The sequence below is a fragment of the Panulirus ornatus genome, chromosome 11, assembly GCF_036320965.1.
Source record: "Panulirus ornatus isolate Po-2019 chromosome 11, ASM3632096v1, whole genome shotgun sequence".
NCBI classification, from domain to species: domain Eukaryota; kingdom Metazoa; phylum Arthropoda; class Malacostraca; order Decapoda; family Palinuridae; genus Panulirus; species Panulirus ornatus.
In genome coordinates, this window is record NC_092234.1 from 16,760,498 (window position 1) to 16,832,586 (window position 72,089).

At 40.3% G+C, this 72,089-nt stretch overlaps 3 protein-coding genes and 1 long non-coding RNA gene across 5 annotated transcripts in view; 2 read left to right on the plus strand and 2 right to left on the minus strand.

Annotated features, from left to right (window-relative positions):
* Positions 1–4,162: 4,162 nt before the first annotated feature.
* LOC139751333 (uncharacterized) lies at positions 4,163–13,689 on the minus strand. The gene is made up of 2 exons (XR_011713326.1): positions 13,312–13,689; positions 4,163–8,106 (listed from the first exon to the last, which is right to left on the minus strand). It is a non-coding gene; the product is annotated as an uncharacterized lncRNA (long non-coding RNA).
* Positions 13,690–19,085: 5,396 nt separating this feature from the next.
* LOC139751334 (uncharacterized) lies at positions 19,086–32,976 on the minus strand. Its single transcript, XM_071666689.1, has 5 exons — positions 32,686–32,976; positions 24,354–24,603; positions 22,693–22,876; positions 20,433–20,550; positions 19,086–20,114 (listed from the first exon to the last, which is right to left on the minus strand). Exons 1-5 carry the CDS (start codon positions 32,849–32,851, stop codon positions 19,969–19,971), a joined length of 864 nt encoding a protein of 287 aa, XP_071522790.1. The 5' UTR covers positions 32,852–32,976; the 3' UTR covers positions 19,086–19,968.
* Positions 32,977–33,119: 143 nt separating this feature from the next.
* On the plus strand, positions 33,120–48,543 carry LOC139751335 (mitochondrial import receptor subunit TOM20 homolog). The gene is made up of 4 exons (XM_071666690.1): positions 33,120–33,335; positions 35,995–36,098; positions 42,811–42,978; positions 47,013–48,543. Exons 1-4 carry the CDS (start codon positions 33,203–33,205, stop codon positions 47,064–47,066), a joined length of 459 nt encoding a protein of 152 aa, XP_071522791.1. The 5' UTR covers positions 33,120–33,202; the 3' UTR covers positions 47,067–48,543.
* Positions 48,544–63,363: 14,820 nt separating this feature from the next.
* The window catches only part of LOC139751337 (uncharacterized), a 32,359-nt gene continuing 23,633 nt past the window's right edge, over positions 63,364–72,089 (plus strand). For both annotated transcript variants that reach the window (XR_011713327.1, XM_071666691.1), the window contains exon 1: positions 63,364–63,497. The gene's annotated coding sequence lies outside the window, so the exon portion shown is untranslated. The remainder of the gene's footprint in view (positions 63,498–72,089) is intronic.

Sequence of the window (72,089 nt, forward strand, 5' to 3'; positions counted from 1 at the left end):
TGGACTTAAACCACAAAAATGAAAAGTAAAGTTCACTCTACTGAAGTGACATCTCCCCACTTCATGAAAGTAACAGTGTGAAATCAAAACACTGATATAGAAGCACAAAGTACTTCTAATCAAGTAATGTCACCTGGAATGGTTTTCATCAGGAGGGACAATTAAAATGAACAAATTACTAAATGGTACCATTGAAAACCTGACAGAACATTTGGCAATCCTAAAAGACATGGGTTGAAAACACCAAAGAAGTTCTAAACAGCAAAATCATCCATAGAAGAGGAAGGTCTTGAAATCTTCAAAGCTATGCACATGTGGAAAGCTTTCTGCAGTGACAGGCCTTAGGCCTATCAACTTTTGCAGGCTTGTTCATCAACATGTTAGTTTCATTATTCTTGAATGTTCTTTCAATTCCTCATTTCATGATTATTTTCTCTCATTCTTCTGACAGGAAAAATCACCTTTCACCATTTATTTTTAAAGGTTTTATTTTAGTCATTATACTTTGTCGCTGTCTCCCGCGTTAGCGAGGTAGCGCAAGGAAAGAGACGAAGGAATGGCCCAACCCACCCACTTACACATGTATATATATACGTCCACACACGCACATATACATACCTATACATGTCAACGTATACATATATATACACACACAGACATATACATACATACACATGTACATAATTCATACTGTCTGCCCTTATTCATTCCCGTCGCCACCCCGCCACACATGAAATAACAACCCCCTCCCCCTGCATGTGTGAGAGGTAGCGCTTGGAAAAGACAACAAAGGCCACATTCGTTCACACTCAGTCTCTAGCTGTCATATATAATGTACTGAAACAAATGCTCACTTTTCACATCCAGGCCCCACAAAACTTTCCATGGTTTACCCCACACGCTTCACATGCCCTGATTCAATCCACTGACAGCACGTTGACCACAGTATACCACATCGTTCCAATTCACTCTATTCCTTGCACGCCTTTCACCCTCCTGCATGTTCAGGCCCCGATCACTCAAAATCTTTTTCACTCCATCTTTCCACCTCCAATTTGGTCTCCCACCTCTCCTCGTTCCCTCCACCTCTGACACATATATCCTCTTGGTCAATCTATCCTCGCTCATTCTCTCCATGTGACCAAACCATTTCAAAACACCCTCTCCTTCTCTCTCAACCACACTCTATTTATTACCACACATCTCTCTTACCCTTTTATTACTTACTCGATCAAACCATCTCACACATATTGTCCTCAAACATCTCATTTCCAGCACATCAACCTTTCTCCGCACAACTCTATCTATAGCCCACGCCTCGCAACCATATAACATTGTTGTAACCACTACTCCTTCAAACATATCCATTTTTGCTTTCCAAGATAATGTTCTCGACTTCCACACATTTTTTAACGGTCCCAGAACTTTCGCCCCCTTCCCCACCCTATGATTCACTTCTGCTTCCATGGTTCCATCCGCTGCCAGATCCACTCCCAGATATCTAAAACACTTCACTTCCTCCAGTTTTTTGCCATTCAAACTTACCTCTCAATTGACTTGTCCCTCAACCCTACTGTACCTAATAACCTTGCTCTTATTCACATTTACTCTCAGCTTTCTTCTTTCACACACTTTACCAAACTCAGTCACCAGCTTCTGCAGTTTCTCACTCGAATCGGCCACCAGTGCTGTATCATCAGCGAAAAAAACTGACTCACTTCCCAAGCTCTCTCATCCACAACAGACTGCATACTTGCCCCTCTTTCCAAAACTCTTGCATTTACCTCCCTAACAATCCCATCCATAAACAAATTAAGCAATCATGGAGACATCACACACCCCTGCTGCAAACCAACATTCACTGAAAACCAATTGCTTTCCTCTCTTCCTACACATACACATGCCTTACATCCTTGATAAAAACTTTTCACAGCTTCTAACAATTTGCCTCCCACACCAAATTTTCTTAATACCTTCCACAGAGCATCTCTATCAACTCTATCATATGCCTTCTCCAGATCCATAAATGCTACATACAAATTCATTTGCTTTTCTAAGTATTTTTCACATACATTCTTCAAAGCAAACACCTGATCCACACATCCTCTACCACTTCTGAAACCACACTGCTCTTCCCCAATCTGATGCTCTGTACATGCCTTCACCCTCTCAATCAATACCCTCCCATATAATTTCCCAGGAATACTCAACAAACTTATACCTCTGTAATTTGAGCACTCACTTTTATCCCCTTTGCCTTTGTACAATGGCACTATACAAGCATTCTGCCAATCCTCAAGCACCTCACCATGAGTCATACATACATTAAATAACCTTCCCAACCAGTCAACAATAGTGTCATCCCATTTTTTAATAAATTCCATTGCAATACCATCTAAACTCACCACCTTACCGGCCTTCATCTTCCGCAAAGCTTTCACTACCTCTTCTCTGTTTACCAAATCATTTTCCCTAACCCTCTCACTTTGCACACCACCTCGACCAAAACACCCTATATCTGCCACTCTATCATCAAACACATTCAACAAACCTTCAAAATACTCACTCCACCTCCTTCTCACATCACCACTACTTTTTATCACCTCCCCATTAGCCACCTTCACTGATGTTTCCATTTGTTCCCTTGTCTTACGCACTTTATTTACCTCCTTCCAAAACATCTTTTAATTCTCCCTAAAATTTAATGATACTCTCTCACCCCAACTCTCATTTGCCCTCTTTTTCACCCCTTGCACCTTTCTCTTGACCTCCTGCCTCTTTCTTTTATACATCTCCCACTCATTTGCATTATTTCCCTGAAAAAATCGTCCAAATGCCTCTCTCTTCTCTTTCACTAATTATCTTACTTCTTCATCCCACCACTCACTACCCTTTCTAATCTGCTCACCTCCCATGCTTCTCATGCCACAAGCATCTTTTGCACAAGCCATCACTGCTTCCCTAAATACATCCCATTCCTCCCCTACTCCCCTTACCTCCTTTCTCACCTTTTTCCATTCTGTATTCAGTCTCTCCTGGTACTTCCTCACACAAGTCTCCTTCCCAAGCTCACTTACTCTCACCATTCTCTTCACCCCAACATTCTCTCTTCTTTTTTGAAAACCTCTACAAATCGTCACCTTCGCCTCCAGAAGATAATGATCAGACATCCCTCCAGTTGCACCTCTCAGCACATTAACATCCAAAAGTCTCTCTTTCGCGTGCCTATCAATTAACACGTAATCCAATAACGCTCTCTGGCCAGCTCTCCTACTTACATACATAAACTATGTATATCTCTCCTTTAAAACCAATCACCAGTCCTTTTTCAACACATAAATCTACAAGTTCTTCACCATTTCCATTTACAACAAAGAACACCCCATGTACACCTATTATTCCCTCAACTGCCACATTACTCACCTTTGCATTTAAATCACCCATCACTATAACCTGGTCTCGTGCATCTAAACTACTAACACACTCACTCAGCTGCTCCCAAATCACTTGCCTCTCATAATCTTTCTTCTCAAGCCCAGGTGGATATGCACCAATAATCACCCATCTCTCTCCATCCACTTTCAGTTTTACCCATATTAATCTGGAGTTTACTTTCTTAAAATCTATCACATACTCCCACCACTCCTGTTTCAGGAGTAGTGCTACTCCTTTCCTTGCTCTTGTCCTCTCACTAACCCCTGACTTTACTCCCAAGACATTCCCAAACCATTCTTCCCCTTTACCCTTGAGCTTTGTTTCACTCAAAAGCCAAAACATCCAGGTCCCTTTCCTGAAACATAATACCCATCTCTCCTTTTTTCTCATCTTGGTTACATCCACACACATTTAGACACCCCAATCTGAGCCTTCGAGGAGGATGAGCACTTCCCGCGAGACTCCTTCTTCTGTTTCCCCTTTTAGAAAGCTGAAATACAAGGAGGGGAGGGTTTCTAGCCCCCTGCTCCCGTCCCCTTTAGTCTCCTTCTACAACACGTGAGGAATGCGTGGGAAGTATTCTTTCTTCTCTATCCCCAGGGATAGGTAAACTTTTCATATCTCACCAGCTCTTTTACAATTATGTTATCCCTCTGGATCATGACAAAGGGATGTCATTCTGACCACAACATGACAAGATATTTCCCCATTCACAACCCAGCAAATTTTTGTCTTTTCTTTTATTTCTTTTGATCTTGTATCTACAATTACACAACTCAAGCTTTAAATCCTTTCTATATGCAATGTTCCTTATATTGTGAAGAAGTTATGCCTAAAAGTGATTCTGTGATATATAATTCATACAAAAATTCATTACTGATTTAACAGGCTGTCACTGCTTCCTTTTCTCTCGCTAACCCTATGTTCCCAAAAACAGTGTCTCCATTACAATGCCCCTCCATACACCATAAATAAATCATTAACCTTTCTTTCTCTCCTGAATACCACAGTTTTAAATGTGCATTCAAAAATATTTTCTTCCCTTTCTCCACTATCTATCACAGCATACTCCACAATACATTTGGTCATGTTTATCCTGATGTAATGCAATACCATCCTGTAACACCTTCATGTGCATACTCATAGTACCTTAATATCCATAAAACTAATGCACGTCTATCTTAGAATATCAACTTACACATCCTTGCAGCCATTCACTGTACATATACTTACATTAATATAACCTTACTAATGTTCTTAAATCCATCTAAGTGGTTGAACTTACATGTGGTTTTGTACACAAATATAATTATGCACATGAAATATATTACTATATAAGAAATCTGAAAGGAAGATTAAACTGAAAATGTATAAATACATACTGATGAAATATTTTTGAAGATTAAGGTAATGAGAAAAAAAACAATAAATATAAAATATGATAAACATACACCACAATGAAACAGTTACATAGGCAAAATTAGAAAATATGAAAAATGTTTTCTCCTTTAACAATATTGTCAACATTATTATGAGAATGAAATAATGAACACCTAAGCATCTAAATCCATTCAACATTACACAAAGTACTGTAATTCAAATTTCTTTGCTACACACAACATTTAACACTGTACATTTATTTATATAACACTGATCATGTGGACTGGTGACACTTTATTCAGTATTCCAACAACGTTGTAAACAAAAGTTCTTGGCTAAACACGACATTAAATATTACATAGATTGCATATTAATGTCGAATCCACACTTGTCTTTATTCTACCAAACAAATGAACACCCTATATCATCACACTACCATACATCAACAGAAAAAAAAAACATTTATTAATACACACATGAAGCAGGTGTACTGCCAAAACATATATGTTTTCAGATACATCAAATAAAGACATACTCATGCAACACTATCTTAACACTTTACAAAGTAACAATTTCTTACCATAAATTCATTCATATCAATGAAGTTCTTCATTATCTCGTTTTATATGACCTTCATTATACCAATTGTTATTTGAAGCCATTAAATATCTGACCATGGCACAAAATAACCAGAATTTCTTACTGAAAAGAATATATGCACAAAACAGTATATATTTACTGGCAAGAAAAAGACCTTCATTACATTAATGAAAGACCTAAAGTTTTGTAACATTTTATCAATAATGCAAAAAAATGTATACAGTAAGTCTTAGTTATACATGCATGTTACTGAAAAACACTTACTGCTAAACATTAAGAACTTTATGATTAATAAGGTACATTTCACACTTTAAACTTTTTAATGGCCTCTTGCATATCCTGTACCACATACAAGTTATACTATAATATACTTTTAGAACTTTTAAAGACTTCTTCCATTACATTCCTTACATACATGAGTCACATCAATCCAACTTAAATGTTCTCACAATGCAGCTTGGTAGATACTTAGCCTAACTCTTAAATCATATTGTACTCTGAACTTATACTCTAACTACAATTATCTGCATGGTCTTGTCCATCAACATCAAATTTCATGCAACTGACACATGCACAGATTTACATTCACTGCAATTATTGGATGAAAATTCATCACCTGTTAAGAATCGTAAATGACCCCTTGTGACTAAGAGCTAAACTTATGCACTGTAAACAGATGCACTGGAATCTTTGAATACCTTGGCACATTTATGCATCCTACAGTATCTTCTTCCACTTTTATCGGCAAATAAACTGCTTTATTAGCCATGAGGAAGTAGAGATGAATTACTCTATTCCACACTAATGTAATCAATCCTCTTTCAAAACATCCTAATTTAGTCTCACTATTTTCAGACTTTTCCACACACCCCCACTTCCCATTTAAGGAAGGTATTGCAAAGTACAGATGAAAAGACCTCATTTTGTCATTTCCTAAACAAATCTATATCATATCAAACTAAATTAAATCAATCAAGCTAAGTCAGTATGTCAATATAACTAAAACAAATCTATATCAACTCAAGCTGACTTACCTAAACTCAACTAAACCACAGCAAACCTATGCAGTCTGACTTGTGGAGTTAATTTGAGTTGATCAAATGAAACCTCTCCTTACCCGGCTGACCTTCATTTCATCCAGCTTAACAAACTTGGTTCAGTGCAAAATACAATGACCCAAGTACATTATCTAACCTTATCAAACTACTGTTTGATAAGACTTAGGTAACCCACTAAAAAGAGTGAGTGAAATAAAAAAGGGCCCAAGAAACCTTTCCTAACCAAATTGGTAAAGATACAAACAGTCTCATTCATAATTATTCTTTTTCAAATTGACACTAAATAATATTTGTGAAAACAAAAGCTGATGGAAAATATTCTTTTCTGAAAAGATTTTGAGTACTAAGCCAATTGCCATGAGCAAAATGTACTACAATTTCGTGAAGAAGGCATGATAATATCGCTGTGCCCAACCAATATGTCATTCACCCCCAAAAAATGCAAATGACACTGAAATACAAAGTACAATAACTGTGCAACCACACATCAGATCAGAAATTAATTCAAACAGCAACAGACCACTAGGTCCTAACGAGGCTGTTTGTGATGGCAAAAGAGAACAAAAACTCATGGATCAATACGATAAGAGTAGGACATAGATTTATCAAAGATGGAGACATATACCTATTATACAGCTAAGGGAGTAAAAAAACCAATTATGCAATCTTCTTTACCATTAACATAATTATATATATACATGTGTTTGTGGGTGGGTTAGGCCATTCTTTCGTCTATTTCCTTACGCTACCTCGCTAACGTGGGAGACAGCAACAAAGCAAAATAATAGAAAAAATATATATATATATATCGATGTAAATTATTACATCTGATTTCCAACTTTTCAGTTTGATAGTGAGCTTGAAAATCTCTAGTTACTTCTGCTGCAAACACGCCATAGAATTTTTCTAAAGGTGTACATTCACAAGACAATATAATGAAATATAATGCAACCCTCATCTGCTAAGTCATATGCTGTGCAATCTTCACATTCTATTCAAATAATGTGCAAGCTTCATTTACTGTCTCCAGTATCATCATATACAACCCCAGAACCCCTTGAGGATCCTGCAGCTTTGAAACTGCATATCATGAAGGAGCAGGGAAAGGATGGCTTCCTATGGACTGAGGTTTTTGATGAAGCTGTTTTTCTATCCATGCTCATGGAATAACCACTTGTGCATGGAATATGGTAACACCTGTCAAATATGGTGTACAATATGCCAAACTGAGACAAGCATAGCATAAAAGTCATAGATAGGGTCATATATAGTGCATCCTTACATAGCTGGGTCATCAATGGTGTCTTTAAACAAGGTAGATCAATTAAAGTCATCCTTTCACATGTTTGGTCAAATATAGGGCAACCTTCACCAAACAAGGATTGAAAGGAAGCATCCTTTATCCAGTGACAAAATCTTTACCAAAAAGGGACAAATAAGGTGCACTCTTCACCTGCTGAGGTAAAGACAGTGCATTCCTCACTTTGCTGGGTCAAATGTGGTGCACCCTGACCGTAGGGCCACACCTCATTAGTGGCAGGAGGAGTTGGCACTGCATGTACAAGATCCAGTGACGTAGTCTGGCACAGCCTGTGGTAATGGCAATCTTTCCTCGACCATTGCCACATGTGCTCTGTAATTAAACAAACTTTCAGTAAAAATCATGATCTACAAAAATCTCAAATAAGTGAGATATCGTCTTTATGGCTATCTCAAAACAATGGAGTATAAAGTGTACAAGATTTCCACATGTGATTATAAAAAAGGATGAAAACTAAAGTACTCCACATTAGTAATCTTAATGATGAAATACAGTATGACAACGCCTGATTTCATATATTCAAACTTTAATTTCCCAGTTCATTTTCTCTGTCACTGTAAGGTTTCAACAAAATAACTTACTTTTATGAATATTTTTAAGAAAGGGGATGGTAGTGTTGTTCACTGGTTAGACAGGATTTTCATTTGAGGACAATATGCGGTGTGAGGTGGTTTGATCGAGTAAGCAATGAAAGGGTAAGAGAGATGTGTGGTAATAAAAAGAGTGTGGTTGAGAGAGCAGAAGAGGGTGTTTTGAAATGGTTTGGTCACATGGAGAGAATGAGAGGAAAGATTGACAAAGAGGATATATATGTGTCAGAGGTGGAGGGAATGAGGAGAAGTGGGAGACCAAATTGGAGGTGGAAAGATGGAGTGAAAAAGATTTTGAGTGATCGGGGCCTGAACATACAGTAGGGTGAAAGTGTGCAAGGAATAAAGTGAATTGGAACGATGTGGTATACTGGGGTCAACGTGCTGTCAATGGATTGAACCAGGACATGTGAAGCATCTGGGGTAAACCATGAAAAGTTTTGTGGGGCCTGGATGTGGAAAGGGAGCTGTTGTTTCAGTGCATTATACATGACAGCTAGAGACTGAGTGTGAACGAATGTGGCCTTTGTTGTCTTTTCCTAGCGCTACCTCGCGCACATGCAGGGGGAGGGGGCTGTCATTTCATGTGTGGCGGGGTGGTGGCAGGAGTGAATAAGGGCAGACAGTATGAATCATGTACATGTGTTATATGTACATGTCTGAGTGTGTATATATATGTATACGTTGAGATGTATAGGTATGTATGTGTGTGTGTGGACGTGTATGTATATACATGTGTATGTGGGTGGGTTGGGCCATTCTTTCGTCTGTTTCCTTGCGCTACCTCGCTAATGAGGGAGACAGTGACAAAATATAATAAATAAAATAAAATAATATGGCTCATGGTGAGTTCCCTAAGGATGGGCAGAATACCTATATAGTGTCACTGTACAAAGGCAAAGGGAACAAGAGTGAATGTTTGAATTACAAGGGCATAGGTTTGTTGAGTGTAACTGGTATGGTGGAGAGTGATGGGGAGGAACTATGTGGTTGAAAAAGTGGTAGAGGATGCGTGGATTAAGTGTTTGCTTTGAAAAATCTGTGTAAGAAATACAAAGAGAAACAGATGGATTTCTCAAAGGCATTTATGGATCTTGAGAGAGCATATGGTAGGGTTGATAGTGATGCTATGTGGAAGGTATTATGAATATATGGTGTTGGAGGGAAGGTGCAACAGGCAGAGAAGAGTTCTTATCAAGAGTACGGAAAGAGAAGGGTAATTGCTTCCATAAGAAGGTGGGTCTGATGCAGGGGTGTGACATTGTCTTGGCAGTTTGGTTTGCTTATGGATAGGGTGGTGAGGAAGGTAAATGCAAGGGTCTTGGAGAGAAGAATAGGTCTGCAGTGTATTGGGGGTGGGAGGGCCTGGCAGAAGTCAGTTAATTAATGATGAAACAAAACTGGAGGCAGATATAAATGAGAAACTGCAAAAGTTGGTGTCTCAGTTTGGAAGAGTGAGTGAAAAGAGACACTTGAAAGTAAATGTGAATAAAAGTAAGGTTATTAGGTTTAGCATTGTAGTTGGAGTTTGAATGGTTAGAACTTGAAGGAAGTGGAGTGTTTTAGATATCTGTAAGTGGACATGAGCAAGCACACTATCTTTAAGGGCTTAGTTGCCCTCTTTTTCAACCCTTGCAAACCTTCTTCTAAACATCTTCCAGTAATTTGTACTCCTTCTTTGTAAGTATAATCCAAACACCTCCCTTTTCTCTTACACTAATAACTTTACTTCTTCATCCCACCACTCACTACCTTTTCTAATCTGCCCATCTCCCACCTTTCTCATGCAACATGCATCTTTTGCACATGCCATCACTGCTTCCCTAAATACATCCCATTCCTCACCCACCCACTTGTTAAATCAGGTATTACCAGTCATGAGTCATTTTTCAACACAGTAACACATACTGTTCACGATTTTCATTCGCAGAGAGTACCCCATATCCCCTAACCATACCCTTAACAGCTACATCACCAATTCCAGCATTCAAATTACCCATCACTATTCCTTGACCTCCTGCATCAAAACTGCTGATGCACTCCCTCAATTTCCAAAACACTTGCCCCTCACACTCTTCTCGCTACCAGGTGTATAAGCTTATTGTAATCCATTTTCACTTCCAACCATATTGGTGTGGGCCCACTTCCTTACACTTTTTCATGTATGCCCACAACTCTTTAAACTACAGTGCAACCTCCTCCTTTGTTGTTGCCCTAATAATATCCCCAGACTATACCCCAGTAAATTCTCAAACCATTCTTCTCCATTCCCTTTTAACTTTGTTTCACTCAGAACCAGAATATCAAGGTAGCTATCTCTAAATCTACCTTTTTCACCTTTTACTTCTCATCCTGGTTACTTCTGTGCACATTCACATGGCCTAAGTGTTGGCTCCTTCTTCTGTTCCATCTTCTAGAACTGAAATACAAGAAGTAGAGGGTTTTCAGTCCCCCATCTCTCCCACCCCAGTTAGTTATCTTCTGCAACATGCAGAGAATATGAAGGTAGTTTTCTTTCTTCACTATCTGTAGGGATGTATATACTCTATGTGCTTAATTATTTACTTCCTATCCTAGGCATCTCTTCTAACTTTTATGGGTTTCTCAAAGCCACCATCACGCTGAAATACATATCATACATTGTAGTGATGTGCATGTGTTCAAGCTGGGAGAGTGCAGAGCAAGTGAGCATTTTTTTTTTTTATGATGAAGGCTCTAGTCAAGGACAAAAGACCATATCAAGGCTGGGCCTTAAATGAAATGTGGAGAGAATTATGAAACAGAAAAAGAAAAGATAAGGAAAAGTATTTACAAATTTTGGAAGAAGTGAAAGACCTACCTTTTGAAATATGCCAAGTCATAGTTATTGGGAAAAGCATGAGAAGGTGGTGAGTTCCAAAGCTCTGATGTGTAGGAAAGAAGCAGTTATCGAAATGGCTCACCCTTGAGCTGCTGATGGCCACACAATGATCATCTGATGCAGCAGCTTGCTGAGTATTGTGTGGTCTAGCTAGTAGTGGGGGCTAACAAGCAGCCAGTTCTCAGGAGCAAAAACCAAAGTAATACCTATAAAAGTAGGAGAGTGAACCAACACAGTGGCAGAGGGCAAGGGGATCAAGTCTGGAAGTTAGCCTGGGAAAGTTTATACGGCAGATTGCTTTCAACTGAACTGTCAAGTAAGCATACAGAGATAGATCCACCCCAAAAGTGAGAGCAGTACTCCATACAAGGACGAATCAATCCCTTGTATAAATGGAGCACCTGTTCAGAAGAGAAGAGTTCGACATCTAAAGAGGACTACCAGTTTCTTAAAGGCAAACTTAGCTATTCCTGTAATGTGGGGTTTCCAAGGAAGAGTGAATGTCTAGTACATTCACTGAGTCAAGATGTGGAATTACAGAACCATCAGAGACGAGAGTTGTAAGGAGTTTTCAATAGATAGATGGGGAGAAATTGAGTCTTGGAGGCATTATACTTAACAAGAGTTTGTCTACCCGACTGATATATCCTGTCCATGTGTGAATTTAGCAAGGAAGCTGTGTCAGGACAAGATGCAGATCGAGTGAAAGAACAGGGAGCAGAAATGAAGAATGTAGAAGAATGCAGCGTTGAGTCGAGTATGAGTGCTTTGGATTATTTGTGGAGAGGAAATCATTGAGAAAAAAGGAGAAAAAGTATAGGGGACAGAACAAAACCTTGAGGGACACCACTGCTGATGGAGACAGCCACAGAGATAGATTGGCAAGAGAGGAAGCTAGATATGAAGGAGTAAAGTGAAGGAGGGAAGCCATAAGAGGTGAGCTTAGAGATGAGACCCTGATGCCCCACCCTGTCAAAAGCCTTAGGTATGTCAAGGGCAAATACACATGCCTCCCAATAACTTTCATTTGTGGTTACTGCATCTGGGTATGAAGGGTCTTGTGATATACTGAAATGGTGGTCTTGTAATACTGGAGTTACGGGAAGTCCCTGGAATGTAGATGGGAAAAGGTAAAGTTTACATGCAAGCACCAGCGAACGATCAAACTGGAGCAGAGTTATCAAATGAATGCTTGATACATCCATGCAATATCAACTCAATAACCTGAGAACCTGGGATACTTTGATTCATTTGGATGTATTATCAGGTAGGGTGATATTGAAGATTGGGTTGGGAGGGGAGTTGTCTAATACATGTTTGGTCATTCTGATGCTGCCAAACGTTGGTGGCGAGTACAAAATTTCCGGGGTAGGTAGAAAAAACGAGGGTATAAACATAGGGTTGTCTGTTATATACTAATATGAGGCATCTTAATGATGTGGTTAGTGCTGTGGTGGTGATGCTACAGGCAACAATTTAGGTGGCCATGGTCAGAGCGATGGTTGACAGGCCAGTAATGTTTGTACGTGATGATGGTAGGCTTTATACCAGTGCCAGTGGTGTGTGGTGGGTGTGGTTGTAGCAACGGCTATGGTAAGTGATAGTGACAACGTTGTTGCCCTAAGAGGAACTGTGCTAAATGGTGGAGACGAAGGTGGTGATGATGGAGGATAAGGAACGTTGGGGAGCAGCAGTAGTAACAGCATTATATCTTTAAGCACGACGGTATGACCCTTGGGTATCATCGCCAGGCCTCTGACATGACCCGTGAGGCTAGGTTACCTTACCCAAGGATCTTACCGTCGGGCTCAAAATGTTAACTGAAAAGAGAGATGAAAATGGAGGAGTAGGGTGATTAGATAGGGTACGAGGTGTAGAGAGAGAGAGAGAGAGAGAGAGAGAGAGAGAGAGAGAGAGAGAGAGAGAGAGAGAGAGAGAGAGAGTCCTTTACAATATGGAAATGAAAAATATTAGTATATATCAGAATTTTGCTGGGAATGACAGAAACATCGAAATGAGGACATCAAGTACATGCACTTGCCTTGATGAAACATGGCAATTACGTACCAGCATTGTAGGTGAACTGTAATCCATGTGATGAAAAAGCCGTTGGATTCTATGTCAGCAACATACAATGTCAGCAGTACTGACCAGCTATCACATAAGGTATACACATAACTTGCAATCCTGGGTAGCAGCTTCCATTGTCCCGATTATCGATATCTGGTGGTCAATGCTCTTCTCTTCTGCATGCCAATACGCTCAAGAACTTTTCTTCTAACATAATTTATGAAATGTATTAAGAGTATTATCATCATCTTGCAACAACAGACTCGATAAAGAATGAAAAATAGTCGAGAAATACGAGGTCAAGAGGCACAGCCAGGGTCGGGTCAGGTCACCTTCCTGCTGTCGTCTGCAACGTTTGTTGTCATGACGTTGAGCGCAAGAAGGACCTATGATCATTGCGCAGACTCTCCCTTGCTTTATCTTGCTTCCTGATCTCGCTCTTCATATTATATGGCTTTTAAGATTTTCGTGTAATACTGATGGTGTTTTTTTGTATCATTTATTACAAAATTTGACGCATCGTCTCCAACGTTTGTGTTTGTTTCAAGAAATTATGCTTTTCCCACAGCGTTCCAGTTGATCCAAGACTTTTCATTTCCTTTCGTTCCTGTTCAAATAGAATATGATGGAGTATCAGTATATTTCGCTACCTCGCTGAGGCGGGAAATGGCGAATAGTATAAAAAAAAAAAATCAGTATATTTAATGTATATCCAGTGCTGCTGATATTTACAGAAGTATGCTATAACATTTGATCTTTTTTCATATATTAAACGTGACACGCTAAAGTGTCCCGAAGGTGATTCAAATATAAAACAATTTTAAACAGCAATAATGCAGTTATCATAGACAGTTTTTAAGGTTGTGCAAATTGTTATAGCATAAAGCTTATGAAACCAAACTTGTTCCTTCTTCATAAATCATTTTACTTTGATCATTAACCCATTCCGTAGACATAACTCTATTTCACATCAAATGTCCTCTGGTATTACTGTACAATATATGTTCATTGTATTTTACGATTCATTATTGTGTTCATAAAATGTTAGTTGATAATTCGAATAAGGTGGTATATAACATTTTTTGGATATGAATTTGTAGGCCAAATATTCATATCAATATCTCTTGGCTAGGCTATTGTCTTCTTATGGATAGTTCAACAGCTAATTTTTCGTTCGTGAAAATTATTTTGAAGGTAGAAAAGTTCTTTAACGAATGTTCTAATGGATTGTAAATGTTATGGTTCATAGGAAAAGGAAACACGACGACCAACAACAGGATTACTGTATGAAGTGATGGAGGCGGAGCAGAGTGACACACGAGGAAGATTGTGGTGGGAAGTGTGTGGCCTCAGGAGTCTTCAGAAGGACTGCTTAGCAACTGATTGCCAACGCCTGGGATTGCCTGGGCCCGTGTCATGGCGGGAGGGAGACTTCAGGTGAGCAAACTTGTGTGTTTAAAGGTCAAGTCGACAGCACGACTAACTTCCCTCGGTGATGTCCGGGTATGTAAGGTCGGGGAGGTCACGAAGGTGGTGTGGGAAGAGGAGCTGTTACCATAGCTAGTAATGGCAGACGTCGCTGATGAGTGCAATCTAGAGATGGCTTGTTATGGTCGGAAGTCGCAGGTTCTGACCTTTCTCTCCCTATGCTGCTTGACTGAGTTCAGGTAATCAGTAGTGGGTGGGCCGCCAACCTTGTCCCGCTGGGAGTCAGTGTCAGGTAAGGTCACATACTGTGACCTGCTACCACATTAAAGTCGCTGTCATGTAGGTAATTATTTGTGGGACTCTACTGGAGAAACCCAGTATCTCCACGATTTCGATCACTCGTGGTGGATGTAGTGATTAGTGCCAGTGACCATAGTTCCCTTGGACTAGCCCGGGGTCGGGCCCACATAGGTTCGAGTTCTGGGCGTGGCATTCGACCAACACCCAACCCAGGTGTTCATCCTCCCCTTGGTGCTGGTTGATAAATAGGTACCTAGCTAAGGCTGGGGTGTGTGTTTGTGTACATTCATGGGAGTAAAGACTACACATATGTAAGGATAAGCGACGGGGCAACATGAGTGTAAAACTCTCCCGTAACTGACGTACAGTGATCACATACGCGTAACCAGAACTTTAAAGGGAGAGTCATGGAGAATTGATGCTATTACTGTGTGACGGGGAAGAGTTTTACTGTCATGTTACCCCGTCTCTCAACCCGAGTGTGGTGGGTGGTAGATAGATTTCACTGTGGACTTTTATACACGCAGTTGCAATGTTTGGAGAGACTCGGCATCAATGTTGTAAAACTTTCTCCTCGTAACACACAAATAGTAATCACACGAGTGAGCCTTGGTCGCCCAGCATCGGCCCAGTATAGGTTCGAATCCAAGGCATGGCAATAGGCCCACTTTTAACCCAAGAGATGATTTTTCCTTTGGGACTTGGGTAAATGGGTAAGTTGGAGTAAATACGTTAATTCTTGTATTTAAGGTCAAAAGACGTAGCAACATGAGTGGAAAATTCTCATATATATATATATATATATATATATATATATATATATATATATATATATATATATATATATATATATATATAATTTTCCAAAAGAAGGAACAGAGAATTGGGCCAGGTGAGGGTATTCCCTCAAAGGCCCAGACCTCTGTTCTTAACGCTACCTCGCTAATGCGGGAAATGGCGAATAGTTTGAAAGAAAAGATATATATATATCCCTGGGGATAGGGGAGAAAGAATACTTCCCACGTATTCCCTGCGTGTCGTAGAAGGCGACTAAAAGGGGAGGGAGCGGGGTGCTGGAAATCCTCCCCTCTCGTTTTTTTTTTTTTTTTAATTTTCCAAAAGAAGGAACAGAGAAGGGGGCCAGGTGACGATATTCCCTCAAAGGCCCAGTCCTCTGTTAACGCTACCTCGCTAATGCGGGAAATGGCGAATAGTTTGAAAAAAATAGAATATATATATATATATATATATATATATATATATATATATATATATATATATATATATATATATATATATTGTATTATACATTTATTATACTTTGTCGCTGTCTCCCGCGTTAGCGAGGTAGCACAAGGAAACAGACGAAAGAATGGTCGAATCCACCCACATACACATGTATATAAATAAACGCTCACACATGCACATATACATACCTATACATTTCAACGTATACATAGACATATACATATATAGACATGTATATATTCATGCATGCTGCCTTCATCCATTCTCGTCTCCACCCCACCACACAGGAAATGACCCCCCCCCACCCCGCGCGAGATAGCGCTAGAAAAAGACAACAAAGGCCACATTCGTTCACAATGTCTCTAGCTGTCATGTGCAATGCACCGAAACCACAGCTCCCTTTCCACATCCAGGCTTCACAAAACTTTCCATGGTTTACCTCACACGCTTCACATGCCCTGGTTCAATCCATTGACAGCACGTCGACCCCGGTATACCACATCGTTCCAATTCACTCTATTCCTTGCACGCCTTTCACCCTCCTGTATGTTCAGGCTCCGATCGCTCAAAATCTTTTTCACTCCATCCTTCCATCTCCTAGCCGTTTGGTCTCCCACTTCTCCTCGTTCCCTCCACCTCCGACACATATATCCTCTTGGTCAATCTTTTCTCACTCATTCTCTCCATGTGACCAAACCATTTTAATACACCCTCTTCTGCTTTCTCAACCACACTCTTTTTATTACCACACATCTCTCTTACCCTTACGTTACTTACTCGATCAAACCACCTCACACCACATATTGTCCTCAAACATCTCATTTCCAACACATCCACCCTCCATTGCACAACCCTATCTATAGCCCACGCCTCGCGACCATATAACATTGTTGGAACCAATATTCCTTCAAACCCATTTTTACTCTGCGAGATAACGTTCTCGCCTTCCACATTCTTCAACGCTCCCAAAACCTTCGCCCCCTCCCCCACCCTGTGACTCACTTCCGCTTCCATGGTTCCATCCGCTGCTAAATCCACTCCCAGATATCTAAAACACTTCACTTCCTCCAGTTTTTCTCCATTCAAACTTGCCTCCCAATTAACGTGTCCCTCAACCCTACTGAACCTAATAACCTTGCTCTTATTCACATTTACTCTCGGCTTTCTTTCACACACTTTACCAAACTCAGTCACCAACTTCTGCAGTTTCTCACCCAAATCAGCCACCAGCGCTGTATCGTCAGCGAATAACTAACTCACTTCCCATGCCCTTTCATCCACAACAGACTGCATACTTGCCCCTCTCTCCAAAACTCTTGCATTCACCTCCCTAATAACCCTATCCTTAAGCAAATTAAACAACCATGGAGGGATCACGCATCCATACCGCAAACCGACATACACTGGGAACCAATCACTTTCCTCTCTTCCTACACGTACACATGCCTTACATCCTTGGTAAAAACTTTTCACTGCTTCTAGCAACTTACCTCCCATGCCATATACTCTTAATATCTTCCACAGAGCATCTCTATCAGTTCTTCCAAATGCCTTTTCCAGATCCATAAATGCTACACACAAATCTATCTGTTTATCTAAGTATTTCTCACATACATTCTTCAAAGCAAACATCTGATCCACACATCCTCTACCACTTCTGAAACCACACTGCTCTTCCCCAATCTGATGCTCTGTACATGCCTTCACCCTCTCAATCAATACCCTCCCATATAATTTCCCAGGAATACTTAAAAAACTTATACCTCTGTAATTTGAACACTCACCCTTATCCCCTTTGCCTTTGGACAATGGCACTATGCATGCATTCCGCCAATCCTCAGGCACTTCACCATGAACCATACATACATTGAATATCCTTACCAATCAATCAACAACACAGTCACCCACTTTTTTAATAAATTCCACTGCAGTACCGTCCAGACCCGCTGCTTTGCCGGCTTTCATCTTCCGCAGAGCTTTCACAACCTCTTCTCTGTTTACCATTCTCCCTGACCCTCTCATTTCGCACACCACCTCGACCAAAACACCTTATATTTGCCACTCTGTCATCAAGTACATTCAAAATACTCACTCCATTTCCTCACTACTTGTTATATATATCACTGGGAATAAGGGAGAAAGAATACTTCCCACGTATTCCCTGCATGTCGTAGAGGGCGACTAAAAGGGGAGGGAGCGGGGAGCTGGAAATCCTCCCGTCCCATTTTTAACTCCTTTCCCGCCCTCCCCCCCCCAAAAAAAAAGAAAAAAAAGAAAAGGGGCCAAGTGAGGTTATTCCCTCTAAGGCTCAGTCCTCCGTTCTTAATGCCACCTCTCTAACATGGGAAATGGCGAATATGTATGAAAGAAAAAGTATTCATAGTGTTTCTTGTCTTTCAACAAATTACTTTGTGGTCTTGAGTTGTGAATGTTATTTAACAATTGATTCATTCTTAGATACTGTGCCTATTCCGTCGTGTTCAGTTATGATTACATCTCTAAATACCTTCACTTTAACTGCATTTCTAACTCATCATAACAATACATGGTTTGATGAAAATATACTTTGATAAAAGTACTCTCGAATGTGACGGCAGATAATAAATATTTTTGAGCGTCCTTTGACCTGAGTGTATTTCTTTCAAGTATGACTGACGACAACTTGAATGCTTTAGAATACATATAGCATGACCCACACTTACCCTCCTTAAAAAAAATCACTACTTATTTATCTCTGTTTTACAGAGACTGTTCAAACTATGCAAAAAGAGTTGAAGGATAAATGAAAAGCAAAGTGTAATTCCTAAGTTTTAAATGACAAGTAGCAATAAGAAACTTTATGACAGCTTCAACTTCTATATTCGGGACACAAAGAAATTAGGCTACTGAAAAGAAAAAGTTTTAACAAAATAAAGATCATTCTAGATGGAAATCACATAAATGTGCATCTTTCAAAAAAAATTAGAAAATTATTCTGAAAAAAACTAAATTATCATGAATTAATGATTTTGTTTCTCAGTATAAATAAATTTTCCATGGTGTAAAATAATCTACCGTTCAGTATTAATCTCCAATATATAGTACCCGAAATAAGGATTCTGCATTTACTTCATTCTGTAAATACAGTTTATCGTATAATTCAAAGAACTGAGAGCGACATACCTAAATGTGAACGAAATACAGTAACTGTAGTCCCACATTCCAGAAATAAATCATACTTATGATGTGGGTCAGGTGATAATATAGTTAAGTCACTGATGTTATGTTGGCGTTGATAAAGGTCGAGTTTTTATGTACGCACAGACCTGAGTATTGGGGTTGTGGTTCTGGCTTGGTTGTGGGGCTGGTGGCCGCGGTTGGGTTGTGGTTCTGGCTAGGTTGTGGGACTGGTGGCCGCGGTTGGGTTGTGGGTTGTGGTTCTGGCTTGGTTGTGGGGCTGGTGGCCGCGGTTGGGTTGTGGTTCTGGCTAGGTTGTGGGACTGGTGGCCGCGGTTGGGTTGTGGTTCTGGCTTGGTTGTGGGGCTGGTGGCCGCGGTTGGGTTGTGGTTCTGGCTAGGTTGTGGGGCTGGTGGCCGCGGTTGGGATGTGGTTCTGGCTTGGTTGTGGGGCTGAGTGGCCGCGGTTGGATTGTGGTTCTGGCTAGGTTGTGGGGCTGGTGGCCGCGGGTCTGTGCTCGTGTTACACGGTCACAGTGTCCTTGTTCAGGAAGTTGACAATGAAGGCAGCAGTCTTGTCGTTGATGGAAGTCCTCGCGTGAATCTCCTGGGCGGAGGCCTTGGCCACGTTGGCCAGCGAGCCGAAGGCTTTCAGCAACGCCGATATTTCTGGTGGCCAACACACTATCATGAAACGCACAGTTTGAACACAATATTTTCGTGTCAGATGTCATGGTGAAATGGAATTCGCGTAATGATAGTAACGAAAACATTACAAGCAAAATTAAATTACGATATTTATATTTCTTTTAGACATGCGCGCCTGTTCCACCTCAGCGTGGTAAGCATAAGGAACTATAACTTAGGGAAAATTATCTTGATTTTGGTTTTATGATAATAATGATAATAGTAATAATGATAATGATAATAATAATAATAATGATAATGATAATATGTGAGGAAGGAGTAACGCTTGATAGTACGAACCGCTATGATTGAGACCCATGACCCGGCCAAGGGCAAGGTTGTGGTCCCGGTTGACGACCTTCTGCAGTATGTTCTCCTTCCTGGCCTCCACCACACGCCGGTGCTCCGGCACCGTCGCCTGCACCACCAACACCACAGGCCCAGTAATACGGAGTGGGAAAAAAGATAAAAAACTGTAATAAGTAAAGGCATGATGAAGTCTACTTGCTGAAACTACTAATAATGAGAAGTATAACAATAATATGGCATCAGAGATTGGAAATCTATCATTTAAAGTGAAAGCAGAGCAGAATGAGGTACCTGTAAGTAGAATAGTAAATCATCATCTCACCAAACGATCACCAACATTAAACTTAAGAACCATAACAAAGCAGTGCCCATCGTCCGTCGCATCCTCTATAAAATATGGCTCATAATTATCAACCAATGTATTCTCGGTTATCATTAGAAGGAAGAAGTACTATCACTGATCATGTTACTCCCACATACTGCTTTATATTTCCCGCAATCCCACTGGTTGCCATCTCAGATTACGGGAAAAGTGGAGTAAGAAGAAAAAGATGGAGACATTTATTTCATCTCTTCCCGTGTGTGGTTGTAGACCTGATTCTTAAAGGCTGAAAGTTTATACAGAGGAAGACAAGAAAGGGAAGTAAATTCTTATAGTTATCATATGGTTTGATTTTTTATCTCTAGAGCCAAGAAGACTCTTAATAACTTGTATGTAAAATGAGAAGTTTGATATGCTACACATCTTTTTGGAACCGATAAACTTGCTCAAATTTTGTAACCAAGAAGAATATGTTAAAATATGCCAGGGAAGAAAACTTACCATTTTCCACAGGGTGGTATGAGGTAACAGTGTCCAACAAATATGATGTGGTCCTGTCATTCCCCGACGAGATTATATAGGGATCACCATTTTAGACATCAGCAATAATTGGACTTCGGTACTCTTATAATAGCCCATTCTACTACAGAATTGCCCGTTAACGTATTTACGAACAACTGAAAAATGTCCGACGGGAGTTCTATTTTTGATATTAGGGAAGGGTGTCCATCATCCGTTATCCTCTCCCTGAAGCATATATACATAGTTTTTTTTTATACTGAAGGCTCCAGTCACGGACATAAGTCCACATCAAGGCCGGGTATTAATTGAAATATAGAGATAATAATGAAGGGGAAAAGAAAGGACAAGGGAAGGTATTTCAGTATGTGCCACGTCATAGCTACTGGAAAAGACATGAGAAGGTAAAGAGTTCCCAAAGCTTCGACATGCAGGGAAAACAGTTATCAAAACGGCCCACTCTTGAGTTGCCGATGACCACAGAATAATAATGTGACAGCCAGCAGCTTGCCAAGTATTGTGTGGTCTAGCTAGTGGTGGGGGCACACAAGCAGCCAGCTCTTGGGCACAGAAAACAAAGTAATACTTGTAGGAGAAGGAAAGTGAACCAACATAACAGCTGAGGGCTAGAGCGTCAAGTTTGGAAGTTAGCCTGGGGCAGTTTATAAGTCGGATCGCTTTGGACTCTATCAAGTAAGGATGCAGAGCTAGAACCATCCTAGATGTGAGAGCGGTACTCCATACAAGGAGAAATCACTCCTTTGTATAAACGGAATAACTGTTCAGAAGTAAAGTTTCGACATCTAAACAAGACACTCAGTATTTTAGAAGCAGACTTAGCTATTACCATAATTTGGGGTTTCCACGAGAGTGGATGTTACAGTAATACCAATTATGTTCATTGAGTCAAGAGGTGGAATTACAGAACCGTCAAAGGAGACGAGAGTTGTGAGGAGTTTTTGATAGAAATGAGTAGAAACTGGGTCTTGGAGGCGTTGAACTTAACTAGATGTCTACCCCACTGAGATATCCTGTCCAAGTTTATTGAGGAAGTTGTGCCAAGACGAGATGCAAATCGAGTGAGAGGAGGGAACAGAATTGAAGAATGTGGATGAATGCAATGTTGAGTCGTCAGCGTATGAGTGCAGTTGATTGTACGTGGAGAGGAATATTTACTAGCAAAGTCGGTCTGTAAGCTCAGCATGTCAAATGAACACAAACATATAACAAAAATCAGCAGTTGAATATATACACAGCACAAAGCTACTTTACTTTTCACTTGTCACGAGCTAAAAATCATGTTGCAATTAGCCAATCGAATAACCTCCTCATAATTCTCCAGTTAACAAAGCTAATCCGGATCCGGTGTTTACGTCATAATCATCAGATAGCTACGGAGTACCTGTTTACCTTGGCCAGGATTTGAAGGTGAGCGGCGGCCTGGGCGTCACCATGGGCAGGGAGGATCATGGGTGGGCGGGGAAGGAGACTCTTCTGGAGTTTCCAGATGATACCACCGACCTCTTCCTCCCCAAACACTGTCCCCACCAACACCAGCACACTCGTGCGGTGACCTCGTTGGAAGGCTGCAACCCTGAAGGATTAAGGTCGTACACGTCAACACTACATAAGGACACCACAATCAGGTAGTCCAGTGATTCCGTTACAATCAACTTACCTACCAGAATAAACTGGACACACACACACACACACACACACACACACACACACACATATATATATATATATATATATATATATATATATATATATATATATATATATATATATATATATATGAGAAAGGCATATGATAGGGTTGATAGAGACGCTTTGTGGAAGGTTTTAAGAGTATATGGTGTGGGAGGTAAGTTGCTACGCATCACATTTACCCTAACAAGAGCAATTAGGTATATGAAAATGGCAAGCCACACAAAACAGAGCAATAGGAACAATGACAGGCTGCCTAGCACAATCACAAACGCTCAACACCGACGCTGTGGAACAAAAATCCTCTTTAAAACAATCCCACCTCACTATGCATGACACCCAGTTCTTTGCAACAGCATTAGACCCATCCCATTAAAACCACTTCATAACTACCCACCAACTCCAAGTAGTTATAAGTTAATTCCTACCTTACACTTCAACAACATATACCCATACATCCTTCCAACCCTAGCAAATAAAACATAAAACACACACACATCAGAGTTACCCGACAGCCACTAATCAACCACCCTTTCAACCCAATTTTAAACTACTCCACCAGACATGCACTCATCTGAAACCACTCTCTCATCTATTCTCTGGACACCACCCATCCTTACATTAATAAAAATACAAATTCAACATATCTCCATACCTCTCATGCCCAAGATGCAACTTCCATACTGAGGACGGTAAATAGTCACCCCTATTTGTCATGCACTGGCATCACACAACACCCGAGTCTTCGCCGTATGGTCGTTCCTGCCCGTGGTTCCTAGGCGCTACAGGAGCTCCGTAGATGATAACCCCGGGGTAGGAAGATGAAGTAGCCACAACGTTTCAGTTTCATGCTTACACCATAATCAGCTGATTCATACTCGTTGAAATCAATTAATGTGGGGCAATTCAGCGAGCTGGTGTATTTCTAAGGGAAAGGTTATCCAACAATTTTGTCAAAATAATCAAATGATATTGTTTTCAAGCTAAAATGATTTTTTTTTCACATTGTGTTTTGCCGAGCAACTTGCGAGTTCCGTGAAACCAAATTTAGGATAAATGTACAAGTACCACAATGTTTTCAAATTAAGAAACTGAACTATTGCAGTGAACTTGCTGAACAAATAATTTGAATAAAATTGCAGTCGATATATTCAATGAAATTCGCAATCGCCTGTAGCCTTTCCATCACTGCTTATCTATTATGATGTAACGATTACCTATTATCAGTTGATCCATAAACGAACATTTCCATCAATTTATTCTTTTCCAGCTTTCCGGTAAGCTATTCCAATTTACCTTCCAATCTGATAACCAATTTTGACCGAACATTACTGGGACCAATCTACTGATTCAGTATTCACCTTTCAATCAGCTGTTCTAACGTCTCCTGGCCTGGTTCTCCAACCGCTGAACCACCATGGTGATTTCCTGCTGGAGTTTGTGATGGGTTATTCTTGGACTCCCGGGAGGTCGTGTGTGTATGGTTCGTGGTGGTAGAAGTGCTGGTGTTTTGGTTCGTGGCAGTGATGGGGAGCCGGGGCATCTGTACGATGAGCACAGCCATGCCACAGCTAGGCAGTATCGCACTGTCACGTGGAGTAGCATCGCTTACTGAAAACAAACAGCACAGGATATAATCAACATATTGTGTTTGTGATTTATAGGCTGGTTTGCACAGTAGTGCCCACCTTGTAAAATATAAGACGATGTAAAAACATTGCTCACTGGGGCAGCGTTCGTCTGACCCACCCACCCTTTCCATGGTCAACTGTATCCTATATCTGTCCTACACTTGATAGCAAGCACGCAATCCTTTGAAGCGAGTGCTGGGACGAGACTAAACTCTATGTCGTCAGCTGGGTTATGATACAGCACCGCCAAAAGTGACTCTTCTCTTGCGGTGTATATTCAAGCAGGTGGAGTCTGGGATCACCCAGGCCGAGTTATGCTAAGTATATTCATCAAGAGGTGGAATTATATAACGGTTGAAAGAGCGAGGAAAGTTGCGTGAATTTTCGACAGAGGGAACGCAGAAATTGGAAGGCATTATGCTCAACCAGATTTCGTCTATACCACACTGAGATATTCTTTCCGAGTTTATAAAGGAAGTTGTGTCGAGATGCAGATCTACTGTGTAAGGGAGCAGAAGTAAAATATAAGGCGGAATGCAGTGTGGGGTCGTCAGCGTATGAGTGCATTTGATTGGTAGAATGAAGGAAACTTGATGAGGAGAAAAGTGTAAGAGAGGATAGAACCTTGAGGAACACCATTGTTCATGGAGATAGGGAGAGGCTGATCTATCAACCACAGATAGATCGACCGGAGAGGAAGCTAGATATGATGGAGCAAAGTGAGGGAGGGAGGCCAAAAGAGGCCAGCTTAGATATGAAGCTACTTTGCCACACCCTGTCAAAAGCCTTAGATATGTCAAAGGCAACTACATATATTTCTCCAAAATCTGTAAGGGGTGATGACCAGACATGAGTAAGATAGGAAAGAATATCACCAGTGGATCTTGCGTTACGGAAGCCATACTGTGGAGTTCAAGATGTCTGAAGATACGGGAGTTGAAAGACTCGGACGAAATAGTAGATGTCACAGTAACAGGACCATAGTTAAAGGGGTTAGAACGGTCATCCATCTTAGGGATGGGATGTACCAACGCATGCTTCCAAGAAGGAAGATTTTGTTCTAGATTTAGACAAGCCGGAGCTAATGAGTAAGCACAGGTGCAAGTTCAGAAGCACACACTGCTTGAGGATGGGTACGATCAAGACCATAAACATTGCTCGTGTTCAGAGAAATGCGCATGTCGTACAGTTCAGAAGGAGGTTATGGGGAGGGGAATAGGATTAGTAAGAGGAGCTTCAGGAGGTGTAGGAATGTTAAGTCATTCAAGGTAGAGTTAGAGGAGAAACTGGAACCAGAGTCGCTTTATCAACGGGAAAAACGGCTATAGTACCGTCAGAGCAGAGAAGTGAGGGGAAGGCGGAGAGTCAGAAGTTGTTAGAGATGCTCTTAGCTAAAGACCAGAAAGACCTATCAGTGGATGACGAGGAAAGGTTATCGCAATTTGAAGTAATGAACGCATTACCTCACGGGTAACATGCTTGTAACAATTACAAACAGTGATATAAGTTGATTGGAAGTCAGAGGAAGAAGAGTTTTTTTTCCAAGCCCGATGTGTCTGATCCCTTGAACTAAGGATTGGAAGAGAGGTTGTCTAGGAGGAAGAGGGAATAAATGCTTCCAATCCCATAACAATAAACTCTGCTATACATTTGGCGGAGACAGAAGCATCACCACATGAGACAGTAATTTACATAAGGAAAGTTAGAAAAGACTGATTTACCAAAGTAAATTCAAAAAAAGAACTTTTTCAAGGTATTCAAGTCAGCTGTATTAAGCTGCCAATATTTACGTTTAGAAGTGGCTGTAGGAGGGGAAGGTGCCGTTAAAATAGATATATTTATGAGAGTGTGGTCAGCTGAACCAGTGGAGGGGGAAATTGTGTAGCTACAGCGTGATGGATTAGTGAAGAAAAATCGACCCCGAATATTAAGAGCGTGGTCAGGTGTATGGATGGGGTGATGATAATTTGCTCTGAATCATTGAGAATGGAGAAGGTGAGGGCTTCAGTATGATTCAGATAATTTCAGCACACCCTCTTCAGCCCTCTCATCCATACTCATACCACTCCTCACTCTGACCCTATCATTACTTACAGGATCAACCCTACTGGTGTTGCTGGGCTCCGCCCCCAGGAGCTTACACAGCGAATGAAAAGACACCTTTGTCGAGGCTGTATCACTGGGAATACGGTCTCATCAGAGGACGCATCACTAAAAGAATCTATATATCCTTGCTATTGAAAGCAGCGTAACCTGGAGTTGCAGGAGAGTTTAGTGTTCTTGGGTGACAAACTGGTTCGTTACATGATTACTGTATGGGCGTTGGTAGCTCAAAGGTGGGCCGTTTTCATACCTGTGTCTTTCCCTGCATGTTGAAGCTTCGGGACTCTGCCTTCTCGTCTTTTCCAATAACTATGATCTGTGGCACATTTTAAAAGGCAGATTTTCCACTTCCTCCCAAATTCGTAAATACCTTTCCTCGTCTCTTCTATTTCTCTTTCATTAACCTCTCTATGATTCAGTTAAGGCCAGGCCTTGATGTGGGCTATTGTCCGAGACTGGTTTAAAAAAAGAGAAAAAAAAAAACGTTGATATTAGGACTAGGTTAATCTTATATATATATATATATATATATATATATATATATATATATATATATATATATATATATATATATATATATATATATATATATATATGTATATATATATATATATATATATTATTTATTTTATTATACTTTGTCGCTGTCTCCCGCGTTTGCGAGGTAGCGCAAGGAAACAGACGAAAGAAATGGCCCCCCCCCCCATACACATGTATATACATACGTCCACACACGCAAATATACATACCTACACAGCTTTCCATGGTTTACCCCAGACGCTTCACATGCCCTGCTTCAATCCACTGACAGCACGTCAACCCCGGTATACCACATCGCTCCAATTCACTCTATTCCCTGCCCTCCTTTCACCCTCCTGCATGTTCAGGCCCCGATCACACAAAATCTTTTTCACTCCATCTTTCCACCTCCAATTTGGTCTCCCTCTATATATATATATATATATATATATATATATATATATATATATAGAGAGAGAGAGAGAGAGAGAGAGAGAGAGAGAGAGAGAGGATCACAATTTTGCGCGTGATCAAGTATATTCCTAAGAGTCCACGGGGAAACGAAACACTAAGTTCCCAAGTGCACTTTTGTGTAAAAATCACATCATCAGGGGAGACACAAGAGAAATATAAGTCAGTTGATATACAACGAAGAGAATGTCCAAGACAGACAACGAGCGTTCATAAACTTATCATTTTACAAATTTTGCCAACAATAAAGTTATCTGATTTGTATAGACCATCACTAATATTAAGATTATAATTCTTTGTGCATTTAATAATAGAAGATTCAATGATATTTCTCGTGGTAATAGAGTTAGAGTTAATTACTGAGATGGCATTACTCCAGTCAATACAATTATAGTTTTTAACGTGATTAAACAAGGCATTTGATTCTTGTCTCGTTCTTATACAATATTCATATTTGCTTAAGTCTAACAGAAAGATCCTTACCAGTCTGCCCAACATAAAACATATTACAGTTTCTGCATGGCAATTTATAGATGCACCCAGGAGAATTTTCTGGTGAATTCCTGATTAAGATATTCTTTATAGTATCATTGTTGCTGAAGGCAACATTTACATTAAAGGATTAAAGCGACATAGGACATAAAGTAAAATCATGATCAAAAGGGAGAACTTAAAGATTCTTAGTGTGAATGGGAGGTTTGGGCTCAACTCTATAAAATGATTTCTTTGCTAACTTAAGGGATTTATCAATGAAAGATCTAGGGTACTTTAACTTAGATCCAATTGAATATCTTCTCAAACTCATCGTCCATATACTCTGGACTGCAAATGCGTAATGCCCTAAGGAACATAGATTGAAGTGATGATAATTTAACTGTCATGTTGAGATGAGAAATAATGGATATATGAGGAGTCACGCGGGGAGTGCTCATCCTCCTCGAAGGCTCAGATTGGGATGTCTAAATGTGTGTGAATGTAACCAAGATGAGAAAAAAGGAGAGATAGGTAGTATGTTTGAGGAAAGGAACCTGAATGTTTTGGCTCTGAGTGAAACGAAGCTCAAGGGTAAAGGGGAAGAGTGGTTTGGGAATGTCTTGGGAGTAAAGTCAGGGGATAGTGAGAGGACAAGAGCAAGGGAAGGAGTAGCACTACTCCTGAAACAGGAGTTGTAGGAGTATGTGATAGAGCGTAAGAAAGTAAACTTTAGAGTGATATGGGTAAAACTGAAAGTGGATGGAGAGAGATGGGTAATTATTGATGCATGAGAAGAAAGATCATGAGAGGCAAGTGTTTTGGGAGCAGCTGAGTGAGTGTGTTAGCAGCTTTGATGCACGAGACTTGATTATAGTGATGGATGATTTGAATGCAAAGGTGAGTAATGTGGCAGTTGAGGGAATAATTGGTGTACATGGAGTGTTCAGTGTTGTAAATGGAAATGGTGAGCTTGTAGATTTATGTGCTGAAAAAGGACTGGTGATTGGGAATACCAGGTTTAAAAAGAGAGATATACACAAGTATACATATGTAAGTAGGAGAGATGGCCAGAGAACGTTATTGAATTACGTGTTAATTGATAGGCGCGCGAAAGAGAGACTTTTGGATGTTAATGTGCTGAGAGGTGCAACTGGAGGGATGTCTGATCATTATCTTGTGGAGGCGAAGGTGAAGATTTGTTGGGGTTTTCAGAAAAGAAGAGAGAATGTTGGGGTGAAGAGAGTGGTGAGAGTAAGTGAGCTTGGGAAGGAGACGTGTGAGGAAGTACCAGGAGAGACTGAGTACAGAATGGAAAAAGGTGAGAACAAAGGAGGTAAGGGGAGTGGGGGAGGAATGGGATGTATTTAGGGAAGCAGTAATGGCTTGTGCATAAGATGCTTGTGGCATGAGAAGCGTGAGAATGGGCAGATTAGAAAGGGTATGAGTGGTGGGATGAAGAAGTAAGATTATTAGTGAAAGAAGAGAGAGGCATTTGGACGATTTTTGCAGGAGAATAATGCAAATGACTGGGTGATGTATAAGAGAAAGAGGCAGGAGGTCAAAAGAAAGGTGCAAGAGGCGAAAAAGAGGGCAAATGAGAGTTGGGGTGAGAGAGTATCATTAAATTTTAGGGAGAGTAAAAAGATGTTTTGGAAGGAGGTAAATAAAGCGCGTAAGACAAGGGAACAAATGGGAGAATCAGTGAAGGGGTGCTAATGGGGAGGTGATAACAAATAGTGGTGATGTGAGAAGATGGAGTGAGTATTTTGAAGGTTTGTTGAATGTGTTTGATGAAAGAGTGACAGATATAGGGTGTTTTGGTCGAGGTGGTGTGCAAAGTGAGAGGGTTAGGGAGAATGATTTGGTAAACAGAGAAGAGGTAGTAAAAGCTTTGTGGAAGATGAAAGCCGGCAAGGCAGCGGGTTTGGGTAGTACTGCAGTGGAATTTATCAAAAAAGGGGGTGACTGTATTGTTGACTGGTTTGGTAAGGTTATTTAATGTATGCATGACTCATGGTGAGGTGCCGGAGGACTGGCGGAATGCTTGCATAGTGCCATTGTAAAAAGGCAAAGGGGATAAGAGTGAGTGCTCAAATTACAGAGGTATAAGTTTGTTGAGTATTCCTGGGAAATTTATTGGAGGGTATTGACTGAGAGGGTGAAGGCATGTACAGAGCATCAGATTGGGGAGGGGCAGTGTGGTTTCAGAAGTGGTAGAGGATGTGTGGATAAGGTATTTGCTTTGAAAAATGTATGTGAGAGATATGCTCTGTGGAAGGTATTAAGAATATATGGTGTGGGAGGTAAGTTGTTAGAAGCAGTGATAAGTTTTTATCGAGGATGTAAGGCATGTGTACGTGTAGGAAGAGAGGAAAGTGAATGGTTCTCAGTGAATGTAGGTTTGCGGCAGGGGTGTGTGATGTCTCCTTGGTTGTCTAATTTGTTTATGGATGGGGTTGTTAGGAAGGTGAATGCAAGAGGTTTGGAAAGAGGAGCAAGTATGCAGTCTGTTGTGGATGAGAGAGCTTGGGAAGTGAGTCAGTTGTTCGCTGGTGATACATCGTTGGTGGCTGATTCGGGTGAGAAACTGCAGAAGCTGGTGACTGAGTTTGGTAAAGTGTGTGAAAGAAGAAAAGCTGAGAGTACATGTGAATAAGAGCAAGGTTATTAGGTCCACTAGGGTTGAGGGACAAGTCAGTTGGGAGGTAAGTCTGAATGGAGAAAAAGTGGAGGGAGTGAAGTGTTTTAGATATCTGGAAGTGGATTTGTCAGCGGATGGAACCATGGAAGCAGAAGTGAATCATAGGGTGTGGGGGGGGGGGCAAAGTTCTGTGAGCGTTGAAGAATGTGTGGAAGTCGAGAACATTATCTCGGAAAGCAAAAATGGGTATGTTTGAAGGAATAGTGGTTCCAACAATGATATATGGATGCGAGGCGTGGGCTATGGACAGAGTTGTGCGGAGGAGGGTGGATGTGCTGGAAATGAGGTGTTTGAGGACAATATGTGGTGTGAGGTGGTTTGATCGAGTAAGTAATGATAGGGTAAGAGAGATGTGTGATAATAAAAAGAGTGTGGTTGAGAGAGCAGAAGAGGGTGTTTTGAAATGGTTTGGTCACATGGAGAGAATGACTGAGGAAAGATTGACCAAGAGGATATATGTGTCAGAGCTGGAGGGAACTGGGAGAAGTGGGAGACCAAATTGGAGGTGGAAAGATGGAGTGAAAAAGATTTCGTGTGATCGGGGCCTGAACATGCAGGAGGGTGAAAGGCGGGCAAGGAATAGAGTGAATTTGATCGATGTGGTATACCGGGGTCGACGTGCTGTCAATGGATTGAATCAGGGCATGTGAAGCGTCTGGGGTAAACCATGGAAAGTTGTGTGGGGCCTGGATGTGGAAAGGGAGCTATGGTTTCGGGCATTATTGCATGACAGCTAGAGACTGTGTGTGAACGAATGGGGTCTTTGGTGTCTTTTCCTAGCGCTACCTCGCACACATGAGGACGGAGGGGGATGTTATTCCATGTGTGGCGAGGTGGCGATGGGAATGAATAAAGGCAGACAGTGTGAATTGTGTGCATGTGTATATATGTATATGTCTGTGTGTGTATATATATGTGTACATTGAGATGTATGGGTATGTGTATTTGCGTGTGTGGACGTGTATGTATATACATGTGTATGGGGATGGGTTGGGCCATTGCTTTCGTCTGTTTCCTTGCGCTACCTCGCAAACGCGGGAGACAGCGACAAAGCAAAAATAGATAAATAAAATATATATATATATATATATATATATATATATATATATATATATATATATATATATATATATATATATATATATATATATATATTGTCCTCAAACATAACATTTCCAGCACATCCATCCTCCTGCGCACAACTCTATCCATAGCCCACGCCTTGCAACCATACAACATTGTTGGAACCACTATTCCTTCAAACATACCCATTTTTGCTTTCCGAGATAATGTTCTCGACTTCCACACATTCTTCAAGGCTCCCAGGATTTTCGCCCCCTCCCCCACCCTACCCTATATATATATATATATATATATATATATATATATATATATATATATATATATATATATATATTATCCCTTGGGATAGGGGATTAAGAATACTTCCCACGTATTCCCTGCGTGTCGTAGAAGGCGACTAAAAGGGGAGGGAGCGGGAGGTTGGAAATCCTCCCCTCTCGTTTTTTTTTTTAATTTTCCAAAAGAAGGAACAGAGGGGGGCCAGGTGAGGATATTCCACAAAGGCCCAGTTCTCTGTTCTTAACGCTACCTCGCTAACGCGGGAAATGGCGAATAGTTTAAAAGAAGCAATATATATATATATATATATATATATATATATATATATATATATATATATATATATATATATATATATATATATATATATATATCACCATCACTTCCGGGAACAATATTTAGAGTGGAGAACTGGAGTGGAGAGCGCCGTACCTTTTATCTTGAAGCCACTCCCTAGGTAGTCGGTGAAGGAGGACCTGTGGAGGCTGGAGTGAAGGATGACAGGGGTGGCCATAGTCTCCCCCGACTTGCTGCTGCTTCCCATCCTCTTTTTCTCATTTACTGATGAACTGGTGTCAGCCGCCATCATATTTATCATCCTCCGTTTTCAAAAGGTATCGCTCTTGAGGGTAATTACAGTCGTGTATGACAAGTTGATGCAAATTTAAACGAACCGCCAAATTCAGGCCGTCCAACCTCTCAGCAGACGACACTAAAAGTAACATAAGATTGGGACGGTTAAGATAGAATGAGATTTTGTAGAATTGGATCTTACTAGAGATTTATCTTGGATCTTTAGAGGTCTTATAATGATGCTAATTTGTTTCAGTAATCCCGCCAGCGCCCTCTATACTTTGTTTATCTGTTATGGTCGACTGGTGAAGCTGGTCTGTGCTGGCGTCTGCTGAGGCGGACACGCTGGGAAACCCATAGAATATACAGTCATAGCATGACCATGATTTCCAAGGGCACGTTAGGCATTTGTGCTGGAGTGGCCGGGGCGCTCTTCCTCGGATATTGTATATATTTCGACCAGAGGCGACGCAGTGACCCAAACTTTAAGAAGAAACTTCGTGAGCGACGTGAGTACCCTCAGCATTTTTGGTAGGGTAGATATGAGGGCAGTTTTACTTAACTTTCAATCTGTTATGAAACTCAGGAGATTATGTTAAATACTTATTCTTTAGAAAGAGACTTTGTTGATAATTGTTCATTTTACCTGTATTTCAGATGAAGATACCCATCTTATAATTAGTTATGTCAACTCCATTATATAAATGTGTATTATCTCATATGTACATATAAGTCTTTAGTTTCACCTGGTGACGCGAAAGCTGTTGTTGGAGATATGACCTTCATTTATTTATAAATAGACGTGACCACAACAGAGATAACTTGAAACCGTGATAAACGCCCTTATTGCTTTGTGGTGCAAATCAGTGACAGTTTATGTTTTTTTTTTTTAGTAACGTGCTTGACTTTGGCTTGGTGCCATCCATGACTCTACAGACAACCTAGAAATGTCTCATCTCACCATGATTTGATTTTTCGAAAGTTGTGTGTTAGCATTGGTGTCTTCCACTTATCCAAGAATGTTAAGGTCAGACACTTAAAAGTTCCATGGAAGCTTTCTTCCCACATAATCCGATGGACGAAAGATTGTTGTATAAACACTGAATTGTCTAAAACATCCAGACTACTTTTTTCTAAGAACTGTGCATTGTACCAGTCCCAGAGTAATAGTGGTGGAAGGTGTTGGTCTTATATGTTTTATTTGGAGTAAGCCTTTCATCTTTCATCTCTCTGTTGCCTCATTCCTGTTGGGATGGTCCTTGATGTTGACACCTGTAGAGTCTGTGGCACAGGTTGAAGGATTTGTTTTATTTGTAGTTGCATATTATTATCCTTGGTAATTTATTTGTGTACCTCTTCATTAAAACTAACTTTGGGAAATGACTAAGTATTTTATATTAGTAATAATGATTACAAAATGATCTTTGGAGCATTATATTTTATTGAATGATTCTAAATAAGGGTTAGTGTTCATGTATATCAGGGGAAATATCCTCACTACCTATACACTCCTCACGTAGTCGCCAAAATGATAGTAGAATTGTGCGTCCATTACATTTGCCTCATGCTGGGCATTGCATTGTTTCAGTTTACTTTGAGCACTGCATTGATTGGTGCATTTTTGTGAGCATGACTACTATAGCTTGACCAAAGTACTGAAAATTTGGGTATAACTGTATTGCAAGGTAGATGAGGTAAGATTTTTAATTGGTATAGCTATTGAATTTTTTCAAGTGTGTTACTTCCTTTTATTTAAATGAACCCCATATTTTCTTGAATACACTTTTCATATCATATTGTTGTATTTTTGCATAAAACATGATGCTTCATGCTCAGCGGGTATGTCTGTAATCACAATAAATAAGTACCCATGTCCGAAGATTAGTTTTGATGTGATCTTTCATACTACTCGCCATTTCCCGCATTAGTGAGTTAGCTTTAAGAACAGAGGACTGGGCCTTTGAGGGAATATCCTCACCTTGCCCCCTTCTCTGTTCCTTCTTTGGAAAATTAGAAAAAAAAAAAGAGGGGATGATTTCCAGCCCCCCGCTCTCTCCCCTTTTAGTCGCCTTCTACGACACACAGGGAATACGTGGGAAGTACTCTTTCTCCTCTATCCCCTTTTGAGTAATGTCAGTCATATTACCTTCTGTAGAAACTGATATTAATAGATCAGTATTTGATGAAATGAATGGTTAATGATAATGAAGTTGTGGGAAAAGCACCTTGTTAAAGATATTTCCAGTCAAATTCCTCCAGAGATTAGAGACTCAAGAATCACATGGCATGCTCACCCACAGGCATGAATACCATCCTTATATGGTAAAGGTAATAGTGCAGAGAGGCATCTCTGAATAGTTGACCTTAAGAGATGATGATCAGCTAAAAAATTAGACACATGTTGTTCAGCAGACTGGATGTTGGATTGAAGTCCACAAATGTTCCAAAAATGAACAAGGAAAGACCTAGGTTTAGGAACTGTGTCTGTAAAGGTGAACTGGGAACATGATCACTTTTTAGTGGTCAAGGGAGCCCAAGGAACCACTCAGCCCTCCTCAGACAGTGGCGTAATTCTGAATCTGTGTTGGAGATACACTATGATGTTGCAGTTCTATGAGTGGATACATAAAATGTTTGGAAAGATAATAAGTAAGAGGGCAGAGTCATGTGCTGTGTGAGTTGGAGAGGTCTTGTTAGTGGAGTGAATGCCAGCATCTGTGTAGATGAAATGAGAAAATACAGCAACCATGCTGGTTGCAGGTTTGCTGTCTTTAACCCTCCCATTATATAAGCAATAGCACCTCCTTAGTTGGTGGATTCTTGCCACCTACTGCTGACTGAATGAGGATTGTCTTTCTTTAAAAGAGGAAGAAAAGGAAATTTTTCCTTTGATTTTTTTTTTTTTTACCGATGAAAGTCTTTAGTTTTGTATTTTAGGTGCAATAGATTGATAAAGTTAATTGTGAAAAGAATATTCAGTCTTAGTATTAGTTATTATTTCTTATTATTTCTGTTTCTATATTTGGACTTTTCTTTGTGTCTAGAGTGTTTATCAATACAAGAAATGCTCCAGCAAATGTTTAGACTTCATCATAAGAATTGCACTTATGATTTAGACAATTACTCTTTCTTAGTATTAACAGCTACTAAGTTGTAATATGCTTTCAGGTCGCAAAGCCACAAAGGGGAGTAGTGGAGGGAGTAGTTCAGTCACCTGGCCCAACCTCAAGGATCAGGAGGCTGTTCAGAAGTTCTTCCTTGCTCAGGTTCAGGTATGTCATTGGCAGATGAATTTCTAAATTTTGATTTTATGAAGAATTCCATTTTGATATCCTGAAACATAAAACATGTTTCCCTTGCTGAAGATGAGTTTGCTGTAAACAAATTCATGAATAAACAGTTTACATCTTTCTTCTGTTGTGTGTTCTGTGAGCATGAGTGATTCATTTGGAACAGCAAGATTAGGGTCCTCCAACCTTCAGTGTATATGTTGGGGAAGTGTTGGCCATTCTCACCCATTGCCATCCACCTAACCATGGTAGTGGTAGCTCAATTCTTTCAGGCCCACCTTCATCCAATCTGAGACTGGCACTGGATAAATATTTACAAAAAGTGTACCAGACCATCCTGGCTGTGGTGTTTGTGTGGGCCTGCTGGCCATGGCTTCCAACGGCTTGGTCAACCAGCAATCAAATTCAGCAGCTTGGTCTCAGCCCAAGCTGCTGAGGGTAGAGGATCTCAAAAGTCAGCTCAAGTAAAACTCGAGGTATGATGTCATCAACCTACTCCTCCTGGCCACCAGACAGCTCAGAAATTTCCAGGCTTACAATCTGACAGGATGTGTACTATCAGAGTTGTTTTTTATATCAATTTTCCTTATTTTATATTTTATATTGTATTAAGAGAATGATGTATGTGTGCTTTGTAATGTTTTAGGATACTATATACATATCTGTCTATATCTATAATGCCCATTCCCTCTGGGAATGCCTATAGCCAAAGAGTCTCCACTCATCCCTGTCATTCAAAATTACTTGTACACACCATTCCATGCATTCTTCCATCATATTTCTCTCTCCAGTACTCCTTTACTCTATTTCCCCATGTCACAAGTGGTTTTCTTCTTCTGCCAACCTCTTTAATCTAACAATTATACACCATCCTTGTAAACTCCCTGTCTTGCATTCTTTCCACATACTATTTAAACATATTTGATGAAAACACCAACCAACCACAACCCTCAGGAAAACCTTAAAGTACATGCCCTTTCAACATATGAAAGTTTCACTTAGAATTCTTTGCCCCACTTGCAGCTCAAGCACCTACAGATATTTTCAACCACTCATGGTTATACAAAATCATCATTGACTTCTAGAAACTTGTCATTAGGGTATAAATATTAAAACCCTCAAAACCACCTACTTATCCCCCTACTGCTGTGTACCACTGTCATTATCATACAGATTTGAAAAAGTGACCCATAAAAGAATCAAAACTAAATATCATTCTCATCTATCCTGGCTTCAGTCATCCATAACCTTCCCCCAGATATTTGTGGCAGTAGATATTAGTAGAGCATATATGAGGATTACCTGGTTTAGAAAGAGAGAGATACATAAGTATATGTATGTAAGTAGGAGAGATGACCAGAGAGCATTATTGGATTATGTGTTAATTGATAGGCACATTAAAGAGAGACTTTTGGATGTTAATGTGCTGAGAGGGGCAACTGGAGGGATGTCTGATCATTATCTTGTGGAGGCGAAGGTGAAGATTTGTAAAAGTTTTCAGATAAGAGAGAAGGTTGGGGTGAAGAGAGTGGTGAGAGTAAGTGATCTTTGAAAGGAGACTTGTGTGAGGAAATACCATGAGAGATTGAGTGTAGAATGGAAAAAGGTAAGAGCAAGTGACGTAAGGGGAGTGGGGGAGGAATGGAATGTGTTTAGGGAAGCAGTGATGGCTTGCGCAAAAGATGCTTGTGGCATGAGAAAGGTGAGAGGCGGGCAGATTAGAAAGGGCAGTGAGTGGTGGGATGAAGAAGTAAGATTGTTAGTGAAAGAGAAGAGAGGGGTGTTTGGACGATTTTTACAGGGAAGTAGTGCAAATGTGTGGAAGATGTTTGAACTCTCACCTTTATCCCCTTTGCCTTTGTACAGTGGCACTATACTTGCATTCCACCAATCCTCATGCACTTCACCATGATCCATACATACATTGAATACCTTTGCCAACCAATCAACAACAGTCACCTTTCTTAGTAGATTCAACTGCAATACCTTCCAAAGTCACTTCCATGGCAGATTTCATCTTCCACAAGGCTCTCACCACCTCTTGTCTTTTAACCAAACTATTCTCCCTGACCCTCTCACTTTGCACACCACCCTGACCTAAACACCTTACATCTGCCACTCTATCATCAAACACATTCAACAAACCTTCAAAATATTCACTCCATTTCCCTCTCACTTCATCATTACCTTTTATCACTTTCCATGGTTTACCCCATACGTTTCACATGCCCTAGTTTAGTCTGTTAATAGCATGGCGACCCTGGTGTATGCCATTGTTCCAATTGACTCTATTCCTTGCACGCCTCTTACCCTCCTGTATGTTCAGGCCCCAATCACTCAAAATCTTTTTCTTTCCATCCTTCCACTTCCAGTTTGGTCTTCTGCCTCTCCTTGCTCCTGCCTCCTCTGACACATGTATCCTCAATGTCAACACACCCTCTTCAGCTCTTTCAACCACATTTTATATTTCCATACATCTCTCTTACCCTATCATTACTTTATTGAACCACCTCACACCACATATTGTCCTCAAACGTTTCATTTCCAACACCACCCTCCTCCATACAACCCTATCTGTAGCCTATTCCTCACAACCATATAATGTTGTGGATTTACTATTCCTTCAAACATACCCATTTTTGCTCTCTGAGATAACATTTTCTCTTTCCACACATTCTTCATCGCTCGTAGAACCTTTGCCCCTTCCCCCACACTGTGTGGATAAGGGAGGAAGAATTCTGCCCCTGGATTCCTCATGTCATGAATTGTGACTCAGGGTTAGAAGCAGAGTACCTAAATCTTTTTAATTCATTTTCTGGGATTCAGGGAGAGAGAGTACAACCCGATCCAAGGCTTGGGTGTGTAAATGTTGTGGATGTATCCAGAGTGTAATGAAGGTAGAGATGAGTATTATGTTAGGGAGAGGGCTCTGGATGTTCTGGCTCTTAAGTGAAAGTAAGCTCAAGGGTGTAGGGGATGAATGATACAGGAATGTTCTTAAGGTAAAGACTGATAGTGTAAAGGCATGGATAAAGGAGAGGGTGTGAAAAAGTGTAAGCAAGTGAGCCCTAGGATGCTGTGAATGAAAATGGATTGTGAGAGGTGGGTGATTGTTAGTGCTTATGCTTCAGAGAAGTCAGGAAGAGAGATGGATGTGTACCTCAACAACTTCATTGTGTTGGACCAAGGATTAGGGATAGGTGATTTGAATGCAAAAGTTGGTGAAGTGGCATTTGAAGGTGTAATTTGAGGGCATAGTTTACTTAGTGCTGTGAGTGAAAATAGTGAACAGTTTGTGGAATTGTGCTGAAAAATGACTGGAATACCTGGTTTAAAAAGAGAGCATTCATAACTACATTATGGGTGGTCTTTACTAGAAAATGTTTTAAGTGATATTTTGCAACTAGATAATGTTTCAGTGATTTTCTTGCTAACGAGAGATTCTTAGATGTAGATGTCATGAGGGGTAACTAGTTTGATTTCTTGTTTGTTTCTTGGTAGAGGTGAGGGTGAAAGTTAGAAATGATTTTGAAGGGAAGAGTGTGGTGGAAGTAAACTTGGCAAAAAGCTTGTGTGAGATAATATCAAAAGAGATTTGGAGGAGTGGCAAAAGGTGAGAGTAAACAAAACAAGGGTGAGTGGGTGAGGAATAGGAGGTATTTAGGGAAGCATTGCTGACATGTGCAAAATCAAGTATATAACATGGAGAATGTTGGTTGTTGGCATGTGAGAAAGGGTAGTAAGTAGTGGGATGTCGGATGAAAGCTTTTAGTGAAAGAGAAAAGTGAGTTGTATATGTGCTGCCACAAGGGAAGGAGTTAAGAGATTGTGAAATGTACTGCACTAGAGTTGCCGTCTGTCTGTGACCTGTTTAGGGTTAGGCACAAAAAGGCTAAGTGGCACTGGAGTTTGCCTGTTATGAAGACTTTTCCTGTAGCCACCTTCTTGAAGGAGTTCCCTAAGGGTTTGGGTATCAGAGATATAGATAGATAGTGAAATGTATAAGAGGAAGTGGGAGGAGGTCAAGAGGAAGTTTCAGGTAATTGTTATTAATGAGTGTCTTGATAAAACATTGGATTATGGCATGATTTTAAGTGACTGATTCTCATTTTAGTATTTGTTTTTATTACTTGGAGAAACATGCATGGTAATGGGATTTTAATTCCAGTGCTGATGTGATTAATAGAACTTTTTTTTTCTTTAGGCATATAAGATTATTTCAGGACTTCTACAAAATGCTCAATTGATAATGGAAAGTTAAGATCTTTAGTAGATAGATTTTAGATAAGCAGGATTAATAGAAAACTTATTTTGCTTTGGCAGCTTTATTTTTCCAATAGCATGACAGTTGGAATTACATACTGTATATAGAGGAAATCATAGTTATGAGGTAAGCAAAAGAGGTTGGCTTAAGTCAGAACTGACCCCACTTATCACATATTAATTGTAATATTTTTACCATAATTTTATCAATGTATGTATGGTTCATGGTGAAGTGCCGGAGGGTTAGTGGAATGCATGCATAGTGCCATTGTACAAAGGCAAAGGGGATAAAGGTGAGTGTTCAAATTACAGAGGTATAAGTTTGTTAAGTATTCCTGGGAAATTATATGGGAGGGTATTAAGTGAGAGGGTAAAGGCATGTACAGAGCATCAGATTGGGGAAGTGCAGTGTGATTTCAGAGGTGGTAGAGGATGTGTGGATCAGGTGTTTGCTTTAAAGAATGTATGTGAGAAATACATGGAAAAACAAATGGATTTGTATGTAGCATTTATGGATCTGGAGAAGGCATATGATAGAGTTGATAGAGGTGCTGTGTGGAAAGTATTGAGTATATGGTGTGGGAGGTAAGTTGCTAGAAGTAGTGAAAAGTTTATGTCAAGGATGTAAGGCATGTGTACGAGTGGGAAGAGAGGAAAGTTATTGGTTCCCAGTGAATGTCTATTTGCAGCATGGGTGCATGATGTCTCCATGGTTGTTTAATTTGTTTATGGATGGGGTTGTTAGGGAGGTGAATGCAAGAGTTTTGGAGAGAGGGGCAAGTATGCAGTCAGTTCTGGATGAGAGGGCTTGGGAAGCGAGTCAGTTGTTCACTAATGATACAGTGCTGGTGGCAGATTTGGGTGAGAAACTGCAGAAGCTGGTGACTGAGTTTGGTAAAGTGTGTGAAAGAAGAAAGCTGAGAGTAAATGTGAATAAGAGCAAGGTTATTAGGTTCAGTAAGGTTGGGGGCCAAGTCAATTGGGAGGTAGGTTTGACTGGAGAAAAACTGGAGGAAGTGAAGTGTTTTAGAAATCTGTGAGTGGATTTAGCAGCTGGATGGAACCTTGGAAGCGGAAGTGTCACAGGGTGGGGGGGGTGGTGAAGGTTCTGGGAGCTTTGAAGAATGTGTCGAAGGCAAGAATGTTATCTTGGAGAGCAAAAATGGGTATGTTTGAAGGAATAGTAGTTCCAACAGTGTTATATGGTTGCGAGGCATAGGCTATAGATAGGGTTGTGCAGAGGAGGGTGGATGTGTTGGAAATGAGATGTTTGAGGACAATATGTGGTGTGAGGTGGTTTTACCGAGTAAGTAATGAAAGGGTAAGAGAGATTTGTGGTAATAAAAAGTGTGGTTGAGAGAGCAGAAGAGGGTATATTGAAGTGGTTTGGTCAAATGGAAGGAATGAGTGAGGAAAGATTGACAAAGAGGATATATGTCAGAGGTGGAGGGAACTAGAAGTGGAAGACCAAATTGGAGGTGGAAGGATGGAATGAAAGAGATTTTGAGCGATCGGGGCCTGAACATAGAGAAGAGTGAAAGGCTTGCAAAGAATAGGTTGAATTGGAACAATGTGGTACACCGGGGTCGATGTGGCTGTCAATGGATTGAACCAGGGCATGCGAAGCATCTTGGGTAAACCATGGAAAGTTTTATGGGGCCTAGATGTGGAAAGGGAGCTGTGGTTTCAGTGCATTACACATTACAGCTAGAGACTGAGTGTTAACGAATGTGGCCTTTGTTGTCTTTTCCTAGGGCTACCACACACACATGCAGGGGGAGGGGGTGACATTTCATGTGTCGCAGGGAGGTGACGGGAATGGATGAAAGCAGCAAGTATGAATATGTACATGTGTATGTATCTATATGTCTGTGTATATATATGTATGTATATGTTGAAATGTATAGGTATGTATTTATGCATGTGTAGGCGTATGTGTATATACATGTGCATGTGGTTGGGTTAGGCTATTCTTTCATCTGTTTCCTTGTGCTACCTTGCTAATGCAGGAGATAGCGACAAAGTATAATCGAATAGATAAATGCTTTTATCAACAAAGGAAATGATAAGATAGGATATATCATTTATTATTATTATTATTATTATTTCATAATTGATTACCATAAAACCTCATTCAGAAAGGGTTCTAGAGTTATCTCAGAACTACTTTTCCATGGGCTCCAGCAGCTCTAAGGTTGTTCCAGATTCACTAGTCAGGAAAGGACAGACTTGTTTGAACTGAGAAGTTCTTTGGTGGGATTTTGCTCTTTTATAAGCTAACAATGGTATGGCTTTGCCAAAGGTACTTTTCATTTACAGTGTAACCTCAATCAGGCAGTCCAGTAACACTACATATTGTATCTGTAGATGTATATGTACATAGATAAATAAATGTCAAGAAAATGTGATTTTTTTTTCTTTTTTGTTACAGGCTGGTGAAGAACTTCTGGCGCAGGGAGAAATTGAGTCTGGTGTGGAACACCTAAGTCGTGCCGTGGCAGTGTGTGGACAGCCACAGCAGCTGCTGCAGGTCCTCCAGCAGACCCTACCCCCGCAGGTCTTCCAGCTTCTCGTTCATAAGCTACCAGCAGTTGGCGAGGTTAGGACCAGCTCTCTCTTGTGGCTTTATTCAATTGAATGTTATCAACCCAAAGTTACCATGAAAATTTTTTTATTTTGAAATACACGTAAATTCTGTTGAATTGCAGGATTACTCTTAAGTATAGTAGTTCATCATTTTAGTTGACTTTTTAGTATATTGAGTGGTCCAGAACATTGGAAATTGTGATATATTGAAGCGTTTGTTACATCAGTACTTGTTACCCCTCTCTATAAATATTTAAGCCTTGTTTTTCATATTACTTTAAAAGTATACAGTACAACATTAGCCTACATTATCCATCCTTTCCAATAAATATTATGGTTTAATTATTAGTCTGGGTTTGCTGAGATGAGCACAGATGCCATAATAACAAAGGAAATAAGAAAATAGGTTATAGTATGTTAATTGTGGGTTTAGTGAAATTGTAGAAGTCTGGCAAAAATTAAGGTTTTTAGCATTTTACTGAAATCATGAAAGTAATGGGGAGTAGGGAAGATATTTTTTATTTATAATGCTTAATCACCGCCTCCCACATCAGCGAGGTAGTGCCAGGAAACAGACAAAGAATGGCCCATCCACTCATATACACATATAAGAAAAAGGTGAGAAAAAAAAGTGAAAAAGAGGGCAAATGAGAGTTGGGGTGAGAGAATATCATTAAATTTTAGGGAGAATAAAAAGATGTTTTGGAAGGAGGTAAATGAAGTGCTTAAGATAAGGGAACAAATGGGAACTTAAGTGAAGGGGGTAAATGGGGAGGTGATAACAGTAGTGGTGATGTGAGAAGATGGAGTGAGTATTTTGAAGGTTTGTTGAATGTGTTTGATGATAGAGTGGCAGATATAGGGTGTTTTGGTTGAGGTGGTGTGCAAAGTGAGAGGGTTAGGGAGAATGATTTGGTGAATAGAGAAGAGGTAGTAAAAGCTTTGCGGAAGATGAAAGCCGGCAAGGCAGTGGGTTTGTATGGTATTGTAGTGGAATTTATAAAGAAAGGGGATGACTGTATTGTTGACTGGTTAGTAAGGTTATTTAATGTATATATGACTCATGGTAAGGTGCCTGAGGATTGGCGGAGTGCTTGCATAGTGCCATTGTACAAAGGCAAAGAGGATAAAAGTGAGTGCTCAAATTACAGAGGTATAAGTTTGTTGAGTATTCTTGGGAAATTATATGGGAGGGTATTGATTGAGAAGGTGAAGGCATGTACAGAGCATCAGATTGGGGAAGAGCAGTGTGGTTTCAGAAGTGGTAGAGGATGTGTGGATCAGGTGTTTGCTTTGAAGAATGTATGTGAGAAATACTTAGAAAAGCAAATGGATTTGTATGTAGCATTTATGGATCTGGAGAAGGCATATGATAGAGTTGATAGAGATGCTCTGTGTAAGGTATTAAGAATATATGGTGTGGGAGGCAAGTTGTTAGAAGCAGTAAAAAGGTTTTATTGAGGATGTAAGGCATGTGTACATGTAGGAAGAGAGGAAAGTGATTGGTTCTCAGTGAGTGTTGCTTTGCGGGAGGGGTGTGTGATGTCTCCATGGTTGTTTAATTTGTTTATGGATGGGGTTGTTAGGGAGGTGAATGCAAGAGTTTTGGTGAGAGGGGCAAGTATGCAGTCTGTTGTGGATGAGAGAGCTTGGGAAGTGTTCAATTATTGTTTGCTGATGATACAGCGCTGGTGGCTGATTCATGTGAGAAACTGCAGAAGCTGGTGAATGAATTTGGTAAAGTGTGTGAAAGAGAAAGCTGAGAGTAAATGTGAATAAGAGCAAGGTTATTAGGTACAGTAGGGTTGAGGGTCAAGTCAATTGGGAAGTAAGTTTGAATGGAGAAAAACTGGAGTAAGTGAAGTGTTTTAGATATCTGGGAGTGGATTTGGCAGCTGATGGAACCATGGAAGCAGAAGTGAAGCATAGGGTAGGGGAGGGGGTGAAGGTTCTGGGAGCATTGAAGAATGTATGGAAGTCGAGAACATTATCTCGGAAAGCAAAAATGGGTATGTTTGAAGGAATAGTGGTTCCAACAATGTTATATGGTTGTGAGGTGTGGGCTATAGATAGAGTTGTGCGGAGGAGGGTGGATATGCTGGAAATGAGATGTTTGAGGACAATATGTGATGTTAGGTGGTTTGATCGAGTAAGTAATAATAGGGTAAGAGAGATGTGTGGTAATAAAAAGAGTGGTGTTGAGAGAGTATAAGAGGGTGTTTTGAAATGGTTTGGGCACATGGAGAGAATGAATGAGGAGAGATTGACCAAGAGGATATATGTGTGAGAGGTGGAGGGAATGAGGAAAAGTGGGAGACCAAATTGGAAGTGGAAAGATGGAGTGAAAAAGATTTTGTGTGATCGGGGCCTGAACATGCAGAAGGGTGAAAGGCGTGCAAGAAATAGAGTGAATTGGAACGATGTGGTATACCAGGGTCGACGTGCTGTCAATGGATTGAACCAGAGATGTGAAGCATCTGGGGTAAACCATGGAAAGTTTGTGTGGGGCCTGGATGTGGAAAGGGAGCTGTGGTTTTGGTGCATTATCACATGACAGCTAGAGACTAAGTGTGAACGAATGTGGCCTTTGTTGTCTTTTCCTAGCGCTACCTTGTGCACATGCGGGGGGAGGGGGTTGTTATTTCATGTGGGGTGGGAATGAATAAAGGCAGACATTATGAATTATTCCCTGCATGTCGTAGAAGGTGACTAAGAGGGGAGGGAGCGGGGGGCTGGAAATCCTTCCCTCTTGTTTTTTTTTTTAATTTTCCAAAGGAAGGAACAGAGAAGGGGGCCAATGGTGAATGGTTTGAAATTATGAATTATGTACATGTGTGTATATGTATATGTCTGTGTGTGTATATATATATGTATACGTTGAGATGTATAGGTATGTATGTTTGCGTGTGTGGACGTGTATGTATATACATGTGTATGTGGGTGGGTTGGGCCTTTCTTTCGTCTGTTTCCTTGCACTACCTCGCTAATGCGGGAGACAGCGACAAAGGAAACTAAACATAAATAAATAATATTCATAAATGCCCATACGTGCCCATATACATGCATATATGTATCAACATATACATACATGTACATACACATGCATAGACATATACATATATATGCATGTACATATTCATATTTGCTTGCCTTCATCCATTCCTGTCTACCCCACCACACAGGAAATAGCATTGCTACCCCCCTGCTTCAGGGATTAGTGAAGTCATAAAGGTGTAATGGAATCACAGGAGTTATCATTCACAACTGTTTTAAAGTTCTTTAAGTAGCTTAATAGTTGACCAAATAGCAGTGAAATCATGGAATAGGAAAGGTGTGGGAATAATGAGGTCATCTTGCAAGGCATCACTGGGAAGTTTGGAAGCTGTAAGGGTAACAGGGCTCTGAGAGTTCAGTAGTACACTCATTTGGGATACTGAAATCATGAGAATAGTGAAGCCAAGGGATCAATGATGAATTGTGAAAGTATGGTGAGCAGTGAATATTTAGGGTCCGTAAAGTCTAAAAAGCAGTGAGGAAGTTTTAGGATTAATGAATTTAAGGGAGTATTTAAGACTTAAAGAGAATTGAAAGTATGGAGCCTCATGAATTCATTGGATTATTGAAGTCATGTAGAGTAGAAAAGTCATGGCAGTGATGATGTAGAGATTAGTGTAGAAGTAGGTTGTGAATAAGGAGAGTATTCAAAACATGGGTTTTAATGATTATAAGAGTTATGGGTAAATGGAACATTTCTTATTTTGTGTATTCATTCTCATTACTCTTGCCATTGCCCACTGGTGATTGTATTTTTTTTCTCTAACATGGCTGTTATTGATAGATACCTTGTAGTTAATTGAAAATATAGGATGATCATTTTATTGTACTAAGATGCACTAAATTTTTCTTTGTAAGAGTTGATTGCCCTGTATCGTTAAAATCATTTGGAACCAATTGCTGCACTGGATCACTGTTGTTTGATGGTTTGGGTAATCATGATATACTTAGCAGTACACCTTTGTTATTGTTACTTAATTTTTTTCTCAACAGAGCATACTTCAGGCAGCTGGTGGGTCAAAAGTGACAGAAGAGGATGTTGAATGAGAGCTGTACCACCTAGCCTTGATTCAACCTTTCATTATATGAGGAGTTACATAGTGTGTGGGCATGGCTGGAAAATGGAAGATTGTGATAAGCGTTTGTCTTTGCCCCTCATCTTTTATTTGAAGCAAACTTTTCAGAATTCAGATTTTGCTGTCATATGTCTTTTTTTTTTTCCTTTGTTATTGTTGTGCCTAGAAAACAGATCAGCCAAATGTGCCTCAGGGTATGTATCAAAAATACTGTGGCCATCACAATGTATGTACATACATTGGTGTAGAATGCATCACTTTCATCTTTGTACAAGACAGCTGTGGCATTTTTTACTATATGATTTGCTTCATACATTTTAGAATGTATGAAAACTTAATTGTATATGTTTGGCTTTGGATTTTGGTCATGGCTTTTCACCTCTTGGACAGATACTACATCTCGTGTACCCTTGCAAGTTAAATTTGATGCTTATCACTCTCAAGACACTGCACACAGTGTCATTTATCTAAACAATCTGATCGAGTGCTTTACAGCCTTCCATATAACAATGGAAGGCTCATTTGTAGTGGGTACTTTTTTTCTTTTTTTTTTTTCTTTTAGTGGTTATCTAACCCACCATGGCAAGGGAACAACACCATTTGCTGAGAAATTTGTTTATGCATACCACCAACTCACAAGAAAGGCATTTTAGAAGCCTTTTTTTAAACTTGCCACCAACTGACAAGGAAGTCATTTTAAAGGTGGTCTTTTTGTCTTGTATGTTTTTAGATATTTCAGCTCTGTGTGCGAGGATTTTCCAGATAGATGTTTTTTCAATGTCTGAGGTAGCCCAACGCTGAAGTACTGCCAGAGCTGACCCTTAAAGTGGTGGTTATTTTCAGTGCTGGTGATATGAGATAACTAAGTTACATGGTAAAGGTCCATAACTTTGTATATAGATTTCCAGCTTTGTGTGCTGTTGCCCCTGTGAGGAAAAAAATCATGTGGTCTTTCTGTTCTTACAAGGTTTGTATGAAAATTCTTTTTATAAATAGACTATTGAATGTGAGTTTATTATTTAGTCTGGCTGTTTATCTGTTTATTGTAGAGGTATATATTTCAGAATAGATTTATTACATTAGCACAAATTTGAAGTTTTGATTTAAGTAACCCCTTAATAATTTTTTTTTTTTACCTTAACAGTGACAGTAATGCTCAGTTATATTTAATTTTCTTCACCATTTAGAACATAATTCAACCTGTCATTGTCATACCAGGTTTTTCTGCTATGCCATCGTATTTCATAGTTTTCTGTTGGTTTTCAAACTAAGCACTTCTCTTCCTTTTCCTTGTTTAAGACTACATATGCTTTTAAGAAATATTTAATTGGATTGGAGAAATAGTATGAATTGTAGATTTTTTTTTATTATGAATTTATGAATGTATCTGTCAGCATTCAGTGGGATCTTGTACATAAACAGTAATTTAAGTAAAAAATTTTTTAATACCCTGCATTTCACTTGACCTCTTGAAATGTTTTTCAATACCCATTACAGTTCAACAAATCTGGCTTGAATTTTCATGATTTCACAAAGATCTGTCATTATCAAATCACGGTGAACTGATGGCTACATGAAATAATCAAGCAAATAAAGCTATGCTGTTGGGGGGGTGGATGAGGAGAAATGTTAAGAGGCAGTTTGTTGATGTGATTTCTATTTATGTGTTATGGAGAGAGGTTTACTCATGGTGACCCATCTCATCAGGCCATAGATTAAATCCAAACCCTGAACAACACCACATGCATAATTATTGAAAAAGAAAATGGTGAACTTGCACTCAATCCATATCAAGATAATCCACAAAATTAACTTGTTAGAAATTTAGAAAATTTACAGCCACGCCTTCCCAGCCATTGCATGAAGCACATCTAGCCTGAACCAAGACAAACATACAGTAACCAGGAACCACTCCTCAAAACACAATAAACCAAACATATACTATAGCATAATCATGACAAACTTATACAAAATCACCTGTGTGACAAGTGCTGACACTCAACATTTCAATAAAAAACAAAGACCAACCATGACAATTTATCAAACCTCAACATGAAACATATTGGTCCAGTAGCAACCAAGCACTTACAGACATCCTCAACCATTCCTGGTTTAAAAAAAGAAGAAAAACTTGACACTCCAACCCCTAACCCCAATTCCTACTGCCTATGCCACTTTTATGAAGGTATCTTTGCTGGGAGAGTTTTACATCCCTTCTCCCAGATCTTTCTCCCCAAGTCAGTGTTTGATTACTCCTACTCTGATGCCCTCTTCCCTGAACCCAAATCTGCTTGGAATCACCTCAAAGCTGTTCTTCAGAGTCGAGCACATATTCATAAATTGAAAGTGTGTATTTTCCTCCTAAGATCAATAAATTTTTATGGTCTTAAACCAAAAGCATCTGCAACAACTTCAACTTTAGTAGCTCAGCATCTTTCTCCCGACCTGGTCAATCTATAGCCACCTTATTTTACTCTAATTATACTTTCTGTGTTTCTTTGTCTTGCCCTCTTTCCCCACTCTTACCACTGAACCTATATCTTCACCTATATTTTCTTTGTGCAAGGTCTTACAAGTACTTTTCCAGATTCAAGTGGGCAAGGTGTATAGGCCAGTTGGCATATCCTCTAGCCTGGAGCAAGTATGCATCTGAGCTAGCTTTGATCCCTGCACTCCTCTTTTTGTATGTATAAATATCTTGACTTTTCCCTCTTAGAAGCTTGACTTAGTGCAACCCATCCCTAAGAAAGGAGAGCATTTTAACCCTTCCAACTATCAGTCAACTGGTTTTACTTCTGCTGTATCCATAGTCTTCGAAATGCTAACTTTCTCAAACTTTTGGAATTCTCATTTCTTATTGATCATCAACATAGGTTTTGTAGGAAAAGATCTATTGGTGGCTTATGTAACTCATCTTTGGTCCTCCTTTCAGAGATTTTGGGGAAACTTTAGTCAAAGCTCTCAGCATCTCCAAACCACCTGAAAGGTTGTGGCCCAGTTCTTTGCTTTCTGTCTTTTTCCTTTTTTTTTTTTTACTTGTTTCTTAATGCACAGTTTCCTCTTTGGTCGATCCATTGCAGAAGCAGTTGTTAGACTGACTTCTCCCACTTATCTTGTCAACAGTGGTGTCCTGTCTTTCACCTCCATTAATGATCTTTGAACTTTTAACTCTTCACTCCTTTGCTAATGAATCAACTTTACACACTATAACTCACTTTTCATCCCTTTTTCACTATGACACATTCTCTTCTTAATATAATTTTTAGTAAGGTAGCATCAGGAAACAGACAAAGAAAGGCACATTTGCTCACATATATATATATATATATATATATATATATATATATTTTTTTTTTTTTTTTTTTTTTTTTTTATACTTTGTCGCTGTCTCCCGCGTTTGCGAGGTAGCGCAAGGAAACAGACGAAAGAAATGGCCCAACCCCCCCCCCCCCCATACACATGTACATACACACGTCCACACACGCAAATATACATACCTACACAGCTTTCCATGGTTTACCCCAGACGCTTCACATGCCTTGCTTCAATCCACTGACAGCACGTCAACCCCTGTATACCACATGACTCCAATTCACTCTATTTCTTGCCCTCCTTTCACCCTCCTGCATGTTCAGGCCCCGATCACACAAAATCTTTTTCACTCCATCTTTCCACCTCCAATTTGGTCTCCCTCTTCTCCTCGTTCCCTCCACCTCCGACACATATATCCTCTTGGTCAATCTCTCCTCACTCATTCTCTCCATGTGCCCAAACCATTTCAAAACACCCTCTTCTGCTCTCTCAACCACGCTCTTTTTATTTCCACACATCTCTCTTACCCTTACGTTACTTACTCGATCAAACCACCTCACACCACACATTGTCCTCAAACATCTCATTTCCAGCACATCCATCCTCCTGCGCACATCTCTATCCATAGCCCACGCCTCGCAACCATACAACATTGTTGGAACCACTATTCCCTCAAACATACCCATTTTTGCTTTCCGAGATAATGTTCTCGACTTCCACACATTTTTCAAGGCTCCCAAAATTTTCGCCCCCTCCCCCACCCTATGATCCACTTCCGCTTCCATGGTTCCATCCGCTGACAGATCCACTCCCAGATATCTAAAACACTTCACTTCCTCCAGTTTTTCTCCATTCAAACTCACCTCCCAATTGACTTGACCCTCACCCCTACTGTACCTAATAACCTTGCTCTTATTCACATTTACTCTCAACTTTCTTCTTCCACACACTTTACCAAACTCAGTCACCAGCTTCTGCAGTTTCTCACATGAATCAGCCACCAGCGCTGTATCATCAGCGAACAACAACTGACTCACTTCCCAAGCTCTCTCATCCCCAACAGACTTCATACTTGCCCCTCTTTCCAGGACTCTTGCATTTACCTCCCTTACAACCCCATCCATAAACAAATTAAACAACCATGGAGACATCACACACCCCTGCCGCAAACCTACATTCACTGAGAACCAATCACTTTCCTCTCTTCCTACACGTACACATGCCTTACATCCTCGATAAAAACTTTTCACTGCTTCTAACAACTTGCCTCCCACACCATATATTCTTAATACCTTCCACAGAGCATCTCTATCAACTCTATCATATGCCTTCTCCAGATCCATAAATGCTACATACAAATCCATTTGCTTTTCTAAGTATTTCTCACATACATTCTTCAAAGCAAACACCTGATCCACACATCCTCTACCACTTCTGAAACCGCACTGCTCTTCCCCAATCTGATGCTCTGTACATGCCTTCACCCTCTCAATCAATACCCTCCCATATAATTTACCAGGAATATATATATATATATATATACATACACATGTGATAACCCTCTTCTTGTCATCCACTGATGTATCTTTCTTGTCTTTAGCTAAGAGCATCTCTAACAACTTCCGTCGCTCTACCTTTCCTTCACTTTTCTAATCTGACAGGACTATATCTGTCTTTAATGTAGATAAAGCAATTCTTTGGTTCCTGTTTCTACTTTAATTCCACCTTGGATGACCCCAACATTCCTTCACCCCTTGAAATTCCTTTTACTTAAACTATGCCTCTTCCTGTAATCTCTTTTCAGACCATCTGAAAAGTGCTTCTTTCCTTGGACAAAACAAGGCTTATGGTCTTGATGGCATCCATCCCTGTGTACCATGGAGTGTGCCTCTCAACTTGTGCTTGTGCCTGCTTATCTGTTATGTTTCTGCTTAAAAACCAAGACTTTTCCTCCTTGGAAACATCCATTGATACATCCCATCCCTAGAAGGGCGACTGATCTGACCCTTCTAACTACTGTCCTATTGCTTTGACATCTACCATTTCCAAAGTCTGAATCCATCAACTCCTACATCCTTAAACACCTTGAAAATCACAGTCTTCTCTTTGATCACCAGTATGGTTTTCATAGGGAGAAATTCACTGGTGATATTCTCTCCTATCTTGCTAATGTCTGGTCATCATCCCTGAAAGATTTTTGGGAGTCATGTGTAGTTGCCCTTGATTTATCTAAGGCTTTTGATAGGATGTGGCATCAGGGTCTCATCCCTAAACTCCCGTCTTTTGGTTTCCCTCCTTCACTTTGCTCCATATCTAGCTTCCTCTTGGGCTGATCTACCTATGTGGTTATTGATGGATCAGCCTTCCCCTTTTCTCCATCAACAGTGGTGTCCCTCAAGGTTCTGTTCAGCCCCCTACACTTTTTCTCCTTTTTTCTCAGTGATTTACTCTCCACAAATAATCCAATGCACTCATATGATGATGACAGCACTGCTACATTCATCCACATCCTTCAATTCTGGTTCCTCTTCTCTCACTCGATCTGCATCTCATCTTGACATAGCTTCTTTAATAAACTCAGACTTGGACAGGGTATCTCAGAGGGATGCACAAAGTCATGTTAAGTTTAATGCCTCCAAAACCCAATTTCTACCCATCTCTCTATCGAAAACTCCTCTCTACTCTCATCTTTCCTTTCATGGCTCTGTAACTCCACCTCTTGACTCACTGAACATACTTGGTATTACTGTAACATCCACTCTTTTTTTGGAAACCCCACGTTACTGGAATATCTAAGTCTGCCTCTGAAATACTGGGCGTCTTGTTTAGATGAAACTTCTCTTTTGAAGAGTTGATGTTTATACAAGGGATTGGTTTGTCCTTGTATGGAGAGCTGCTCTCACATTTGAGGTGGTTCTATCTCTCTATGCTCACTTTACAGAGTTGAATCAAAAGCAATCTGATTTATAAACTGTCCCAGGTTAACTTCCAAACTTAACCCCCTTGCCCTACGTTGCAATGTTGATCCACTTTCCCTCTCCTTTCGGTATTACTTTATTTTTAGCTCCCAAAAGCTGGCTGCTTGTGTGTCCCCACCACTAGCTAGACCACGCAATACTCAGCAAGCTGCTGCATCACGTGATTATTTTTTAGCCATTGGCAACTCAAGGGTGGGTCCCTTTGATACCCACTTCTTTCCATTCTCATGGAAGTTTTGGAACTCTACCTTCTCATGTTTTTCCCAATATCTATGACCTGGCACATTTCAAGACAGGCCTGACATCATGAACATCACAATCTGTCATAGGTGTCATCATTTTGTCATCATATCTTTTGTGAACAGCTACTTCATATATATATGAGGGTTTTATTTGCAATAGTATGGAATACTCATATATCCAGGATGGTTCTTTGGCATCACCTCTCTGAAACCATCCCTCTCAGCCCACCATAATGTTGCTGCCCTCTTTCTATTCTATATGTATGATTTTGGCCACTGCTCTCCAGAGCTTCCTACTTCCATCCATGCCAACTAGCCTTAGATCTAAGGCATATGTCTAAATGCTGTTTCCTATAGTTTTTGTATGGAGACTAGCCACATGAGGATTGATCATCATGTAACCTTTCCTCCAATAGCAGAATTTTTTAATTTCCTTCTCTTTCCTTCCTGTATTTTCCACCTTTAAGAGTTGGGTCCACAAATGTCCGTGGAGCCATGATCATTTTTTTCACCCTTTTTTCTTAGGTATTTCTTTTCACTCAAGATGGTTTTCATTCGACAATGTTCTGCCCATGTCACTTATTATAAATAAAGAAACCTAATCTCCTCTCACTCAAACTCCACCAAACATAGATCCATATGAAACCACGCATCCCAGACATGTATAAGTTACATTTTCATGTCTGAAAATCTGAACACCACCCTCCTCTCCAACATTAGACATTGATTCAAGATGATCATAAAACCCCACATGTCCAAGATAAGCACCTTCCTCATTCTCCTACACTCACTTGATGAGACAAATGTGCAACATCGCTGCACCTCTTGACTTAGAACCTGGCAACCTCATACAGGCAGATCCTTAGGCACATAGGTAAGCTGCCTATATATACTGAATTTATGTATATATAGAGAGAGAACCAAATGAGGACTACAAAAACCGTTGTATGAATATAAGTGAATTTGAGAAGGGTGGGGTATTTTTTTCATTTTTTAGGAGACCTGAATTTTCTGGCTTTTAGTGTAACTGTGCACAAGGGAAAACAGGTATAATGGTTTTTAATGATAAAGAAAGAAATGACAGTTCAGTTAAGTGAAGATAAGGGAATATGTTTAAGAGCATAAAGAAGCAAGTTCAAGACTGATGTGAATGAGACTGAATATAGAGTATGAGAGGTGGATGATTGGTAATAAGAGGAGTGAGGAAGGGATCGAATCATGATGAGTGATATGAATGTAAAATTGGTTGATGTAGTAGTTAAGGGTATGATTAGGCAGCATGGGGTACCCAGGTTTCATGAAAATGGGGAACAGCTTGTTGAGGTGTGTGTTGAAAAAGGACTGGTAATTGGAAATACCTCTATTGAAAAAGTGATGCATACTTAAGTATACATAGGTGTGTGGGATTTGGAGAGAAAAGTCATTATCAGATGATATATAAATGACAGGCATGCTAAGGAAAAGTTGTTGATTGGAATGTGCTAAGAGGGGCAAGAGTGGTTTTGTATTGGCTGTAGGAAAAAAGGAAATGACATGGGTGGGAAGATGGTGAAAGTAACTGAGCTTAGAAAAGAGGCTTGTGTGCAGAAGTACCGAGAGAGTTTAAGTGAAGAGTGGCATGTGGTGAGAGTGGATGAAGTAAGGGGAGTGAGAAAGGAGTGGAAGGTATTTAGAGGAGCAGCACTTAAATATGCAAATAAAGTGTGTAGTATGTAGAATCTGGGATATAGGCATATTAAGAAAGGGCTGTGAGTGGTAGAAAGAGGAAGCTAAATTGTCAGTGAAAGAGAAGAGGGAGTTCTATTTATGATATTTGAAAGGAGGGAGTATGGATATTGTACAAGGGCAACTGGCAAGGTGTCAATAGGCAGGTGCAGAAGCTAAAAAAAAAAAAAGGGGGGTGGGGCAACTGAGAAATTCTGTAAGAAAATACAGTATCAGCAAACTTCAGGGAAATATCTTTTTGGAAGGTACTTAGAGTGACATGAACAAGGGAATAAATTGAAAAATCAATGAAGGGAGGATAGGAGGAAGCAGTGACTGGCAAATAAAAGGTGTAAGAGGTGGAGTGAGTAATTCGATGGACTCACCATTGAGTTAAATGGCTGGCGGATGTGGAGTGTTTGGGATGCATGTGTTTTGCAGAGTTAGAGAGTCTTGGCTAATAGTTTGTTGAAAATATGAGTTGGTGAAAGCTTAGAATATTTGAAGTATGGCTAAACAGCATAAGTAGATGTGACTGCATGTGAGTTTCTCAAGAGAATGGGTGACATTGTTTTTGATTGGTTAGTCAGGTTTTTCAGTATATGTATTGCCCAAGGGGAGGTGGTGAGGACTGGCAGAATACCTGTATCATACCATTATGTAAAAGTAAGTCAGACAAAAGTAAATGTTCAAATAACAGAGTCTGAGTACGTTTGGTGAATTATGTTGGAAAATGGAGATTGAGAGGATGGTGGCATGCACCGAGCATCAGGCTAGGGAGGAACAGTATGGTTTCAGAAGTGGCACAGGCGTTGTGCACCAGGAGTCTGCTTTAAAAAATATGTATGAGAAATTCTGGCTCAAAGAGAAGAATTTGTATGTGGCATTTATGTATCTGTAGAAAGTGTAAGATGACGCTAACAGAAAAGCCTTGTTGATGGTATTGTGAAACATGGTATTGGAGAAAAGCTACTAAATGCAGAAAACTTTCATCAGGGAAGTAAAGCATCTGAACAAGCGGGATGGGGAGGAAGGTGAGTACTCCAGTTGAAAGTGGGTCTGCAACAAAAGTGAATGATGTCACCATGGCTGTTTAATTTGTTGATGGACAGAGAGGTGAAAGAGAATGTGAGAGGGTTGGGTCTACAGTATGCTGGTGTGTGTGTGTGTGTGTGTGTGTGTGTGTGTTGGGGGGGGGGGGAGTGTCAGTTGCTATATGCACCTACAGCTCATGTTGTAGACTCAAAACTCCAGAAGGTGGTGACAGCCTGGGAGAGTGTGTGACAGGAGGAGGCTGAGAGTCTATGTGGATAAAAGTGAAGTAATGAGGTATAGCAGGAAGGGTTAAGCAAGATACGATGGGTTGAATATAAAGAGGTAGAACCTGCAGGAAGTGAAGTGCTTTATATACCCGAGGATGGACACAGCAATGGATGGAATCATAAAAGATAAAGTGTCACTGAGTGGGAGAGGAAGCAGATGGCATGTGGAAGGAGAGGCTATTGTCTCAGGTTGAAAATACTGAAAGTGTGCTTTAAGGTACGTAGTCACTAAAAGTGTTGTATGGATGCGAATCTTGGGCCCTGAATGCAAAAGAACAGATGATGGGTTTGTTGGAAATGAAATACCTGAGGACAATTCATGGTGTGAGGACAATTGACTGTGTAGGAGTAACACTGCAAGAGCGAGTTGTGCTGGTCAGCAGTGTGATTCAGACAGCGGACCAGGGTGTTGGTCGTGGATATAGACACTAACATACTAAGGTCCCCTATAGAGGCACAACTTAATCGCGTTATATGTTTGGGGAGGTGGCACAAGATATTTTGTTTTTTACGTTGGAGACTCTAGTCACGGACAAAAGTCCACATCAAGGCTGAGCCTTAATTGAAACATATAGGATTATGAAAGGGAAATAGAAGAGACAAGGGAAAGTATTTACGAATTTTGGAGGAAATGAAAAACCTGTCTTTTGAAATGTGCCAGTTCATATTTATTAGGAAAGACATGAGAGGGTAGAGAGTTCCAAAGCTTCGACGTGTAGGGATAGAAACAAGCATCAAAGCGGCCCACTCTTGAGTTGCCGATGACCTCACAGTAATCATGAGACGCAGCAGCTTGCCGAGTACTGCGTGGTCTACCAAGTGTTGCAGCCAGCTTTCGGGAGCAAAAACCAAAGTCGGTATCAAATAAAGGAGGGTTGGCCACATCCCCACCTAATTTCCCTACTGCAGAACGCACTGAAACAATACGTGATGATACATTGACAAAAAAAAAAAAGTGTCAAAAGCAAAGAAAGTAAGAAGTGGAAGACCGAGTAAGAGTGTTGGGAGGAGGGGGGGGGGTGTTCAGTGACGAGACGCATATAGGGGATAGAGCAAACTCGAGTGATGTGATATATGGGGGCGACGTATTGTCTGTGTACTGAACTAGGATACATTAAGCAACCAGGGAAACCACAAAATTGGTATGTGGAGTTTGGATACTAATGGAGGACTGGTTTCGGTGCGTTATGCATGACGGGTAAAGAGTGGATGTGGTCAAATGCGGCAGTTGTTCTGCTCTGCGAAAACTGGAAACTGCGAACACTTATCAAATGTTACTATATATATATATATATATATATATATATATATATATATATATATATATATATATATATATATATATATATATATATATATATATGTATATATCTTTTCTTTTTCTTTCATACTATTCGCCATTTCCCGCGTCAGCGAGGTAGCGTTAAGAACAGAGGACTGGGCCTTTGAGGGAATATCTTCACCTGGCCCCCTTCTCTGTTCCTTCTTTTGGAAAATAAAAAAAAAAAAATGAGAGGGGAGGATTTCCATCCCCCCGCTCCCTTCCCTTTTAGTCGCCTTCTACGACACGCAGGGAATACGTGGGAAGTATTCTTTCTCCCCTATCCCCAGGGATATATATATATATATATATATATATATATATATATATATATATATATATATATATATATATATATATATATTTACTTATTAATTTTACATGATCGCCGTTACCTGCGTTAGCAAGGTTGTAACAGAGGCCACATCCGTACACAACCATTCTCTAGTTGTCGTCATGTATATTACACATAATAGTTGGAGAAGTTATGTGAGCGGATGTGGCCTCTTTCTTCTGTTCCTGGCGCGGGGTAGCGCCAGGATTATATATATATATATATATATATATATATATATATATATATATATATATATATATATATATATATATATATATATATAATCATTATTATGATTATCATATTTAATCGCTGTCTCCCGCGTTAGCGAGGTATCCTAAGGAAACTGACGAAAGAATGACCCAGATCCACCTACATACACATGTATACACATACACGTCCACACACACACACATATACATATAAGCCCACACACGCACATATACATACACGCCCACACAAGCACATATACATACTTATACATTTCAACGTATGCATACATATACATGCACAGATATATATATATATATATATATATATATATATATATATATATATATATATATATATATATATATATATATATATATATATACACGCATGTACATATTCATACTTAATGCCTTCATCCATTCTCGTTGCCACCACGCAACACATGAAATAGCACCCCCCACCCTCCCTCCCCTCCCGCGCGCCCGCGAAGTAGACAACAAAGGCCACATTCGTTCACACTGTCTCTATCTTTCATGTGTAATACACCGAAACCACAGCTCCCTTTCCACATCCAGGCCCTACAAAACTTTCCATAGTTTGCCCCAGACGCTTCACATGCCCTGGTTTAATCCATTGACAGCACGTCGACCCCGATACACCACATCGTTCCAATTCACCCTATTTCTTGCACGCTTTTCACCCTCCTGTATGTTCAGGCCCCGATCGCTCAAAATCTTTTGATTCCATCCTTCCACCTCCGATTTGGTCTCCCACTTCTCTTTCCTTTCACCTCTGACACATGTATCCTCTTTGTCAATCTTTCCCCACTCATTCTCTCCATGTGACCAAACCATTTCAGTACACCCTCTTCTGCTCTCTGCACCACACTTTTTATTACCACTTATCTCTTTCTCTTTCATTACTTGATCAAACCACCTCACACCACATATTATCCTCAAACATTTCATTTCCAACACATCCACCCTCCTCCGCACAAACCTATCTATAGCTCATGCCTCGCAACCATATAGTACTGTTGGAGCCACCATTCCTTCAAACATACCCATTTTTGCCTTCCGAGATAACTTTCTCGCCTTCCACACATTCTTCAACGCCCCCAGAACATTCGCCCCCTCCCCCACCCTGTGACACCCTTCCATTTCCATGGATCCATCCGCTGCTAAATCCACTCCCAGATATCTAAAACACTTCACTTCCTCCAGTTTTTCTCCATTCAAACTTACCTCCCAGTTAACTTGTCCCTCAACCCTAGTGAACCTAATAACCGTGTTCTTATTCATATTTACTCTCAGCTTCCTTCTTTCACACACTTTACCAAACTCAGTCACCAGCGTCTGTAGTTTCTCACACGAATCAGTCACCAGCGCTGTATCACAGCGAACAACAACTGACTCACTTCCCAAGCCCTCTCACCTCCACAACAGATTGCATACTTGCCCCTCTCACCAAAACTCTTGGATTCACCTCCCTAACAACCCCATCCATACACAAATTAAACAGCCATGGAGATATCACGCACCCCTGCCGCAAACCGACATTCACTGGGAACCAGTCACTTTCCTCTCTTCCTACTCGTACTTCCTACTCTTAATGACCTCGGCAGATGATAGGCCTAAGGATAAATAACCAACCACAGAGCCATGATCCATCCTGTCGGTAAAATAATGTTCAAGATGTGAAGGTAATATGACCAGTCTTGTTTTAGTTATACAGTACAAATTTTGGGGAGAAAACTGTAGGAAGAACTATGACTATGGAAGAGACTTGCCGACATACAGTTACGATATGACGACTATTTGCAGTAACATTCATCTTATGATTTTATTTTGGGTCGATATATTATAGCAAATATTCGTATCTGTTGTTGCCTGAATGGCATTCATAAATTTAGTGTATAACAGTGAATGCAAGTCCTCTTTTTAAGGACGATTTACTTCAATACTGAGGAAGGAAGTGGCACAGTGTTGCCAGCGTCAGCATCCAAGTGGACGCTTGGGAACACTTGGGAACCTCGGGACTCGAACCGAGGAAGATTAACCATTTGTTCACTGATCATATCACAATTTGGTCATTTCTCGGGAACACTTGGTCTGTATAGGTAGTTAAGCAGCCGAGTAGCAAAAAGAACCAATATCACAGGATGAATTTGTTTACCTAATTGTGTCCAGGGGTATATAGTCTTCCTCCATCATGACTTGTCCACATACGCAACTGATCCAACAATGTTTACATAGAGAAAAGATAAAGAAATGGTCGGTGAAGTTTATGTGTGGCTCAGTAGCACAGGTTGGGATACACTGTGAATGTCATGGTGATATGAAGGTTTTTGGAAAATCGCTCATGAGCGCAAAGGAATAATTGTAAGGGAAATGACATTTCACAGATAATGAATGGATGGCAAAGAGTGTAAAACGTGAGGAGTATGAGCAAGGTTAATATACCAAGAATGAAGAAAAAAATCACATATAAATCTTGGAGATTTGGAAAAAGAATCCAAAGGTGAGGATAGGCCCCCTAGTTAGGGAAGGGGTGGGGGTCCAGGTACAGGCATTGTTATTTCTTTTATTTCAAAATTCTATGAAATCTAATCTTACACACAAGACGAAAACCATCCACTTGGCTTCCTCATCATTACATGATACATTATGTGATTTTTCCCTGTGAACTTCTTTCCTTTCTCAAAATTTGGATCTTTCTGGCCGAGTTTCAGAAAAAGTTACAAGTGACAGAGAGACCCACAACAGTCCTTGCTGGGTCCCCTAATTCAACTAGGGAGAGGAGGAAGAAGTTTGCCCTGGGGGATCTTGCTGGCTCCCGAATGTTGTTAGGTGAGTAACAAATTCTTTGGGATGTTTGATAAGTGGTAAAGGGAGTCTGTGTGAGGGAGCAAGGATATAGCAGACGTGAGGAGGTGATTGTGACAAAATTATGGAGTTTGTTGCAGGTGGAGAGAGAACTGTGTGACGGAATTGCGATGGCAAGGGCTGTGGTTAATGGTAGGTACGTACGGCAGTGTAAGAGGCCCACAGACAGCGGGACATTACATGTGAAGAACAGCAATGACTAATCCATCAAGATTATAAGGATGAGTGTGGATATGTCACTTACTGGATTTACTAATAATCAGAAAAGCTAGAAGCCATTAAGCCAACATTCGTTCCATACATTCCAGCGCAGGCAGTACCGTACACACACACACACACACACACTAGGCAAGGGTCGTGGGAGGCGAGGTGAAAATTGCGGGTAAAGCGACAGCTGAATGCATTTAGTAAATGAATATTTCATCACAGAAAGAGGGATTGCCTTCCTGTGATAAGTATGTCATCACAGAAAGAGGGATTGCCTGCCTGTCATGGATATTTCATCGCAGAAAGAGGGATTGCCTTCCTGTTATAAGTATATCATCACAGAAAGAGGGATTGCCTGCCTGTGATAAGTATGTCATCACAGAAAGGGATTGCCTGCTTGTCATGGATATTTCATCACAGAAAGGGGGATTGCCTGCCTGTCATTAGTACATCATCACAGAAAGAGGGATTGCCTGCCTGTCATAAATATTTCATCACAAAAAGAGGGATTGCCTTCCTGTCATAAGTGTATCATCGCAGAAAGAGGGATTGCCTGCCTGTCACAAGTATATCATCACAGAAAGAGGGATTGCCTGCCTGTCACAAGTATATCATCACAGAAAGAGGGATTGCCTGCCTGTCATAAGCAATTCTTCGCAAAGAGGGATTGCTTGCTTGTCAACCAAACGAGAAATAATTATCCCTCTATAGAGGGAATGAATATGGTTAAAGTTTCCTCTGTGTAAATTTGATTATATATATATATATATATATATATATATATATATATATATATATATATATATATATATATATATATATATATATATTGGACGAGGATATGAAAGCAGATGATAGCGATTAAAAGGTCATGTTTAATGTAGCGACTATTGCAACGTGAAGAGATGTCTTAGTTGTGTTGTTCCAAGTCGTTAAAAATAAAGATTCCATGTCTACATTGTCTCCATCATCAGTAGGAAGAATGGATCCTTCATTATGGCGTCTATTGAAATCCTTCAGAGGCATAGACGGTAGAGTAGGCGAGTAGATAGTAGAGTAGGTAAGTGTGATGTATGGGAAAGCAGGCGAGTGGATGTATAGGAGAGCAGGTGAGTGATAGGAAAGTTGGTGAGTTACAGGAGAGCGAGTGAGTTACAGGACAGAGGACGAGTGAGTTACAGAACAGATGAGTGAGATAGGTGCGAGTGGTGTGCGAAAGCAAGTAAGAAAGATACAGGAAAGGAGGTGAGTGAGAGAGTAGGTGAGATAGAGGAGAGGTGAAGAAGAAGACAAGGAAGGGTTAAGAAAGGAAGAGATTCCTTCTCTCTTCCGTCAAGGGTGGATCCATACGGTAAGGATAAAAGACCACGAGTATTTAATTAAACCTCGTTGATGTCTTGCACCGTAGTCTGTCACTTCCTTTTGACAGTATTGGCGTATTCTGCGAGGGTTTGTTAATTGTTACTGACTTTGTGGAAACAGTCATCAGTCGAGATGGATTATTTTGAGCGCTGAAAATTATTTGTGAAATTCTCGCGGTAGAATTTTGCCCCTCCTTCTGAACCACTTCTCCGAATTGGAAAGGCTTTCAAAACGTACTGGTATCACAAATACTTGCGTAAAATTGATAATAGACTTTCTACTATATAAATAAAATACTATCATGAAATAGATATATTCATGAAAATGAAGTTGGGTCGGATCCTTAAGAGCTAAATGAAATCGGAAAAATATCGGGCAGGCTTCGCTCCGCCTGTTGTTTACATGCAAATGGCGAAGGTAGCGTCGATCGAGAATCGTTATTTCTTTTCCCACTAATTCTAGACTCTGTGAAAAACTTTTTGACAAAATAATCAGTTGGCCACCTCATCACCTGTGCAGGTAAGCTGTTAATAATAATATGAACCACAAGTATTCCTTAGAAGACGCTGAAATTTGGTGTGTAAATATGGGTGATAATGGCAACCATATTTTGAAATGGCCACCTCGTACTATTGCTGTTTTACTGGGTTGCATTTATTGTGACATTTGTGTTGTACACGCCTGACAGGTGGTGTCATGGCTGGTACTCCACCTGCGACAAAGTCTGAATGTATGAGAGACTCGGGAAGAGCTATAAAGTCACAATTAGACAAGATTCAAGGTCAGAGGGCTGAGTGCCAGCCCTTGGCCTTGAAAACCCCCCTCACTTGGAAGTACTGCCATATTATAAACTCTTAATTTATTGTCGCTTCCTTACAAACGTTTTATGATGGTTCTAGGTGAAGGAGCTTCAGGCCGGGTGTGGCTTTGGCTGTTTGCTAGATGCAAGGTGGGGGAAGGGATTCCACCATATTGTCGTACAGGGAGAAATATGAGATGATGTCTTGCATCTCCAACAACACATACATGAGTTTTTTAACCCATTTTAAGGATATAATAGAATAGTTTCGTTAAATTTCTCCATAAGTCTGTAGCTTAACCAAGTCGATTAGCTCATTATCTGCAAAAATACTGTATAGAGTTTGGATTCTCATGTCAGAAAGTTCACGGTATTGATACGATGTCAGTATTTAATATTTATCATCCATTGATTTTAACTTGATTAAAGTTCACTACGTAGTGCTGTTCTTTAATGAACTATACAGTAATTGCTTGTGGGCATTTTTTTTCTTTGCGGTACTAAACATGAAAATTATGATTTTTAGTTGCATGACTTGAGTAAATTGTTTGATGTAGTATCCCAGAAATTTCTAGTATTTATATTATTTAGTTAGATGAAGCCAGTGGGATGTAAGACAGAATCCTGCAGTGGTTATAATGTGTTCACAGTGATGTGAATTCCATGATCTCAAAATCAAAGTCTGTTTTTATACTATAAATGTCAAAACACATGAAGTAATATAGTTATGTTGTATGAAACATTAAATAAAGATACTGGATGAATATTTTTCAAAGATTTTCTGTCATTAGATAACTCTATAACTGTTAGTCAGAGTATAGAAATTTAGATATAAGAGAATCTGACTATCTACTTTCTAGAATTTGACATAAAATGTGTCCAGTCCAATGTAAAATCTTTCTTTGTATTTATTTGCCAAAATGAAATCATCATCATCATCATCAAAGCTTAGACTTTTGAATGAATGAAACATTACATACAAAGGGACAGATGGTATGATTGTTGATTAAAGCATTTCTATCATGGAACAAAGTAGAAGCTACAGTTTTCTGGGTGTGGATGTTTGAGAAGAGTATGTGAATTATGTGGTGATATTGACAATAAATGTAACTGAAAGCAAGGTTTCGTACTTGAAAGGTTTTTGGCAATCTTAATATATTGTCATTTTGAATGATGAAGAATTAGAATTTAATGGGAAAAAAGCTGCAAATGTTGAGAGCTTTGGTGACATGAAGAAGCTGAAAGTGTTAAGTGCACAAGAAACCTTCATGATTGAATAATCATTCCAAACCTTTATAGATGTAAAGAATAGATTATCACAGGAAAACATAATTGAAGAATTGGACAAGGAATATGACAGATCTGCACTGTATAGTAGGAATGAGAGGAATAGATAGTATATATGATCATGATTTTATTTTATATTATATTTATTATAATTTGTTGCTGTCTCCTGCATTAGCGAGATAATGCAAGGAAACAGATGAAAGAATGGCCCAACCCACCCACATACACATGTATATACATACATGTCCACACAGGTATATATATACATACCTATACATTTCAACGTATACATATATATACATACACAGACATATAAATATTTACACATGTACATGATTCATACGTGCTGCCTTTATTCATTCTTGTCGCCACCCAGCCACACATGAAATGACAACCCCCTCCCCCCGCATGCGTGCAAGGTAGCGTTAGGAAAAGACAACAAAGGCCACATTCGTTCACACTCAGTCTATAGCTATCATGTATAATGCACCGAAAACAGCTCCCTTTCCACACCCTGGCCCCACAGAACTTTCCATGGTTTACCCCAGATGCTTCACATGCCCTGGTTCAATCCATTGACAGCACATGAAATGACAACCCCCTCCCCCTGCATGTGCATGAGGTAGTGCTAGGAAAAGACAACAAAGGCCACATTCGTTCACACTCAGTCTATAGCTGTCATGTATAATGCGCTGAAAACACAGCTCCCTTTCCACATCCAAGCCCTAGAACTTCCCATGGCTTACCCCAGACGCTTCACATGCCGTGGTTCAATCCATTGACAGCATGTCAACCCCGGTACACCACATCATTCCAGTTCACTCTATTACTTGCACGCCTTTCACCCTCCTACATGTTCAGGTCCTGATCACTCAAAATCCCCTTCACTCCATTCACCTCCAATTTGGTCTCCCACCTCTCCAAGTTCCCTCCACCTCTGACACATATATCCTCTTTGTCAATCTTTCCTCACTCATTCTCTCCATGTGACCAAACCACTTCAACAAACACCCTCTTCTGCTCTCTCAACCACACTCTTTCCATGGTTTACCCCAGACACTTCACATGCCCTGGTTCAATCCATTGACAGCACGTTGACCCCGGTGTCCCGCATCGTTCCAATTCACTCTATTCCTTGCACGCCTTTTACCCTCCTGCATGTTCAGGCCCCAGTCGCTCAAAATCTTTTTCACTCCATCCTTCCACCTCCAATTTGATCTCCTACTTCTCCTTGTTCCCTCCACCTCTGACACACATATCCTCTTTGTCAATGTTTCCTCACTTATTCTCTCCTTGTGACCAAACCATTTCAAAACCCCCTCTTCTACTCTCCCACCCTTTCATTATTTACACGATCAAACCACGTCACGCCACATATTGTCCTCAAACATCTCATTTCCAACACATACACCCTCCTCCACACAACTCTATCTATAGCCCACGCCTTGCAACCATATAACATTATTGGCACCACTGTCTCTTCAAACATACCCATTTTTGTTTTCCGAGATAATGGTCTTGCCTTCCACACATTTTTCAATGCTCCCAGAACTTTTGCCCCCTCCCCCACCCTGGGATCACTTCCACTTCCATGGTTCCATTCGCTGCCAAATCCACTCCCAGATATCTAAAACACTTCATTTCCTCCAGTTTTTCTCCATTGAAACTTACCTCCCAGTTGACTTGTCCTTCAACCCTACTGTACATAATAACCTTGCTCTTACTCACATCTACTCTCAGCTTTCTTCTTTCACACACTTTACTAAACTCAGTCACCAGCTTCTGCAGATTCTCACCCAAATCAGCCACTAGCGCTGTATCTTCAGCGAACAACAACTGAATCACTTCCCAAGCTCTCTCATCCACAACAGACTGCATATTTGTCCCTCTCTCCAAAACTCTTGCATTCACCTCCCTAACAAGCCCATCCATAAACAAATTGAACAACCATGGAGACATCATGCACCCCTGCTGCAAACTGCCATTCACTGAGAATCAATCACTTTCCTCTCCTCCTACTTGCAGACATGCCTTACATCCTTGATAAAACTTGTCACTGCTTCTAGCAACTTGCCTCCCACACCATGTATATACTCTTAATACCTTCCACAGAGCATCTCTATCAACTCTCTCAATTGCCTTCTCCAGATCCATAATTGCCACATACAAACCATATGCTTTTCTAAGTATTACTCACATACATTCTTCAAAGCAAACACCTGATCCACACATCCTCTACCACATCTGAAACCACACTGCTCTTCTCCATTCTGATGCTTTGTACACGCTTTCACCCTCTCAGTCAATACCCTCCCAAATAATCTCCCAGGAGTACTCAACAAAGTTATACCTCTGTAATTTGAGTACTCACCTTTATCCCCTTTGCCTTTGTACAATGGCACTATGCATGGGGTTCCCAGTGTAAATGAAAGTGGGGTTAACAGTTTGTGGAGGTGTTAGTAGAAAAATGAATGGTGATCGGGAATATCTGCCTAAAAAAAAGTTGGGGATTTATTTGAGTATACCTAGATGTGACTGTGCTGAATGGTACAGCTTGTGAGATGTGAGATCACTTTTTGGTGAAGGGAAGGGTGAAATTTTGTTGTAACTTTAGGAAAAGAGCAAATATTGGGTTGGAAGAGGTTAGTGGAAGAGAGTGAACTTGGAAAAGTGGCTTGTGTGTGGAGATCATAACAGAGATTTTGTGAAGAGTACCATAAGGTGAGAGTAAATGAAACTGGGTGAGTAGGTGAGGATTGGAGGATACTTAGGGAAGCATTTTTTGCATGTGCAGGTGAAGTGTGTGGTATTTGGAAAGTGGGGTGTGGATGTTTGAAAGAAAGCAGTATGTGGTAGGATGAAAGAAGTTAAGTTGCTAGTGAAAGAAAAAATAGAGACATATAGTTGCTACTTGCAGGGATGTAGTGTGAATGATTGGGAGATGTACAAGACAAGGTGGCAGAAGATCAAGAGGAAAGTGCAGGTGGTTCAAAAAGAGGGTAAATTAGAAATTAGAAGAGAGTAATGGCAACATTTAGGGAGGTTAAGAAAATGTTTTGGAAGTGAATAGTGTGAGGAGAACAAGAGAACAAATGGGAGCATTTGCAAGGGGAGTAGATGTGGAACTGGTAACATGCAAAGAGGAAATGGAGTGAGTATTTTGAAAGACTTTTTAATGTATTAGATAATATGGCAGATGTCTGGTGTTTGGGATGAGGAGGGATGCAGAGTGAGGTCGGAAAGAGTGTATTTTTGAAAAGAGGGGTGTTGTTGAGGGCTTTGCTTAAGATTAGATGTGGCAAAGCAGCTGGAATGGATAGAATTACAGTTGATTTCTCAAGAAAGGGTGTGACAATGTTGTTGATAGGTGAGTCAGGATTTTCATTATATATGGCCCAAGGTAAGGTGTCTGAGGACTGGCAGAATGCCTAGTTTGTGCTGTTGTATAAAAGCAAGAGGAACAAATGTGAATACTTCAATTACTAAGTCTGGTGATTATGCATAGTAAGATGTATGGGAGAATGATGGCATGTACAGAGTATCAGATTAAGGATGAATGATGTGGCTTTGAAAAATATGTGTGAGAAATGCTGTACCTGGAGAAAGAGAGAGATTTATGTGTTGCATTTATATATCTGGGGAAAGCATATGGTAGGATTAACAAAGATATCTTGTGGGAGATGCTGTGTATATATATGATGTGGGAAGAATGCTACTAAATACAGTAAGTTTTTGTTAGGGGAATAAAGTGTATGTGAGTAGGGAGGGTTGAGGATGAGTGGTTCCAGATGAAGGTTGGTTGTTGTCATTGATGAGGATGTTTCATGTCACAATGGCTGTTTAATCTCTACGTAAACAAAGGTTATGAGGGAGGTAAACACAAGGGTCTTGGAGAGAAGGGTTGATCCACAGTGTGCTGGGGAGGGTGAGACTGAGAGATAATTCAGTTACTATTTGCAGATGATGTAGCTTTGTTGGCAGACTTGAGCAAAAAACTGCAGAAGCTGGTGTCTGAGTTTGGAAATGTGTGAGTCAAATGAAGATTACACTCGGGTTTGCAGACAACATCAGAGGAACCTAGAATAGATATCTATGTCATTGGAATAGCTGTTGAAAGAATATCCCTGGGGATAGGGGAGAAAGAATACTTCCCACGCATTCCTCACGTGTTGTAGAAGGCGACTAAAGGGGACGGGAGCGTGGGGATAGAAACCCTCCCCTCCTTGTATTTTAACTTTCTAAAAGGGAAAACAGAAGAAGGAGTCATGCGAGGAGTGCTCATCCTCCTCAAAGGCTCAGATTGGGGTGTCTAAATGTGTGTGGATGTAACCAAGATGAGAAAAAGGAGAGATAGGTAGTATGTTTGAGGAAAGGAACCTGGATGTTTTGGCTCTGAGTGAAACGAAGCTCAAGGGTAAAGGGGAAGAGTGGTTTGGGAATGTCTTGGGAGTAAAGTCAGGGGTTAGTGAGAGGACAAGAGCAAGGGAAGGAGTAGCACTACTCCTGAAACTGGAGTTGTGGGAGTATGTGATAGAGTGTAAGAAAGTAAACTCTAGATTGATATGAGTAAAACTGAAAGTTGATGGAGAGAGATGGGTGATTATTGGTGCATATGCACCTGGGCATGAGAAGAAAGATCATGAGTGGCAAGTGTTTTGGGAGCAGCTGAATGAGTGTGTTAGTGGTTTTGATGCACAAGACCAGGTTATAGTGATGGGTGATTTGAATGCAAAGGTGAGTAATGTGGCAGTTGAGGGAATAATTGGTATACATGGGGTGTTCAGTGTTGTAAATGGAAATGGTGAAGAGCTTGTAGATTTATGTGGTGAAAAAGGACTGGTGATTGGGAATACCTGGTTTAAAAAGAGAGATATACATAAGTATACGTATGTAAGTAGGAGAGATGAACAGAGAGCATTATTGGATTATGTGTTAATTGATAGGCATGTGAAAGAGAGACTTTTGGATGTAAATGTGCTGAGAGGTGCAACTGGAGGGATGTCTGATCATTATCTTGTGGAGGCGAAGGTGAAGATTTGTGGAGGTTTTCAGAAAAGAAGAGAAAATGTTGGGGTGAAGAGAGTGGTGAGAGTAAGTGAGCTTGCAGAGGAGACTTGTGTGAGGAAGTACCAGGAGAGACTGAGAACAGAATGGAAAAAGGTGAGAACAAAGGAGGTAAGGGGAGTGGGGGAGCATTGGGATGTATTTAGGGAATCAGTGATGGCTTGCGTAAAAGATGCTTGTGGCATGAGAAGCGTGGGAGGTGGGCAGATTAGAAAGGGTAGTGGGTGGTGGGATGAAGAAGTAAGAGTATTAGTGAAAGAGAAGAGAGAGGCATTTGGATGATTTTTGCAGGGAAAAAAATGCAAATGAGTGGGAGATGTATAAAAGAAAGAGGCAGGAGGTCAAGAGAAAGGTGTAAGAGGTGAAAAAGAGGGCAAATGAGAGTTGGGGTGAGAGAGTATCATTAAATTTTAGTGAGAATAAAAAGATGTTTTGGAAGGAGGTAAATAAAGTGCGTAAGACAAGGGAGCAAATGGGAACTTCAGTGAAGGGGGCTAATGGGGAGGTGATAACAAGTAGTGGTGATGTGAGAAGGAGATGGAGTGATTATTTTGAAGGTTTGTTGAATGTGTTTGATGATAGAGTGGCAGATATAGGGTGTTTTGGTTGAGGTGGTATGCAAAGTGAGAGGATTAGGGAAAATGATTTGGTAAATAGAGAAGAGGTAGTAAAAGCTTTGCGGAAGATGAAAGCCAGCAAGGCAGCGGGTTTGGATGGTATTGCAGTGGAATTTATTAAAAAAGGGGGTGACTGTATTGTTGACTAGTTGGTAAGGTTATTTGATGTATGTATAATTCATGTTGAGGTGCCTGAGGATTGGCGGAATGCTTGCATAGTGCCATTGTACAAAGGCAAAGGGGATAAGAGTGAGTGCTCAGATTACAGAGGTATAAGTTTGTTGAGTATTCCTGGTAAATTATATGGGAGGGTATTGATTGAGAAGGTGAAGGCATGTACAAAGCATCAGATTGGGGAAGAGCAGTGTGGTTTCAGAAGTGGTAGAGGATTTGTGGATCAGGTGTTTGCTTTGAAGAATGTATGTGAGAAATACTTAGAAAAGCAAATGGATTTGTATGTAGCATTTATGGATCTGGAGAAGGCATATGATAGAGTTGATAGAGATGCTCTGTGGAAGGTATTAAGAATATATGGTGTGGGAGGCAAGTTGTTAGAAGCAGTGAAAAGTTTTTATCGAGGATGTAAGGCATGTGTACGTGTAGGAAGAGAGGAAAGTGATTGGTTCTCAGTGAATGTAGGTTTGTGGCAGGGGTGTGTGATGTGTCCATGGTTCTTTAACTTGTTTATGGATGGGGTTGTTAGGGAGATGGATGCAAGAGTTTTGGAAAGAGGGGCAAGTGTGCAGTCTGTTGTGGATGAGAGAGCTTGGGAAGTGAGTCAGTTGTTCGCTGATGATACAGCACTGGTGGCTGATTCATGTGAGAAACTGCAGAAGCTGGTGACTGAGTTTGGTAAAGTGTGTGAAAGAAGAAAGTTGAGAGTAAATGTGAATAAGAGGAAGGTTATTAGGTACAGTAGGGTTGAGGGTCAAGTCAATTGGGAGGTAAGTTTGAATGGAGAAAAAGTGGAGGAAGTGAAGTGTTTTAGATATCTGGGAGTGGATCTGGCAGCGGATGGAACCATGGAAGCGGAAGTGAATCATAGGGTGTTGGAGGGGGTGAAAATTCTGGGAGCCTTGAAGAATGTGTGGAAGTCGAGAACATTATCTCAGAAAGCAAAAATGGGTATGTTTGAAGGAATAGTGGTTCCAACAATGTTGTATGGTTGCGAGGCGTGGGCTATGGATAGAGTTGTGCGGAGGGGGGTGGATGTGCTGGAAATGAGATGTTTGAGGACAATATGTGTTGTGAGGTGGTTTGATCGAGTAAGTAATGTAAGGGTAAGAGAGATGTGTGGTAATAAAAAGAGTGTGGTTGAGAGAGCAGAAGAGGGTGTTTTGAAAT

Bases quoted from the DNA above. Each gene is read 5' to 3' on its own strand.
- LOC139751334 (XM_071666689.1), bottom strand. From the start codon at position 32,851: ATGATAAATATGATGGCGGCTGACACCAGTTCATCAGTAAATGAGAAA. The intron at 24,604-32,685 runs GTACGGCGCTCT...GTTTGTTTTCAG, and splicing joins GAGTGGCTTCAAGATAAAAG to TAAGCGATGCTACTCCACGT. The intron at 22,877-24,353 runs GTGAATACTGAA...TTAATCCTTCAG, and splicing joins TTAGAACAGCTGATTGAAAG to GGTTGCAGCCTTCCAACGAG.
- LOC139751335 (XM_071666690.1), top strand. From the start codon at position 33,203: ATGACCATGATTTCCAAGGGCACGTTAGGCATTTGTGCTGGAGTGGCC. The intron at 33,336-35,994 runs GTGAGTACCCTC...ATATGCTTTCAG, and splicing joins GAAGAAACTTCGTGAGCGAC to GTCGCAAAGCCACAAAGGGG. The intron at 36,099-42,810 runs GTATGTCATTGG...TTTTTGTTACAG, and splicing joins TCTTCCTTGCTCAGGTTCAG to GCTGGTGAAGAACTTCTGGC.